This window comes from Phalacrocorax carbo, chromosome 7 (genome assembly GCF_963921805.1).
Source record: "Phalacrocorax carbo chromosome 7, bPhaCar2.1, whole genome shotgun sequence".
NCBI classification, from domain to species: Eukaryota; Metazoa; Chordata; class Aves; order Suliformes; family Phalacrocoracidae; genus Phalacrocorax; species Phalacrocorax carbo.
Window position 1 is genome coordinate 14153966 of NC_087519.1, and position 71040 is coordinate 14225005.

The 71040-nt window shown below is 44.5% G+C and overlaps 1 protein-coding gene and 2 long non-coding RNA genes across 5 annotated transcripts in view; 2 read left to right on the top strand and 1 right to left on the bottom strand.

Moving 5' to 3' along the window:
• LOC135314185 (uncharacterized) overlaps positions 1-6614 on the top strand; it is a 6838-nt gene extending 224 nt beyond the window's left edge. The window contains exons 1-3 of the long non-coding RNA XR_010373636.1: positions 1-303; positions 2303-2457; positions 3600-6614. The exon at positions 1-303 is cut by the window's left edge and continues 224 nt beyond it. This is a non-coding gene — a long non-coding RNA (uncharacterized LOC135314185). The remainder of the gene's footprint in view (positions 304-2302; positions 2458-3599) is intronic.
• Positions 6615-18114: 11500 nt separating this feature from the next.
• MAPK6 (mitogen-activated protein kinase 6) lies at positions 18115-48870 on the top strand. Of its 3 annotated transcripts, none has more exons than XM_064456418.1 (6): positions 18115-18133; positions 39672-40881; positions 41617-41761; positions 44846-45010; positions 45665-45866; positions 46487-48870. In XM_064456418.1, the coding sequence occupies exons 2-6, from the start codon at positions 40327-40329 to the stop codon at positions 47583-47585; spliced, it is 2166 nt and encodes a 721-aa protein (XP_064312488.1). In that variant the 5' UTR covers positions 18115-18133; positions 39672-40326; the 3' UTR covers positions 47586-48870. The 3 variants fall into 3 exon arrangements, with proteins under 3 accessions (XP_064312488.1, XP_064312486.1, XP_064312487.1); XM_064456416.1 differs by lacking the exon at positions 18115-18133 and adding an exon at positions 33555-33713; XM_064456417.1 differs by lacking the exon at positions 18115-18133 and adding an exon at positions 33924-34076.
• A 10571-nt stretch (positions 48871-59441) lies between these two features.
• Positions 59442-67326, bottom strand: LOC135314288 (uncharacterized). Its single transcript, XR_010373753.1, has 3 exons — positions 65897-67326; positions 61561-61655; positions 59442-60432 (listed from the first exon to the last, which is right to left on the bottom strand). It is a non-coding gene; the product is annotated as an uncharacterized LOC135314288 (long non-coding RNA).
• Positions 67327-71040: the final 3714 nt, after the last annotated feature.

Below are 71040 nucleotides of genomic sequence, written 5' to 3' on the forward strand. Positions count from 1 at the left end.
CCTGGGAGGTTTTTTCCCCCTTTATCTCCTAGAGACTTTGATGCGCCTGGCCCCTTGTTCTTAGGACACCACCTTGATCACAGAGCACCTTACAGATAATTCTGGTTGTGTTGTTTCAAGGCATTTCCTCTTTCTCTCTCTTTGTGGTAAACATTGGTAGAGCTCTGCTGAAACACTGGCTGAACCTCTAGCCTGGTATGAGTTTTTGCTTTTGGAGTAAAATCCTTCTAAGATGTCTTTTCTTGTGCTCCAGAAGTGCCCCGACAAAATCCGAAGTAAGGTGGAGGTAGAAGACATTCAGCTGTAAGTAACCATGCTTGCAGTGATGCAGGGCTCGCTTGTTTTGACCTGAATGCAGCCCCAGTGCCTACATGCCTGTGCTGAACTTCTGTAGAGCTGACGTGCGCTTGAGTCATTAAAACCTGCATCTGGCACAGCGTTTGTCGAACTTGATCAAATAAGGAAAAAATAGAGGTAGAGGATAGAGGCTGGCTTCTCTGCAGATGAGACATTGTTGAGCTCTAGACTGCAACTGCAGACATTTTCTGACACGCATCTGCAGAGGGAGAATTTGGCAGCCCTGTTTACCAGTGCCACAGAATGTGCAACTGTTGGTTCCCTTTTTCTATTTTTCATTTTTATGTGATTAAAATAAGCAATGCCCTTGTGGGGATGACTCAGTTTGAAAAGGTGGCAGGAGGGTTCCCAGCTCTCTTCTCCACACTGTGAGGGCCTGGTCTGTTCACCCCTATCCAGCTACTGCTGGAAGCTGGGCAGAGATCCTGAAAAGCCCCAGTGAAACCTGGGGCATTTGTGCCTCCTCCTGGGAACTGGCCCGGGTGCTGTGCTGGCCGTTGGTGGCAGGCCTCTGGTGCAGGTGAGATGGTGGTGATGAATCAGAAGGCAAGAAAGAGTGAATTATAAGCAAAATTCTCTCTAGCTCCTCTGTAGTACAGCCTGTGCAGCAACTGGAATGGCAAGGTCTGGTCTCTTGTCTCCAACCTCCCTGCACAGGACAGAAAGCATGCTCCATTCCTGCTCCTGGCGGGCAGGCAAGGATCTCCCCCGGCCAGGCAGGGCAGGGAGGGGTGCTCCTGGGAGCTGCTCCAGGCTTGTTGCAACCCCACGGAGTGGCACAGCATGAGCGCCCCACACGTTCAGGCTGAGGACAGGAGGATGGATCTTGGTTGGCATCCCTCCTTGCCAAGGGAATTGATTTAGCGGTTGCAAGTTATGATGGGCCTGGTTGTCCCTGGTGGAAAACTCTCTCAGGAAGAAACAGGTTTCCACACAGAGGGTTTCCTGCTCATCCAACCAGGAGATTGCCAGGCCTGAGCTCTGTGGAACCAGCAGCCTCCTGAGGCCCTGCCAGTCCAGGCACATCAAGGCTGCCTACGCAGCACTCCAGTCCTAAGCTGGGCTGCCCGTCCTCCGCTGCATTTCCCTGGGAGCAGGAGCTATTCCCATTGCTCCCTTGCCCGCTGTCCCAGAGGGGTAGTGGGGAGCAGGAGAGCCCCTCCAGTGGCTTCAGACCTGCTGCTGCAAGGGAGCACAGGGACAGGGCTAGTTTGCCAGCTCTGCCCTTGCCCTGGTGCAGCCTCCTCTGGAAGTTGTGCAGACGTGGCCCCAGGTAGGGGCTCCAGCCAGGCCTGGCACTCCCTCTCTCCCCGCGCAAGGCCAGAGGCATTGCCCCATATGTTTGGGCACTCACAGTTGCCTAGCGAGCCTTCCCTGAGACCTCTCCCCTTCTCAGAGCACCTGGCCTTGTCATCAGCCAGCTCCTGGTGCCTAGCCCTGTGCCGTCAAGTTCATGTTTTACCCAGCACTGTTCACTTGCATGCCAGCTCTGCTTATCATCTGGCTTAGTGAGCTTTTTGAGGTATAAAGATGTTCTGTCTTGAAGTTTTATCAGGCGGTTTACCCCACCTGAGGTATCATCGTCTTTCCCCTCACTGAAAGCCACTGCTGCTTCAAGAATTGAAGGGTCTGTGCATTTGCCTTTCAGACATGGTTGCATGGGGGAAACAAAAGCGACCATGAACAGTCATAGGGTGGGAGTGATAGAAATAAAGGATCAGCTTCCTTAGGCTCTCCTCTGGGCCCACAATAACAGCATGCAAACATCCTTGCAGAAAGCAATCCTCACCTCTGGTCATGATTTGGGTCTGAGCCCAGCGCCATGCCCAAGTGCCATGGCAGACTTCGGTGACTTTACATCGCCGGGATCCTAGGGTTCATGGGGGGAAAATGCCTGTAAACAAGCTTGGCTGAAGGCCTCTTCTTGATACTTCCTTTTTCTTAGCAAAACTGGAAGATATGGGACACACCAGCTCTCAGTCACTTGTGGTTTGATGCAGTTCACACAAACTCATCTGGTCTTTGGCTGCAAGTGAAGCTTCTTTGTGCTCCCAGCAGTGATTGCACTCGCCGGTATTCAGAGCAATATGCACCCACCAGGTAAGAAACCCAACTAATCACTGGATCATAGGAAAATCTTTGAGATATTTCATTTTTTGTGGGAAACATGGAGAAAAGCACTTGGCCCATCCTTTCATCTTTCACAACGGCCTGTGTTAAGCTGCTGTCTGTCTGAAGGAGCATGGCTGGACAGGACACACATTCTGTTGCTCCTCACTCAGCCAGAGGCATTGGGGTTGAGCAACCCTGGGCACTCCTTCCCCCTGCAACCAAAACACACTGCCTGCACATGTGTTGGTGCCTGGCCCCAGCAGATCCTTGCCACTGGCCCCACAGCCCCCATGAGGCAGCCTCCAGCAGAAGCAGGAGCAGCAGCACTGGGCCCCTGCCTGGCTTACAGAGCTGGGGATGTAAATCCAGCAGCTGCTCCAGTGCTAAGGCAATCAAACCCTTAACACTGGGGCTGGATCCAATGCCAAGCATCTGCTGGAGGACTGGTGCTAGACACAGTGCTATCTGGAAGCAGGACCTGCCTTTGCAGTGAAATGTGGGAATTAATGTGTGTCTGTGTGTGCACTTGCATGCCCAAGACATCACATTGGTTCATTTATATTTGGATTAACACCTATTTTCATGCATTAAACATTGCTAGCTGTGTTAATGATGGCTGCCGCACATCAATGGCTTCTTTTCTCTCCTGGACTTGTTATTGTTCCCACTGCTGGTTCTATCTGTTTCATGACAGTGCTACAGAGCAGTTTCGTTCACACAGTCTCAGGTAGGAAATTAGTGTAAAGTATATATTTTTAGCATAACTTAATTTGGACTGGCAGGATCCTGGGTTTGTTAGAGCAGAGAGAGACCTCATAGCTGGGATCAGCTAGTTAGAGAGGGTAAGGCAGACTGAAAAAAGAGTATGTTATAATGTTTGGAAGATTTAAAAAACTTATGCCTCCCCTCCAGTACTCCAGACTATTGAGCTTTATCAGTTTTACTGCAATCTACGAATGTTTTTTTTTGTGTAATGACAGCTCTTTAATTAGAACTTGAAAGCAATAGCATCTGCTGATTATAGCATGGTCCAGCATGTTCATATTCCTCAGTTTTATTTCCAGCTCTGCAACTAAATTGTTGCATGCCTCAAGGCAAGTGGCTTCACTTCAGTGTCTTTACTTCCACAGATGGAATTAAAACCTGGAGATCCCCGGACAGAACTGGCACAAATGGCACAGTCTTGGGTCACTTCTCCATCCTGTGTATATTTGGGAACCTGTGTCTCAGTCCAGTGGATGAGGGTTTGGGATTTGCCTTGCCCAGGCATACCCTGTGAGATACTTCAGGTTGGAACAATGGAAATTTTATAGGCTTCAATTAACTGACTGGGCAAGAAACAACAGTTTTGCAGTAATGAGTTCTCACTTGCATGGAATGCCATTTAGTGTCTGATCTCTCCTTGCCAAAGAGAGATATTAAAATCTGTTGATCCAGAGAGCATTTCTAGAGTGATGAAAAACGGGAAAAACTCTCTCAGTTTGCAGCAATCCTCGGTTCTGTTAGTAAAAGGGTTTGTTTCCCAAGAGGGATATTATATACTAGTGATTATGGGGAAAAAATGAACCAATGCAGTTCCAAGAGAGACAGCACAGCTAATTCTGTATCTAATCTTTCCTCCCACCTTGGTGGGGATACTGGTGTAGATGACGAAGATGATGGTGGTTTCTGTGATGCCTCTCTTTAAACCCTTCATTTTGGGATTGCCAGTTTGAACAACAGGAATAGAATATTTATCCTTACAGCCAAAGGTAGCAGAGTGCTGTGACATATATTGCCCAAGTATAATATACTGCAGTCCCTTTCATTAGGGATTTCAAATGCAGGCAATGGAAGATTCTTTTAAAGTAGCCCCAGTCACTAGATCAAACTGGGACAAAGTCAGAAGGGAAGTACGCAAGGAAAGAGAGGTCAGATCAGTACTGAGAAGTGGCAGAAAGGATAGTAAATTAGTGTTACATGTGCTTATGATCAAGCAGTGGTGTAAATTGCAACAAGAAAATTGCAATTTTTTTTTCTAGTCTTACTTAAAAATGTTCCCAAAATCCATGACTACAGAATCGCAGAACGCCTGATATTTTGTAATGCTGCAAATGCTGACCTTAAAAAGCACCAGAAATCTCCCTGGGATTTTTACCCATTTGCAGTGGAAACATGAGGTCTTTAATAGTAAGAATGTTTCAATAACTTTCCGGGATTTTTTCCACTTTGGCACAGCTATTCCCTGACAGATTGCAAGAGAGGAATTCAGTAGTAACAGCTTGATCCTGCAGGATGCTAAAGCCTTTCTGCCCAGGGCTGCATGCCCTTAGCCCTTACCTGGAGCAACTCAGCATCTCACAGGATTACTCATCTTTTTGCAATGTGGAGCCTTTCTTACCCACTTGGCCTTGCCACTGACTTCTCTATTTCTATTTCTGTGGAAATGAGCCAAAACTAGTGCCATTCTCTGAAGGGACTCATTAGCCTTTCTGTCTAGGAAAGAGCTTAGTGTTGTCGCAGGAAAGCTGTGTAGCAATGACACAACTTGAGAATTTATGCTTTAGAGAAGCAGCATCTCGATGCTAGATTTAGTAACAATGGCAGCATAACTGAATTGTTTATTACATTGTATTAAGGTTATGTGGAGGAAATGTCAGGGGAAATAGCTTCCCCCTGCCATTTCTAAAACGAAGTATAAACTCCAAATGGGTGTTTATTCTGATTGAATTTAACAGTTTGGGAAGCGGTGGGTTTTTTAGTTGATTAAACAGAAAGAAATATGGTAGCTTTGCTACAGCTGCCATGATCAATGTTAATTAAACCCTTCATTAAGTTATAAAATACGCACTATTGCATAAACAGTCCCTGGGCTTTTACCCATACAGCACTAATAGGGTCAATGGTAAAGTTCTTGCCAGCTTCAGCAAGCCAAAGGGGTTTCATGCTGTTCTGACCCTTCCTGGTATTTGCTGCCTCACAGATCAGTGTATTGCAGAATCCTTTGCTCTTCAAAAGAAGGCAGAAAACACGTCTTCCCTCTTTTCCTTGTCAGAACAAGGGAGAAAAGCAGGAGGCTGAAGCAAAACAAAAATGAGCAGGGCAGGATGATATTTGGTTACTTCTGGGGCAACTTAGCTGGAGTGAACTGCTCACTGGTTTTAATACAGCTGTGGTATTCTATGTAAGAGGAGGACAACCCCACTTTGCACCAAGCACCCCCAGGCTGCTGCTGCTCTGCACTGGGAATGGCTCTGCCCTCTGCAAGGTGATGCTTTCCCCAGAAACAGACCCAAACTGCTGCACTGTGCTGGAGCTGGGAATGGCAATTTTGATTTTTAGCTGGTCCGGCACCCAGAAATCCCACCTCCTTGCAGCACAGCATGTCGATCATTGCTTTGGCACCAAACTCACTGCTGCCAAAGCACAGCCAAGGGGAGAGCAGAAAGCCAGCCCCCTCCCTGGCTAGTTTTGGAAGTCCTGTATCTTGTGCTATAAGGGCCCCCTAGAAGAGCCTATGCTGCAGGCAGAAAGGATGGCCAGACCACCACGGGTGAACCAGCTGTGGTGGTAGGGAAGTGTTGACTCCCTCGGCAAGGACAAGTGAACTGGCATTGTTTGTGTTCCCAGTGCATAATCAGACAGCACACCTCCAGTCACCTGCTGCAGGGAGTTTAAACTGATCAGGTTGGTACTTTTCAGCTGCTGAATGGTAATTTTTTTTAATCGCTCCAACTTGATTGCATGCAATCATCTGCCCTTCAAGGAGAAAATGCAAGGAAGGATGTTTTAACACTGAGGTCAACCTCTTCTAATTACTCCTCTAGGCCTACTTTCCAAACTTCCTTTTTCACCACTGCTGAAACTCAGATGAGCATTTATCCAAATGGGAGACTGCTTTTGCTGTCCTTCACTAGCCTTTTGGTCATTAACTATAGGAATTAATGTAGGGTTTCAGCTCACACATATACAAAACAAAGATATATAACACGATGTTGGATTACAGCCCACTGAAGTATATGTGTAACTAAATGGGCCGTATCCTGCAGTACTATCATTCCTGAGATGGATTTTAAAACATAAAGCCATGTGTAAGTAACACCAAATGTAAGCCTTGCTTCAGTTTTGTTGTTTTATTATTTTCTTAATAAAAAGCTTTTCAGAAATGAACTGCAAAGCCTGCCTTTCAAGCTGTTGGTCTGATGGGACACGACATCACACTGATTCAGTGCACGCGGGGCTGGGAGCAGCTGGCCCTGACTTGGCTGCTCGGGAGGACCTACCATCCTCACTGCGGGGCTTTCTGCTCCCCGGCACTCATTTCCTGCCTCCATGAAGCAAAGCTTGTTCTTCCCATCCTCCCCACAGCAGTGTGACTGTGCATGTTCATTTTGAAAAGCTGTCTGCAAAACTCTTTAGGGTTGTTCTCTATTATAAAGGGGGAAATTAAAATCAAGTGAACAGTTGTCTCTTTAAAAAAGACCCAAAGCAAGTGATTTTGCTTTGTGTAGCAGGATGCACTGGCTTCTGCATCTGCAAAGGATAATGGTTACAGATTTTCCCCAGCATAAAGTGACTTACAGCTTAAATTTGTCCCACAAGTCCCTAAGTCCAGGCCTACATTAGAAGCTTATGATAATAAGGAAATGCTGGTTAAAGAAAAGATTCCTTTTATGCCATTTCAGTATCATTAAAATCCCATTGTATGTGTATAATTAAATCAACATGATATTTTTTCCTGTTTAGGTTATTTTACTTACTGAACTGGGAGATGCCCTACCAGCAAAAGTACCCTTACTAGGAAAGTTTGTCATTTTTACTGCATTGAGAAAATCTGGTGTTAGAGACAGGGCTGTTATGTCAAGGCTTTTTTTAGTCTAGACCTTGTCTTCAGACCAGAGATTTAAAAGTATTTTGGGTAGCAGGTAGTTGCCAAACTGCCTTTAGCAGCCTGACTCCTGGGGACCAAAGCCCAGGAGTCACTTCTGACAAGGTGACCTGCCTGTTAGTACCACCCAGGAGCACTGGTCTTGCCATGGAAAAAATAATTCTGTTAGAGATGGGATATGCAGTCTTTCCTACAGAAATATCAGCATTAAAAGCATGGGCAGGGGGAGAAGGGAGAGAGATATACTTCACTTACATGTACTGCTTAAGTAAATAGCATAACTGAGGTATCAAAGCAACTTTTGAGTGGAGAACCTGAGCACTCGATTTTTATTCAGCAAACTGTTTATGCTTATGCTTATCTGCTATAGATCTGCCTGGTTATAAAATAAAAGCGAGAACTGAAACGTAGTAGCCAAATCTCCAATGCTGATTTAAGGCTTTTTCTTCCCTCTGTGGTTTTCTTCTGTCTGTGGTTTATAGGGAAAATAAAAAAGAAAAGGCAGAGCAGCTTCTGGCTGTTCTGGCAGCCCTGAATGGCAGCTGAAAGGTGCAGAATGGTCTTTTATCCAGGGAGGAGAGCAGCAGATCCAACACACAAGAGGAAAGAGTTGTTCCCACATTCTCCAAGGCTTCCAATGGTGTTTGTCAAGTGAGGTTTGTCAAGCCGCAGTTCTGCTCAGGGAGCCAGGGGAGGTATTCCTGACATCAGGCATCCCATCCAAGGGCTATTGCATCCTACGTTTTTAGCATTGCTGAGTTTATAATAGATAAGGAGAACAAGCTGCTAAAAAGAGTAAGTGAAGTAGGCTTCCAGCTTGGATTACAACAGGGAGGGAAGGCACAAGGTTATGGCTGGAGCATGGGCAGTCTGTGGGGTGCACAACCCATAAAGCAGCCACAAAATGGGGCAAGCAGAAAGCTTATCAAGCACCCATGCAAGTGTTGGAAAGGTTTACTGCCCTTATTCCCAGCGTGCAGCAAACAGATGTGGTAATCAAGGCAAAGAGCCTCATCGTCATGTACAGGGATTTACAACCAGAAATGCTGACCGCTCAGGAACAGGTTTGATGGTTCAGGTGATATGCAGAGCTGCTGGGCTGCACCAAGTATGGGCTGCTGCTCAGACAAGCAAGACTTGGCTCCTGACTTGCCCGTTCTCTCTCTGCCTTAGTCCTTCGCCCTGGAGCCCCCAGCTGCTTTTTTCCTCACCAGCCGGAAACCCCGTGCCCTGTCTACAAGAGAGATTTGAATTTTGAGCAAACCTGTGCTAAGGTAGATATTTTGGGTGAAGATTCTGTAAAAGCCTGTGGTTTCAGCAGTTGTGCTTTGAGGTTTGGGTGGAAATCTGCACTCAAAGCAAGGTTCGCAGGCTGCAAAAGAACCAGGTAGAAGCATTTGCACAAACTTCTGAAAGTTTAAAGTTTCAGATTTGTTCAGCCCCAGAACACTCTCTTTTCAGTTCCCAGGGTGCTGGAGTGTAAAGGTGTCTCTTGGCAAGAGCAGAGGCAGCATGCATCCTTCTGCTTCTCACCCTTCTCCCTCTCCAGCATTACCTCCAGGAGGTTTTATATGAGGGGCTTCTGGCTGGCATCTGGCTGGATTGTTCCACCATTGAAGGCACCCTAACCTTGTCCACTGTGTGTGGCAGTAAGACCTTGCACTACACGCTGCCTGGCTGCCTGGTAGTACACTGACTGTCAGCTCATGTGGGGTGGCCCTGGCTGAGGAGAGGAGGGTGGCAGGACCTGCTCCTCAGCCTCTGGAGGGATGGTGGAAGAGAGAGGCAGGACAGAGCAGAGGTGATCCTGCCAGTGGGATTAAAATCTGAGGGCCTTCTGAAGACCAGGGGAATTGCATGGCTGGGTGCTTTAACAGCAAAAAGGGTGGGAGCCTGGGATTTCAGTCCCAAACTTCCCTCTGATTTTGGAAGCCATGGATGGTAAAGGTGGACATCTGAGAAACACAGGAATGGTCAACCCTCTTTAGTGGGGGAGACAATATGGAGTGGTAGCATGGCCTGCAACAGTCCTGCTGCTTATCTGTACAATCCTGCAGACTTCTTGGCTCTTTTGGTTGTGTGTGTTGAATATAGTCATTGAACCTTACAGACTCTTGACCTGCTTCTCTTTGGCTGTGGGCCTGTTGCTGGTTCCCAGGTCCTGCTGCATGGATAATATCTGGGCTTCTATCAAGCCCAGATTTTAAGATGGCTCTATATCATTGAGCTCAATCTTTATTTCAATGCTAATCCACTGGCAGGTCATGGGTGTAGTTTTTTTCCCTTCCCTTGTCCCATAGTCTGGTTGGATGCCTTGGCTGCATGCTGGAGGATTTTTCCTTGTCCTGTGAAGGATGAGGTTGTGGCAGTGCCCTTTATGACAAGTTCAGTATCTTTTGGCAGTGCCTGGGCTGAAATTTGTGAGTAAGAAAAGAAGGGACCCAAGTTCAGGTGGAGGGCTCCCACCTCCCTCCCTCCCCTGCCTTCCCAGCCTCAAGGGAGAAGCAGTACTGGTCTTAGTGACAGATACTGCTCCAGTTGTCCTCCAGCATGCTCTCCATGCTGGAGCTGGAAGTCATTTACTGGCATGTTTCCACCTACTTTGGACTCTGATCTAAGCTTATTATGGCAGAGTTTCTTCTTTGGATCTGTGCAGGGCTGGTTTTGCTGCTACTCTGATGAAAGAACAGCTGTTTAGCAGCTTAAACACTACCTCTTTGCTTCCAATATGCCCTTGTGACCTGCTCAGTAGATACAGGCTTAATAAGGCAGGATTGTAGGTACTTACGGTCCCACCTGTGTGGTGGAAAGGAAGTGAGTGCCTGTTTAAATGGGAAGCTGTCTGGGATACAGGAAATCTGCTCCGGAACAGGTAGTGCTGGAAGGCCCTGGCAGTATATAAGAGCCATATGTAACCTGGAGCATTATTAAGTTTGTTGCTTGTCCCACGGGACAAAACGAGGAAATGAGCTCCATTCATCTTTGCTATCAGTGAGATTTTGTCTGAGCAAGTAGAGTAGGAATCAAGATGTTGACTAACCCTCTGGCAAAAGCAAGGATTGAAATAGAAAAGTGTAATGTTGCACCAACACTGCCTGTAGTGAACTCAGTAGATGGGGACAAAAGGTTTTAAAAGTAGGATATTGAAAGCAAATCCATGACTAGCTGGTCCTGGAGAGGTTTAACTGAGGGATATCTAAACCGTTTATTCTTTCCCAGGGATAAGGAGGGTCATGAATAAACCAATGTGTGCTTTGATTGACAGTTAATGGCTGCATTCAGTTCTGTCCCTTATCTCACCATGAGAAATGGTTATCTATCAAAGCCCTATCCAGTCTGAGGGTATAAATGTATTAGTTTCCATTTGAACTTGATATGCTGATCTAAAGTATTCTGTAAGTATACAGGTGCACACCACTAGTGATAGCATCTGGTTCCAAAAGGAAAAAATACTGCATCGTTCAGGCTGTTGTAATAATCACTAAGGGTAGGTACAGTTTCCCTGAGAACAGCTACTATTTTGTTTTACTGCAAGAACATTTGTATAAAGGATTTTATGTCACTTCAAGCTGCCTGATCCTCATGCACAATACAATCTCTGTTGATTTTTTTTCCCTTCCTTCTTTCCCTTTCCTCTTTCCCCTGTTCCCCCTCCCTGTAACAGTTGTTTGTTCTAAAGTTTGAGCTCCTGAAAGAGGTTTTGCTACCTTCACCACGGTTAGGCACTGTTAATTTACAGGGGCAAAACTAAGCCAGCTACAGTGAGGATGTGGCAGGAATACTTCCAGGTTTGGGTTGGAGTATCTGTTGTGGATGTTATGCTTCTAGCCTCTGAATATACACATCCAAACCTCTTGGGTCAAGTCAGTAGGCAGCAGGGTGAATTGCTCTTTATGGATTTACCTCTCATGGTTGGCCACGAGTAGCAGACACTAACTCCATCTCTTAACTTGTGGGACTGTATAAGGCTGGTCTATGCTGCCCTGTTACATCTTCATCCCAGCTGTGACCTTAAGTCTAAATGTTTTACCATCCCAGTTGCTGAAATGACTTTAGCTGGGCCAAAGGAGGGCTGTAAGGGAGATTGAGCAGGTAAAGCAGGTAGAGCAGACAGCTGGGTTTCTCAAGCAATATCTCAGCCTGCTTTAGCATCTTTGTTGAAAGTATGAGAGCTGCTGGTGCTGAAGGCAAAATAACAAAGAGTTCAGCCACAAGCTCTGGAAGGAGATGCCAGCCAAGAGAGTATCCCATAGATACCTCCACTGACAACTCCTTCATGCTGAGTTGGCAAAAGGCTGAGGACTTGCCAGGTGGCCAGCAACCAGCAGGCAGAGCAGTCCATGCAGGCAGCAGTGCTGAGGCCCAGGTGCCAAATATGCAGCATTATCACCCTCAGTGGTGGGTGCTCCAGGCTGCTCTCATAAGTAGAGCTGCTAATTGGACATCATCAAGACAGCCAAGGGCCATATGGATTTTCCTGTGGATTTCTTCTGCTGAGCCTTGCAGATAGATAGTGGACACCTCTTAATGAGCATCCCAAACCTGAGTCTCATGTTCAGAAGCACAGGGCAGCTTAGGGCCCTTTGTTACCTTGTGCCCAGCAGAGCTTGGCCAGGACATGGGCACTTTGTACCTTGTGTCCCTCAGGAGCTGCCCAGGGCCCCTGGGAGCACAGGCTCCAAAGAGAAGCCAGGGCACAAGGGGGAGAGAGGAACCTGCCTGTACTGGACTTGGCCAGCCCTGGGGAAAGCATGGGGCCCTCCAGGGAGCTGTGAACTCTGAGCTGTGTGAGCTTGTTCCCATAAATTGACCTAATCTCTCCTTGGCTGTCCTGGTTGTGCTGTGACTAGTGTGTACAGGTTGCAGGCAGAGGGCTGACTTCTGAGTAACAGTGGGTTTTTTGTTTGTTTGTTTTGGCTTTTTTATTTCTCCTGGTGCAGCACTGTCAAGTCTGGGCCAGCTAGCAGGGCTGTAACAGCCTTTCTGCAAGAGGCTGTGCAGTCTACTTGCACTGCAGGAAAAGTGGGTTTTGTTTTGGTTTGTTTTTTAATGAAAAGAAACATCTTTTCATCTTTTTTTTTTTCCTGTGCTCTTTGTGAGCACATTAACCTGGCTTATTTTTCTTTACCCAGCCCCTTCACAAAACACACTTCTATACTTGTCTCTAACAACTTCTCTTGCCTGAGTGAAGCACCCTAATTACAAAATAGCTCTGGGCTGCTGGCACAGGCTTAGCAAAGCTGTGCAGCCCTCCTGAGATGGATACCTGTGCAGGGCAATGCCACCAGGCATAAAGCTCCTCTGGAGATGAGTCAGAAAGGGAGATCTGGTGCTCTGCCTGGTTTGTATCCCAAGAGTAAGGGGCCTGACCGAGGCTTCCTTTACTTCGCTTGCTAGCAAGAGTGAATAGTGTGGTGTGGGCTTGTCAGCATAGCCAGGCTGCATATTATGACAGGTACAGGAGAGAGAATTGTGGGTGTGGAGAAGTGTGGGTGTAGAGAAACTACTCAGTGGAGGGGTGAGGTTGGAAGGAGTGGATAGAGAAGAGCCAGAGGTATAGATGTCAGTTAGGATACTGGAGAGGTGGATCCTGCCCATGTGCTGCTCTGGCATCATGCATGACCTTCTTCTGGGCAGACCCTTTCTGGGGGGTTGTTGGAGTGAGGAGTGGTCTCCCAGAGCATCTCACCCTCTGAAACCCTCAGAAAATTATCATAAGGTCCTAGAGCTCAGTGGAGTGACAGCTTCAGTGTCTCAAGTGTCACAGTTCCTGCCCAGCAGCAATGGGTACAAATCTGTGCCCTATTTCACTGCAGGCAAAACCAAACATGTAATGTCATTCAAGTGTGTGTCACCCATGTCACTCAGCCTCAGAGACCTCTAAAGTGGCAGTGGTGCTACTGGACTTGCTGGTGCTGCCCAACTGTGCTACCAACTACTGGGCATGGCCGTGTCCAGGGAGCTCTGTCAGGGACATGTGTTATATCACAGGTGATGGCAGGCAGAGCCCCTTACATCAGGCAGCTGTGGGGGATATGTGTGTCGGGGAAACTGAGCATCCTTGGATGAGGAACAGGTGGTCCTGGCATTGTCTGCCCCGTCTCACTGTATAAAATGCCCAGCAGAGACAAGGAAGAAGTGGAAGTTGCTTTTTCCCACCTGCTTTTTTAAATGTAGGTGCCATGTAACTCAATGCTGAACCTCAAGGAGGTATGCTGAAAACTTGGGAGTCCACAGCAAGGTCACTCATCGGTCACAAAACAGCAAAGCATAGTCTCTGCCACCACGGGGCTGAGAAGGAAGTTAATGTTTCGCGGTATAGTTAGCTGAGTGGACTAGCTCTGTCAGTGTTTCACTCGGTAGGAATTATTTATTGACAAGGACGGTTTCCAGAATGTCCCAGGGAAAATTCTTTGGGAAATGGTTGGGATTTCTTCCAAGTTAAGAGATGCTATTTGGTTCATGAGCGGAAAACTGACCTAGGGGTGCACACTCCTGTCAATCAGTTACATTTAGGAAAAGAAAGACTAAAAATCTCTGAGGCAGGGCCAAGCACTTAAAAGGCAGAAGTCTTCACATCAATTCCAGTGGTAAAATGCCAAGCCTTGTGATTTTCTGGACCAAGTGCAAAGAAATGAAAAATATGAATAGGCCAAATACTGAGACCCTCATTACAGAAAAGGGCCACTTGAGAGTACCTAAGATCTGGCCTCTCATCAGGGAGATACAATAATTGAGGAAGTTCTCGTTGCAGTCCTCAGCCGTAGCCTTGTACTCAACATCCTCAGCAGCCTTCTTTTTCCTCATCTGCCAGCTTTTTGTTTCCACTCTAATTAAAAAAAAATAAGGAGATAAAACTACCTGCTCTATTTTTAATCCTATTTGTCTGTAGATAAACTGCATGTTAGATGATTCATAGATCTTTATCACTTCATAAGTTTAGGCTATAAAAAGCCTGCCCCTCTTTTCTGACTGATAAACAACTATGTAAGCCTTGCTGCAGTTACTTGAAATCTAAGTTAGACACAACACTTCTGAGAGCATTTGTTAGTTCCTCAAGCGGGCTATGTGGCCTTTGCAGAGCCAGAGGGGAGTTTGTCCACTTGTGTGGCCTTCAAGAAGCACGACTGCATGGTTTCATCTAGAAAGACCAAGTTATGGAGCCCATCCGGTTAAGGAAAAGATGGGCATGGGTACAGGCTGTGTTTGACCGTGCCAGGAGCTAGGCCCAGCAGTCTGCATCTGGTGGTTGTACCTTTAAACCCTAGTGCTGCTAATTAAATTAAAATTTGCATGTGATGAGGGTTTGGGGGTTTTGGTGCCACCATGGCTCTTCACACCAACCCCTCTGTTCCTAGGACAAGGCAGTGGCCAGCCTTGCAGTGAACTCTTCTATGTCCGTGAGTTGCTCTGTGACTGTGGTGGGGGCCTGATGCTTGGTTATAAAAGGAATGAATGAACGGTGTGATTCCTCCAGAGTTAGGAGTTAGGTTACTTCTTTTGAAATGAGACTCACCAATGGAGCTAACTGCCACTGACCAATCTTTGAATTTTGTACTCAATCCTACTCTAATTGGCACATCGTCTTCTCCAAGGTGAATGGAGGCTAGCCTCAAATCCATAGGAGAGAAATTTCAGCACAAAAGTCCACCCAAGGGCACTCAAGAAATTAGCAGTAGCCTCCTTGGGCAGGATTTCATTGTTAATATTGTATTTTAGAAACAAAAAGAATTGGGTGAATTTGCCACTTGCCCCACCCACCCCAACCCCCCTTTTTAACTAAGAGTATAGGCTGGAATGGCGTGGCATTTAGGCAGACGTTGGACAAAGCCTGAAAAAGCCTTGACCTCAAAGGTACTTGTCAACAGAGGCTGGAGCCTCTTCTAAACCAAGACCATGGATTTGGATTAAACTAGCAACTTCTGTCACTGGAAGAAGAGCAAACTGAGCCTGGGCTTTGGGCCTCCTCAAACTTTGTACATTGAACTGGTTGCCACCAAGCCCAGCTGGAAATTGATAGTTGCCCATAAAGACAGTATAAAAGCTATTTTAGTGTGGTATTTTACAGAAGCTATTGTATCTATCCGCTGACCCAATCTCTACCTGAAAATGTTTATCTTCTATCACACATTCACCTTCAATTAACAGTTCAGTGGTTGCAAAGGCTTTTTAACCTTTGTTCGCAGTTTTTCTTCTTATTTAAAAGGATACATTAGCCTTCTCTCCTTGTTAATGTGTATGACTATACTTTATGCAGTTGCTTTTTAAAATGCAGACTAAAAGAAAGGAGGGAATAGTAGTGAGACCTCTTTGGCTTGCTAAACTTTTCATACTGCTGAAGATCAATGGGGAAACATGGCTGCTCTGCAAATTATTTTAGCAATTGTACATGAATTCTTTGAAATGTGGACAATTGCTTCCACAAGGAGGATTTTGATTCTGAAATAGTATGTGTGTATATAGTATGGAGGAGGGCGTACAAGGAGGATGGAAGTGAGTTTGACCTAGCTTAAATCATGTTTGGTACTAGTAGTACAGAGAGCAGCAAATATTTTGCATTCCAGTGGACCAGACCCAAGCCCTTCATGTAGAAAGGGAGGTTCACTACTTTAGGGACTATTCTGCTTCTTTCTGCATTTTTCCTCAACTCCTCTGTGACCAGGGACACAACTAGGCATCCAAGCTGATTGAAGACTGAGACCTCTGATTGCTGAGATACTAGCAGATGATAGTAATAAGATGATACTTGTTGGGGCTGGAGCCAACTAGAGGCTGACACAGCTCAGGGAATTGGAGGATGGCTTCTGCCTCTGCATGTGACTGGAAACATGTGAGTCCCAGCTGGGAGTGCTAACAGGGTAGGTGGCTGGGTATCTGTCCTACCCATGAGGAAGCAGCAGCAGTGGTGGAGCTGGAGGGAGGGCTCTGCCAGGGACTAGAGCCAGTATGGCAGATCTGTTCTTCCAGTGCTCCCAAAATCCAAGGAGGAGGAGCCCAACCTCTTCTGCGTTAGAGTAATTACTAATACAGAGAAGAGTGTATCTTCCTGCAGACCCTTGTCATCTACTCTTGTGAGCAGCCTAGGTCAATACTCCCCATTCCCCCAGGGGTGCTCAGGGGTCTGATTTTGCTTTATGTACAAACCTTCATAGCAGGTTATGAAGACCAGTTTTAAATGGTCACTTTACTGGGACACTGACAATGGATATTGAGAAGATCTGATGAGTGGTATTTTCTGCAATGTAGTAACACCACAAATCCTCTTGTACAGGATGCAGCAAATAAAATTTCCATATCAGTCAGCTAAAAATAATATCAGTATTAACTTAGGCTATTTGCAAACTTGATATTGAAGGATTATGCCAATGAAATGAAGGGGAGGGGAATGTCTTTGCTTGGATAGGAAAAAATAGAAAATTTCTGATGAAGAATTTACCTTGGTGTGCTGAAAACTGATGTTACTGCATGAGTTTGGCATCTCTTAATGGCTGTATTTTGTGTACCTTCTATTTTCATGCTGAGCACTAAGCTGAATGCTTCTCTGTGGATTTGTTCTCTTACAAACTATTTGTTATTTAGCCTCATGGCCGTTCTGGAGTCTGTGTCTGTACTTCTGGTAAAATGGTTGCTTCTTATCTTTATAGTGTTACGTAGCCAACAAGGCGATGCTCATCCAGGGGTGTCATAGTAACACTCTTTCTGCTAACAAGGAGAAGTTGTACAGAATTATAAAGAAAAACCCTAACCCCCCAAAAAACTAGCATGTGAGAGATATGTTTATATTGAATTGTTGGATAATATTGTGCTGCCTCTCCTGCCAGGGATGCCACCCACATCTGTCTGGGTTATGCCTGCATCAGCTATTTCCTCCAGCCCTTCACCTTGTGCTGAGCCTGCTGTTGCTGGGTGTTGCTGCTCTACCTCCTGAAGCTCCCCCAGGCTCTCTGGGGCTAAGGTTCTGCTCCTCACAACACTTCCTCCTGCAGGCAGCCGCTCCTGCTCCTCCTCAGGTGCCACAGGTCTCCTGAGCCTGTCCATACCAGAGACCCCGATGGGCCAAGATAATGGAACAAGCCTGGAGGTAAGTGAGCCCTGATTAAAGAAATGTTTTTTATCAATGTGCCTGTAGATAAATGGGAAAACACAGCAGCGATTCAGCAATTCCTTGGGAGGAACCGCCAGGGGAGGCTCCAGCGGGTGGCTCTTTGCAGGAAGTACAAGAAGCTTGCTGGAAATATTCTGAAATCCAAGAAACACCACCTATAGACCTAGAGCACTGGTTGCCGGATCACTTTGTTCATTAGGTAATGGCTGCTTCCAAGAGTATAAACAGAATTTAACCTGCAGTAGTAAAACCAGGATAATTTCTGGATTTCTTTGGGGACCAGTTTGCCCACTTTTATTCATGAGGGAATGAAAACAAACCTTCCCACTCTATAGCTCCTAATGCTCTTTCTGTATTGGCGGCCTATTTTTCCCCTTAAGGACAGGGAGGGACTGTTGAGTCACACACAATCTCGTGCCCTCCTCCTCTCATTTAAATATTAATGTGATGAATTATTACTAGAGTAACAGCTGTGCACTACTCATATCACAGCAACATAACCTTCCCCTCCTCATCAGAGCACAGCTATTCCTGACTTGCATTTTCTGGTCGACCTTTTCACTTCTTCTGGATGACTTTTTAAAAATTACTTTGTTAGTTCTGGTGTGGTATCATTAGGATAATTGTTTGTTCTGTTCTTTCTGCTTAAATATTTATGATACTGAGGAAGTCAAAAGATAGCTTCAGTAATGGTAAGTTAAATGTCTGTGTGTATTCTCCTGGGAGATCTGTTTGTTTAGAGAGGAAGAAGTATAAAGGATTAAGATCAATCTTTCTAACTAACACTTAGAAACATATCTCTGTCTTTGAGAATTACCAAAATAATAATATATTGTGTTTTATATATAAAAAATTGTATATTAGTCAGCTAGTGTCTCTAGATAATTCAGAGGAATACCTAACATTGTACCTAGAAGTACTAATGCATTGCATTCTCTGTAGATAAAATATTGTAAGAGAGACTGCTAATAAAATCATGAGACAACTCTGTGTATACTGCTGAAAATAAATATTTGGCATCAAACAAAGATAGGGAAGGAATATGAAGGAAAGAGAAAACACCATGAGTTAGCTCAATACAATTTGAAATACCAAGGTAAAGCATTCCCAGGCAGATTTGGAAATGTTAGTAGATGTTAAGTTTTGTGGGTAAAGGTCCTCCTCTGCTGAGCACCTTTTGCAAGGTTCTTGTGTTTGTGTGTGTGTGGTTTACAAACCCACAGGTTGTTTCTCCTTGAAAATGTCACTCATTGGAGCACTTTAATGCTGCAGAAGGCGCAGCTGGGTTTGCTGGTTTCTGGACCACTGTTGTGAAGAACTTAATGCCAGCAGGAGTGTGTAGAAATTAGGTTTACTGGATTTGCTCAACTGCTCACATTTAGCCTTGGATGAAACTTTTAACTCACTGCTCTTGTCACTTAGAGGGGAAAAAAAAAAACCTGAAATGCTTTTACAAAGATCTTAAAATTAAGTGTCCGTATTATGCTTTGAAATTTTTCATTTTGAAATTTTGTTTTAGTAAATCAGTTTTCTTAAAGTCAATCAAAATGCTTTCCATTTGAATAAAATATTCTTTTATTGCTTGTTGGGGTTTTTAAAATAGCTAATAAATATAACGGGGAACCTAAAAAATTAATCCCAATTTTAAAAATTATGCACTACTTTTCCCACTCCTAAAGAAATCAGTAGGAACTTTTTTCCCCAATCAGCCTTTCCAGTGATGAGAAAAAGGGCCACAGGAGGCTCCTACGGCCTGAGAACTCTTCCCATTCGAAATCAGTGTCTAACCCCATGCCCGGTTTAGGGGTTGGAGAGAAGAAAAAGTAAAAAGAGAGTACTGAAAAATGTGTTTCTAAGTCATTGACTGCTCTGATGTAATGCTGAAAGTAGCGATGTTACTTCCTGAATAATTTTTTCCACTTCGTTTTTTTCTGAACAAGTACTTGGTGGAAACAAAGAGCCTGATCCTGACTGTTTGCAATTCCCGCTGTAGTTAATAAAAGTAAACTCATGGATTGAGCCATGCTCAGTACCATCTATATACATATATAGATATATGTTGAGATTTTTTCTCCTCTGTGTTCTGTTCCTCCTAAAGTTTCTGGGAGTTGGAAATTATCTTTTTTTTTTTTTTTTCTCAATTTACCATTCACATCAGGGATTTTTTAATTCTCATGCAGGTTACTGTATTGCAAGTTATTTGGCAAAAATGCTGCTTTTATAAAAAGCTGTGATAAACTTGAAGCATTTTCCCCAGATAAAACCTCATTTCAAACAGTCCCTTCAGATGATTATCTGCAGTGATTGTGAATGAACCTTGTAGCAATCTCATAACAACTGTCCTCATGGATGGAAGAGAAACCTGCTGTCAGAACTACAAATAATTTATGTAACCCAATTTAAAGCTCTAACAAAATGTTCCCTTGTTAAGAGGATTGTTATACTTAATGTGTGAGATGAAAATACTTCTTAAAGGTCAGGAATGCACAGAAGATAGATTAGATCTCTCAAAAAGACAAAAAATAGGTTTTTACCAGAAATTTTTCCTCCATCAGACATTTAACTTGGCATTCTTGGAAGCTTATATAAGCACAGCTGTATTCCTGCAAATGCTGTGTTTGCTCTGCAGAGGGAGAGGAGCCTCAGAGCTTCTCTTCTGCACATGGAAAAATATAACTGAAGACAGACTGGGGACTCAGGCTATTTTTTGCGACCACTGGCAGCATAAATGAAAGTTTGTGTTAAAGAACACAAGGGCAGATTCGGGGATCTATTTCCTAGATTCTGCCTGCCGCAGCTGCCAATATTATGCTGAAGTACTCCAGGTGGTTTTGTACCTGCTGCAGCTCAGACTGCCACCCCACAGCAGTGGGTGCCCAGGGCCCAGCCCAGCCAAGGTCCCACAGGTGGCGGCAGTGTGGGAGTGGGTGGGCTTGCTGATGTGCAGCAGCATTAACCTGTGCGAGCAGGAGTGGCGGGACTGAGCTGTCCCTTTCTGAGGTCTTCTGCTCGTGACTGTAGCTTGGTAAAGGTCCTGGGAACAGACCTGTCTGTTGCTGTATGACGGAGGGGTGGGACAGACTCTGGTAAGGCTGGAGACGGGGGCTTCAAGAAGTACTTCTAATCCAGGCAAGCCATCAGGGCACTGAGTTGTGCACTTCTGCTGTTGTGACCTGGTTGCTTATGCTCAGTCAGGAGTTAATGCTATCTTCATAAAACTGGCCAACAGAGCCACAAAACCTGAATCTGACATATTGGAAAACAGCTTTATGAGACCCAGCTTTTCATACTAGGATCTGGGGAATGAGGCAGGTCTTGAAATGCTTTTCACATAGGATACAGTGGAAATAGAAAGAAATTACAGCCTCTGTAACCATAAGAAAGTCAGGCTGATGTTGCTATTGTCCCCATCCCCTGCACACAATCACATGTGGTTTCTGTCCATCCCTCTAACCAGCCAAAAACTGAGATTATGGACAGACTGATGATGGAGATTACTTAAACACGGATCTCCTCATCTCCTTCACTGTTGCATTACCCTAATTCCTGGGGTCCCTTCCTGTAACCCCGGGTCTCCTGCCCGCCCCTTGCATGCCCTGACACCAGCTGCCCTGCAGCCCTGCTCATGGCAGCTGCAGTGAGGGCATGCAGGGTCTGTGCCCAGGATGTAGAAGAAGCAGCAGGGTTTGGGTGGTAGGAGAGGCTGTGTGACTGTGTATCAGAGCAAAATAATAGGAAGAAGTTTTGTCCTGGAGAGTGTGATATTTTCTTACGGTAAATGTCCTCTTGTTTTCCACTGCTGAGAGCTTTTTCCCAAAAGACCTTTGCAAAGGGGAAGAGAAGCATGAATAGGGCTCTCTGCATCCCAGCAATGAGTACCCAGTGCCCCTGTGGGGCTTCCCTATGCCCCCCCAGCAACCTCTCACTGACCCACAGGGAGCACCGACAGGGCCATATCTTTCTCAGAAACTCTCTGGTCCACTTTTTTTTTTCCTAAAGCATTCCTGTGTAGGAAGACCCTTTTACCACCACCTTCCCTGACAGCTAGCAGCTTTCCAGCCCTGGGGCGGAGAAGGTGTGAGTGTGTTTGTTCCTTTGTACAGGTAGAGGAGTGGTCATGGAGAGGGGCTGTACGTGCAGGGAGCAGTGGCATAGCAAAGCAGCCGCTTTGTGGCTTGGGCAAAGCTGGGAAGCCCTTGTGTTGGGATGGCTTTGGTCTCTCAGTGCTTGCCTCGGTTTCAATAGACCATGATTTTACTGACAGCTAATTCTTTGGATGGAAACATTTTTATGCCACGTATATTTCCAAATCTGAACTTTGCTGGAACATTTAGCTCAAATATTTTGCCATTTTACAAGAACCAGGATGGAGAAGAGCATTAATTTTGTCCTACTTAAAAATGGGGGGGAGGGGAAAAGTCTTTAAAAGGCTCTTGCCTGTTCCAGAAGAGGAAGGCACTCTTGAAATCCAGAATCAAAGATGCGCATTTTATCTTTGTGGAGAATCTCTTGATGTCTGTCAACTGGAGACCTCAGATTTTGCAGACTGCATAGATGTGGCAGCAGATAAATTCCCATGCTGTCTGTCGGTCCTGGGTGTGCTCCAGCCCAGTCAGCTTCTGAACAGAAATTTTCCTGTGACTGCATCCACAGGCTGCTGCAGGCTGTGTTGAATTTGGGCACCTTAATTGAATATAAGTGGACCGTTCCTCCCATGCACTGCTTTTAGTCGTTCCTGTTGGCTCCAGTTAAGAAGCTGGAGGTAGCTACCTGACTCATGTGCGGAAGAAAAATGGACCTATGAATAGGTAGGAAATTTTTAAGGAGTAGGTTGGAAGAAAAAGCTTGTAAAATTAGATTTAAATTGGAAAGGAGAAAAGAAAATAGAAACTGGGAAATGGGAGGAGACTTGGAGAAACTAGGTGAGCAGCTGAGAGGGAGTGGAGAGGCTGGTGTGGAGGGTGTGTAAACACAGCTACTTGTGGGCTTCTGGTGGTGGGGAAAATCAGAACTATCTGGACAAAGCCCAGAATATCTTCCAAAAACTGAGAATTCAGAGCTTTGGGGATCTACACTTGGGGCAAGAAGTACCAATCACTTTGAAAAGTGGGTTGAAGAGTTGAACAATGGAATAAAATACCAATCCCTTGCAAAATTCAGTTCTAGCAACATTAAATTTTGCATCTGCTGTTAAGGGCTACTGTGACCTTGGTCTTTGTGACTCAGTTCTGGAAAATGGAAATTATAATAGCCTGGACATTCTTGCAGATTGTAGAAATTAATTTAATGGGTATTTGCAGGGCCCTTAAACCCCGGTGGTTCTGTCCTCAGATCAGGGCAATATGTGATGAATAAGACATAGGGCAGTACACTGATTTTATTTTTTCTTGGTATCCAATTACTGGTAATCAGGTGAGCACTCTCTGTCTTGTGCAATGAATGAAGCAGAGGACTGAGCACTTGTGAGGAGAAAAAGGAGTATCTGCTCATGCAGTAAAGCTGTATCAGAGCAGATAGGGCTTGTTCTGATTGCTGTGATCGTCATGTCACATGTGACCTCTTCAAAGGTCACAAAAGTTTACTAGCTGACATTAAGGCCCATATTCCTATGTTCTCCTGCTAGATGAAACATTAGAGCAATGAGGAAAATAAATCTTCTTGTTCCTCTGTGTGAAAAGGTTCAAGAGTTTCCACTACTACCCAGCTGTTTCACTTCATTTCAGCAGTTACCACATGTTCTTGGTTGAAGTTTTCCTACTTGCCAACAGTCTTGAACGATTTACCATCACCTAGCAATGATTACATTTGTATTGTTTACTAACAAGTATCATTGGACCTAGGATGATAAACATGGGGTACAGGGTAGTACTTTGATCACAAATTGTACATGTAGTACTTGAATCATTTTTACTACAAGCAAATGAATTGCCTTAATTATTTAAACAGGGATATTATCACAAAGCATAATAATCTCACTTTACTCTGTACTTCTAGGAAGTATTTAGTTAGTCCATGCAGCTGTGGAAATACCAGCTTGGGTAGTCTGTCAGGGAAAAATAAACAGCTGACATCTCGAAATCTTTGCTGGGTTGAAGGGAAAAGCACCAACTTGGTTTTGATGACTACCGTGCTCTCTTGTGAAGTCTTTGCAAAGTGTCTCTGACAGATAGGCTTGTGAGTATTAAGTCCTCCCTGGAATTGCCCTTGGAACAGGGTGGTTTGGGCAGCAGTAATAAGACTCCTAGTCCAGCCTTGGCAAGATGGTTCAACTCTGATAGCAAGAGCTCAAACTTCTGTCCATCCTTGATTTCTGGGATATACCTTTTCCAAGACAGTTTGTAGCTAAAAAGCCTGTTTGTCCTGGAAAAGTTAATATCAAGGACAAGCTGAGATGTTTGTGAGCTGCAGTCTTGCCCCTCTGGGCCGCCTTTTCAAGACACAAATCACCAGGAAGGGTCTGCCCACTGTTTCCTGGTGGCTGAAGCCTGATTATTCATTGCTTTGGGTGGCCAAGTAAGATCTTCCACTGCACAGCCTGACCTTGTCCCAAATAGTCTCCGACTACTGAAGACGAGTGAATGGATTTGTGCACCTAACTTCGGTGACAATGGATGCAAGGCAACAGAGGAAGGTCTTTCAGGTAGCTCGTGGTGCTGTGAGCCACTGGGGACATCAGATTCTAATAGGAATCACATGGCAGCTCTTGCTGTCATCCAGGGCAATGCTGGAATAGGTCTCAGAGCCCATGCAAACACTATGATCATGTTGGAGTCTGTTGAATTGCAGCAATTATGAGATCTAAGTATTGTAATAAGAGTTGGTCCAAAGGTTGAAACTCCTCTTCTTTGAATCACCTTGATTGCTTTTGTTTTGGGAGTGTCCAGATTAAACAGTAAGAAGAAATTTGAGATAATGGTTAGCAACTTCTCTTGTTTACCAAAATAGGTTTATCAGCAAACTATTTTATTTTAACTGAGGCTTAAATGGTTCTCCAGTGTTTCATAAAACACAAAGAATGAGGGAGGAATACTTCTCATAAAATATAGCTTTAGAGGTATGTGGTATCTTTTAAGTTTTGGTTTAACAGCTTTTGACCAAATGCAATTGAAAACTGTTTAGAGATATGCTAGAGATAAGAGAATGCTGATGCACTAAGAAGCAGGTTTCTCTACCTCTTTAATCTTCCTTAAGTCCAGCTCACTTGCAAAGTATATCTTACTATTCAGATCATGAAGGAACCTCTAGACATAACTGCACAGTGAAATGTTCACCTGTATGAGATAACTTTCTGTTTTAGGACTGCTTCTCAGTGGTTTCTCAGCACCAAGATATCCTATGGTGGAGGTATTTCTGAGAAGCAGCCTGCATGAGCCCTGTATAAAACCAGCATGTCTCTGTGCAGGAGGCTATCCAGTGGTGCAGTGAATAGGCATGTGAGACACATTTCCTCATAGGTCAAGAAGCAAAAAAGATATACGGGATTTCTTTCCAAGTGCAGAAAAGAATGAAGTCTGGGTTTACAGTCTGGGGGGGTGGAGGGAGTTATGCTTGTGGTCATTAAGGACAGTTGGATCTTCTCTTGTACCCTTCTCTCCTGCAAGCACACAGGGTGTGAACAGCCACTAACAAGTGGATTTGCTTTTACGTCCTGGAATGCATACATGGACAGATGTATTCCGTTTCTGTTTGCATAGCCTTTAACTGATAAAGTTTGGGATGGCCCAGTTTCAGCACTGTCACACCTCTAATAGAGGTAATAAATCTTATGTTTCCAAAATAACAAAAATTCAGTCAGATTTCATGTCTTCAATTAAAAAAAAAATTGTTCTTTAGATTTACAGAAATTTAGATCATGGGTAAAATCAGTTACTCAGTACAAAAGCTCAGAAAATTTGTTATGTATTATTTACTCCTTTCATAGGTAGGAGCACTTCTAGGCTGTTCTGTCTGTCATGGGAACGGATAACATACAAATGAGGGGCAGAAACCATCTACTCCTGAAAGCAGCAATGCCCCTGAAGTATGGTTGCGGGAGGGATCAAATATGCGATTCTCTGTTAAAGTAAAATCTCAGCAGAAGCCTCAGGCTAGCCTCCCCAGTGCTGGGTCTGCAGGAGAAAGCACTGTGGATGGTTATGATGATGCTGCTGTGCAGAGGAGTGGTGAGCTTACACACTCTTGCACTTCTAATGCCCAGTGCAGAAAGGAGATGGGTACAATGCTTAACTGCAATGTCCCCCACAATGCTTAAAAGCAACGCAGGAACTCAAATGCATCGTGGTCTGGACCGAATGATTCAAAAAGCACATCTGCTGGTGAGGTGCACTATTTCTCACTAATACTTGTAGTCTTCTATAACTAGAGGAACTCATCAGTCACCAGCAGTGTGAAAGCACGGTGAGGTGCTTGCTGCTGTTATAGGAGCAACTTAGTATTGGGGGAGAAGGCTGGCGTCACAGCATTGAAGCTAAATCTGTTAAGAGTTTTGCCATGGACTTAACAGAGCTGAGAGTTTATCCCTATTCCAAAGAAAGCATTTATTATGGGATAAATTACTGGGTTTTATCTTCATGGAAGCTGATAGAAACAAAATGCATTCTGTATTACTATTGCAAAGAGGAACAGATAGTTCTTGGGATCAGTTGAATAGATACAGATTAACCTCTAAGCAACTATTATTGGAGTCCATTTAAGTAGTTTGAGTTGGAAGAGCCTTTGCTGAAGCTAATGGGAAATGCCAGGGTAAGAAGATGATCCCAGTGTTTGGCACCAGTCAGAGTCTGGAGAACCTCCAATGCCTGTGTTGGCATTTATAGCATGTTAGGAGGGGAAAGCTCCTCCTAGAGAGTAAAAGACAAAGCAGCACATTAGACAATTCTGGTCAGTTTTTCCTCTTCAAAGGAAAATTAAATTTTCCTGGTTTTCATTGTAGTGTAGTTGCAAACAAATAGACTTTTTACTTGAGCTGTAATAAGATAGAGATCTTGTGTTTCATAAGCCTGATACCCTCTGCAGTAAATGATGCTTCTGTGTGTTATTATTTTTCTTCCCTGTGTAGTACTCAGTGATGCAAGTCTCTCTTCCTGAGCACTTCAGATAGTTGCCCTCTGTGAAGTGGCCTGAGATCTTGCATCATTTCCTGTCATCTGTCCAAAGCTATTTATAAAATGTCTGCTGATTCTGGCACATAGGCAAAACCCAGTTTTCATGAGAAAACAAATAGTTTAGAAATGTATTTCCTCCCAGCAAGTGTCTCAAAACTAATGAGAAAACCTGAAATGTCCTAGAAAAATCTTAATGAAAGCTAAGATATAATGGGATTGGGCAATATAGGGAATTTAATAGTCCCATGTATTTGTAGTGGAAAGCTTTAGAAATAGATGGTGCAACATGCACTGAGAAAAAGTTGCAGGTTATTAAAGGGGAGTGGTTCCAAAATTTATTCATTAGCAAAATAAAAACTTTGGGGTTTGATGTCTGATGACATAACAAATGTGATTCAAGGTAGCTTTTGCAATGCTGAATATTTTCCATTTAATTTGATGGTAGATGTTTTACAAAAAGTTTCTACTTGTCAATATTTCTTAGGTTTTCCATCTCTAGCTTCAGGAGGCTGACTGGGGTAGGAGTCTGGCAGGGACAGTAGGAGGCACTAAGCAAAGCATTGTGCTTCCCACTCAATCTGCTGTTTATAAGTGCTATTTTGGGAATCTTGAAAAAGTGTGTTGGCCACAGACAAAATGCACCCTGAGCAACAGCACTCACATCAGCTTCCCACTGGCCTGCCTTGACCCTGCTGGCACCATGCTTCTTGTCTCTTTATCTTTAGCCATCCAATATGCTGCTTGCTTGTGGAACAGCTGCATCCATAAGCTTTGGCCATGCTGGAGATCTCTGTGTAGGGCAAAGCGAATGGAGGATGGCCTTCGCCTAAGCAGTCACAAAGACACAATTTCTGAATGTGTCTCACAATCCAGCTTGTTTCATCCTGCTTTAACAAACTGCCATAAAAAGTACCACAATGCCTTAGGTGGCCTAGGTGGGATTGGAGTCCATGTCCCACTCATGAGAGCCTCTACAGGGTACAAATCTAAGGAGAAGTCTGAGACTATTCCACTATGACCAGTTAGTACTGCTTTCCCAACCCCCAAGTTTCTCATGGCAGCAACAGATCATCTTCTTGATGGCTGACAAAGATTCACTTCTGGCCATGCTATTCATAAGTAGTTTATTGCTAAATAATATTTGAAAGTGTTTGAAATGCCTCAACTCACTGCACTGCCCTTCTCCCCTTGTAAGCTTGTAGATAACATTTGTTGCTATTAGATATGTAAAAGTTGTGTAGCCTCAGGCTGCTAGAACAGTGTATTAGCTGATGCCCATGCATTTGTATTGAGCTTTGCCCCCTGTAAATATATTTCAAGAGGATTCTGGTGTTGGTGAAAATGTTAGCAAATGTGAGTCCCTTTTTTTTTTCCTGTAAATGACAAGCACTGCAGCACCAGCTGTATTTACAATTGCACAGCAGAGGCTTTATGCAGTAGCAATCAAAGTGCTGCATGTAGGAAGGTTTACTGTTCTATAGGAATGAATAAGAACAGTTCTACATAGCAATATGAATAGTTCTGCAATTAAATGCAATACTTCTACAAAAATGTATAATTGTTCTACATAAATCCATCATCAGGCCTCTATAACTTCTGCTCAAGAGCTGATGTATTTTCCAGTAGGGATCCAAAACCAAATGCGTTCTTTGCTGAGAGCACCCTGCCCTGCTTCCAGGGCATCTATCCACACTGGAGTACTCAAGGTATTACAGATACTTAAATAACATCTGTACTGTAACGTGCTGCCTTAAAACTCTAGCAGCTCTGCAGCCAATGCAATAACTAGCACAGAGATGCCTTAGATAATTGCTCTGGTGCCACTTCAGTGGGCAGACATGTTTTCCTAAATGCTTCAGTTGAGGGTTTGGAGGTGGGGATGGGAGCGGTGCCTTCCTGCAGGTCTGAACAAGGGAGCACTGTCACACACAGAATTCTCTTGTACTCTCCCTGAAGTACTGGGAAAACCATTTGGTGCTACTTGTTTCCACTTGATCCTATGCTCTGCCCTGTCAAAACACCCCTGTTCCTCTTTCTGTAGAATATTTTTCAGCTGTAGATTCATTCACTGACTGGATCTACAGCCTGGCTCCAGCACACCTCCCATGACCCGTGTTGGGAAGTTAGAAGCAACTCAAGAGCACCTGAGTGTGAAAATGTTGGTACTAGCCATCCTTTAAAAGGTGATTCAACCCAACACATACTGCCTTTATAGCCTACCTTGGTAAATTTTATTACATGTTTGCTATTCTGTGCATGAAATACTGATAGCTATCTCTCTGCAAGGTTAACTAATGAATTAATGAAAGGCTGAGAAACCTGGGAGAGCTCCAGCTCTACAAGTGAATTTCACACAGAGGGCTGATGCTTTCAGTGATGACCCAGGTACAAGGCAAATTTTCTAAGCTTTCCTCTTCTCCCACTATCGCCGTGGCTTTGCCAACTCCTGCTTTAGGCAGCTGCTCTGTCCCTGTGCTAAGTGCTAGTTAAGGCATAGAAAAAGCAGGCAATGGAGTTGCCTGACTTAATAAAAATGTGTGATATTAAGCAGGGAGCCCGCCTGCAGCTAGCTGTACCAAAGTGTCCTAGATTGCTGATGGTCTACCAAGGTGGAATAATGACTTGTTCTGCTTTAAGTGCAGATTCACAGAATTTCCAAAGTATGTCACAGAACCCATTTATTTCTAACCTCAAAGTTGAACATTTTCTGTGACTTTCTTTTTCCACCTTCATTTGCCCTTTGTACTTTGCTGCCTTTGATTTGAATTGGTCTCTGTTAATAGTCTATCTTTTCCAGTCTTTCTATTGTTTCACACAGGGATGAAGACCTTAGGGTTTGCCTTTTTGCTTTCTCCTAAGTACCCTAATAGTCTCATAGCTTCTTTCCTGATCAGGTGTAGATGGTACAAAGCTTACTCTAGCAAACTCAGTTCCACCAAGCAAATGCACGTGAGGTGACAGTATGCTGCCTGTGCCCAGCTAGCTTTGGCTACTGCCAAGTGGACTTTAACTAAAAAAGGATTTTGACACAAAAGTTTGTTAAAAGTTTTTAAGATGGCAACTTCTGTGTGGTTACTTGCTAATAATGCTGGCATGAAGTATACTTCAGGATTTACTGGGAAAACTTTAAAGTCTGCAAACTCGGCAAGCATTCTTTAGGAAAATGTATTTGTGTTAAAAAAACCCACTTTGTCACATATGGAAAGGCGTAGTCTGACCTTTTCCAGGAACCAGAGGTGCCCAAGAAGTGAAGCTACCTGAGCTGTTGGGTTGAGTGAAACTCAGATTTATCTCGACTATTTGTGCTGAATGTGAGCACGATGAAACTGTAAGCTGGGAGAGCAAGTGATTTGTAAGGGTGTTGCTTAACACCTGCAGAGAACTAGGCTAATTGGAGAAGGCAGCAGTTAAAGGAGACCCAAAGAAACTACTAAAAACTCTTGGGAGTTGTGCCAGGAAAACCAGATCATACTTGAGGACCCAGATCACCCTGCAGAACATACGTAAGCAGAAAGAGGCCAAGGAGGAATCAGAAAATGGGTGCTTCTTGAACGTCTCTCCTTTCCCTTCTAATAAGTGGGATTTTCCCCTCTAAACTCATCCCTATCCTCGTGCAAAATGAATCCTAGGCTTTGGTAAGAAGCATGGTCAGTCCTTAGAAACGTATCCTAGGATACCTTTCCCTTCCTCTTGGAAGTTGCGGCAGGAGTGGTCTGGCGGACACCTCAGGTACTGTCTGCTGTCAGTCTTCCCCTGTATGTCTTAGCAGATTCAGCTGCCCAGGGGACTGACCTCACAGGACAGACTAAGAACCAGGTATCAGGTATTAGATACCTTAATCTTCACTGGGGATGAAGGCTGCTTGGTATGAGGTACATACTTAAATTCAGCCTCTTCTGAAAATACCTGGAATCAATAGAGAGAGCTGCATAATGCCAGAAAACAAAGATTTCCCACAGAAAAGCACAGCAAAGCAGTGAACTGAGACAAAACCTGGAGCTGCCAAGTCACCTTGGGCAAACTTTTCAAACCATCTCCAAATCTTTCTTCCTTTGCCAATCATAATGGGTGTGGACACTTAAAAATACTCATTCCCTTTATGCCAAAAGTAAGATTCACACACAGGACTGAAACATTACATTGGTATTTACTGTTTGATCTTTTTGGATATTAAAAAAAATGAATCATTACTTCAGTTCTAATTATTTCTTAATCACTGGGCTTTATGACACTTGAAGTCCAGTTCTTTTCTTATTCTGCATTTTACTGACAGTTAATATCTGCAAATGTTTTAGAATAAGTTGGTATCATATAGCATATCATCCACATGCTATGTAATTGCATTTCTATGGGGAATGGGAAAAAAGTTCTACACAGTAATTTATAGTCTAATCAACAGGATATTAAAAATCTGAGAACAGATTAGCAATTTGTTGGATTAGATAGCTATAAATTGCCATGTGACACACAATTAAATTCTGAGCAACTCTCACACGCATTGTAATTCTACAAATAGTGAGGCTGAAGGAAAGTAACATTCCTGCACCATGCTCTTCCTTGTTGCATGATTTTCTTCTAGACTGAAGGTTCTCATTCACTAGACCCTATCACAGACTATGCTCTTAGAATAGCAAAAAAGAATTTGGAGAAAAAAAAAGGGGGGGGGGGGGGAAGTAAGTAGCTCTTGATTTATTAATTAGGAACCCAGAAGAATGGTGGTACATCTGGACTGTGTGAGATTTATGAGTGAGCGTGTGCTACCCAGGTGAGGAAGCTTGGCCCTTACTGCAAGCCTCCTCCATGTTCCCTAAACTACTTTTCAAACAGTCTGGGCTGCTGCAGAACAAACTCCGTGGATGTGCAACTTCTCCACCTGACTGAAATGGCAATGTGGGTATTGGCAAATAGTCCCAATGGACACAGTGGGATGATGGGCTCTCCAGGTGCTGTTGCAAGGCTGTAATATAAAAATTTTCTTATTGCAGCTTGTTTTTTTGTCTCTCATAATGAAAATACTTTGTATGGGTGGAATGATTCCTTAATTAACTAAATAGCTCTGGATTTATACATGCAATCACTGCTGCTCCTGCCTTTTTTTGAGTCCCAAATCTCTTCCTTTAATGCAAGTAAATACGCCTCTGTGGCTTGGCTCTGGTTGCCGTCCTAACATCACCTCTTCCAAATATGCTCTCCTGCAAGGTTTTTTTATAGACCGTATTTAAATACAGGCCTTCTGGAGCAGCCAGTGCTGTAATCTTCCAATTCTGTTTTGCTGGGTGGGCAGAAGAGTTGCAACTTCGTTTCTGACTTTTCTCCACTGCTGGCAGCATGGTTAGCTGCCTATAAATTAGCAAATATTGTAATATAAAGTGTCGGTTTGGTTACTGACTTTAGAGAAGCTGGGTAGGGAGCTCCTTAGATGTTGAAGTATGACTTATTAAAAAAATTAAGTTATGTGATTTAAAAGTGCAAAGGTCAATTGGATGCTCCTGTCCAGATGGCAGCAGAGCCTTAGAGCCCTATGCAATGTAACTTCTATCCTAGTAGTAACTACAAATAACCTCTGTTTAACCAGTAGAAATTAGTATTAATTGTTTTAACTTCTTCTGAGTCATCTTGTACTGAAAAGGCATACGAGGGGTCTAGGGAAACCACACCCTGTCTTGCGAGTTGTACTGAAACTTTGTTAGTGGAAGCATAAGGCTCTTCTGGTGCCTACAGGACTGGTGTTTTCATGCCTCTTTCTCTCTGCTAAGACTGCTGTACAAAAGTCTCATGGGGAAGAATTTAACATTTTAATTATTTTGCTTTATTTTGTTGTATTAGTTAGGGGAAAGTAGATTTTTACTGTCTCTGCCTATGTCTGCTAGGGGAGATGCAATAACAAGAGAGAAATCCTTTCTGGTGTCTACAGGGGTGATAGCAATGGTGAGTAGTTTGTAGATGTTTGTGGGGAGAACATTCAGATCCCCCGAGGCACTAAGACTGCGGAACATCTGAGCCAAAATGTCCCCTTTGGAGAAAGAAAGCCTGCCTCTGTCATTCTCGCCTTCTGCCTTCCAACCGTGTTTTTGTTTCTCTGCCATGAGGGACGTTTAAAGCCAGGATAGCTGAATTGGGCCCACACAACCACTTCCCCGCCTGTTGTTGTTGGACCCGCACACACTGACATCCGCAGGAATGGCACTTGCCTGGTGGCGACTGATGCTGGGCCTCCTTGTCCTCTTCCTCCCCGCAGCTGTCACAGGGCCTGTAACCTAGGCATGGAGACATGGCCCAGCTCTCCTCCCTGCATTCCCCCAGCTGCATAAAACCCATGTTTCCCCTGTTCTCTGCCTGTGGGGTTTGTTTTGGTGTGCTGTGTTGTAGCCAAGGGAAATGGTGAGGAAACCAAGGCCTAGGCCTTGCCAAGCAAGGCACTGTCAGGCAGGTTTCAAAAGCTTTAAGTCTGGGAAGCTGTCATGAGGCAGCTGAGATCAAACAGGAGAAAGCAGCAATCCTAACTGAGGCTTTGAGTACTAATGCAATACCAGAGGGCCACCATTACTGTCTGCAGGCCTCTAGTCCACTTTACCTTTGGCGACAGTGCATGGCCTCTGCACGCACCTCCACTAAGCCCGTTTCTTTGAAGCGTTTGACTCAACTGGACTTTGGGACTCGTGAACTCCTCCGGCTAACTGGCCGTACAACTACTGGGAGCCACCGTGTCCCATGAGGGCCGGCTCGACTGTGAGGTGACGGCTCAGCGGGAGCGTGTCCCACCGCGACCCCCAGGCCCACCCCGCTGCGGGAAAGGGGTCGGGTGCGCCTCTGCACTTGAGGCTGCCGGCCCGCCGACGGGACGGCCCTGGAGGGCAGGCAGGCGTCGGGGCCGCCCCTACCTCCCACACCGACACCCGGACAGCGCTCCGCCGACCGCTGCCGCCGCCTCCCCGGCCTTCCTTCTCTCCCGCCCCCCTTCCCTGAGGGCCGCCCCGGGCCCCGCCCCGCGGGGGCGGACCGCCGGCGGCCCCGCCCCTCCCTGCCCTCCGCGCCGGGTTACATGGCGGCGGTGGCTGCGGCAGCGGCGACTGCGGCGAGGCGGGAGGGCGCCGGGCGGGAGCCGGTGGTGGGGCCGTGGGGCCCGGCCGTGTGAGCAGCGCAGACGCCGATGAGCCTGGGAAGGCCCGTGAGTGCGGCGGGGCGGCGGCGGGGGGAAAGGGGGTTCTCAGGATGCCGCACGCGCGGGCCCGGCCGCGCCGCACAAAGGCGCTTTGTTCCCTCCCGCCGGACGGCGGCGGCGCCCCCCGGTGCGGCCCGCTCCGCTCCGCCCCGCCGGGGCCCGGCCCCTCCGCACTGCGGCGGCCCGGGGACAGCGGCGGCCCCGGCTGAGGGGGGCGAGCGGGCGCTGACAGGGCGGGCTGGGGGCGCTTCCCAACGGTTGCGGCCCGGGCGGGGCCCCGCCGGGCCCGGGGGTCGCGTCTCCCACCGACGCGGAGCCCGTGGGGCCGGGGCCGGCGGGCTGCGTCCGCGCCCTGAAGGGCGTTTGAAGGTAGGGCGCCTCCGCGCTGCGGCGGCCCCGCGGGGGCGCCGGGTCCGGTGGCTGCGGCGCGTTGAGAGGCGGTGCGGTGGGGCCGAGCTGGCCGCCCCCCGCTGCGGCTGGCGGCGTGGCGGGGGGTCCCCCTTAGCCTCGGCGGTCGCCGGTGCCCGGAGGTGGTGTGCGGGAGAGGCGGGACGCTGGCGGGGGAAGTTGGTCGGTTCCTGCGGGGCGCGGGAGGAAGGATGTCCTTCGCCGGGCCGGCGGCGGGCCCGGCCGGCGCGGAGGGAGCCCGGCCGCTCCGAAGTCTGCGGAAGTTTTGCTGCTGCATTCGGAGCCGGCGGGGCCTGACCGGCGGCTCCTCGGCGGGGTTCGGCGCCACTCGCCGCCGCCGTGCCGGGAGACGCGGGGACAGGTACCGCCCGCAGGCCGCCCCGCAGCCGTCGGTGGAAAAAGTGACTTAATGCTTTTCATAAGTAGCTTGAAACGCCCGATGATAATAGCTTGAAGAGAGGCTGCTCGAGTCTCAGAATTTGGGAGAACAGGTACCCTTGGCTAAGTAGGCGGAATGCAAGCGCTTGGCTCCTGCGTGAGGAGTGTCTCTTTCCCTGGCTAATTCAGTGCCATTTTGTATCGGCCCGGTAACGGTGAAGTTAATTGCGTCATGGAGAAAGAACCGGTGGTTGGCGTGTTGTCATATGGCCGGTGCAAATGCTGATAAAAGCGCTGTTGCCAACAAGCTTTAAAAATATATATATTAATATCTATATGTGTATGTGTGTATATAAAAATAATATTGTGATAGCGTGATGTGTTTATAAACCAGTCAAAAATTCTAGAAAGTGGTGGCTTAAAATAGAGGTAGATTTTAGCTTGGTAATCAGGTTCAGAAAAATGTGTGCTGTAAAGCTAAAAGGGGAACTTTGATTTCAACCTCTCGCTCTGGCTCAGTCCTTGCTTGTTCGGTTGTTCTCTTTAATTCAGTCTTGACTGGTTAACTGTTCAGTGGAACAGCAGACGGTAGCAGATCTGCTGAGGTGCAGAAGGCTGTGGTGGGGGAAGTTGATGGTAGGCTTCCTCAGTGGTGAGTTTTCATTGACCAAACCGTTTTTATTTATGATACCAAAAAATGCAGTGGGGTTTTTTGTGTGCTCTTACAGATCCTCCAGAAGACTTATAAACTAATAGTAACATTTGCTGACTGCCAGCACAGAGTTCCCTAAACAGCATGGGGAGCAAGTAGGAGGCTTTAGAAAAGCGGCAGTTTCGTGAGCTGGACGATGACTCACTCTGCCTACTGACTGCAACGTGGCTGATCTAAAAAAAATACTTCTGTGCCCTGTATTTTTATAGTCAAAGGGATAGTACTTAGCAGGTTGTATAATATGTCATTAGTCATTCTTGGTCTTTCTCTTGTGAGTAACGATTTGATCATCATGTGGTCTGCATAATCAAATTAACTGATACCCCTCTGTCTTATTTGCAGTTCTGAAAAAGTAAACGTCTCATACCTGATGGTGTTTCAGTGTACATCCTGTTTCCTGAAAACTGTGATAAATCTATGTGCAGAAGTTGAGTGCGAATTGAAGGGGCTGCTTGCATAATGCATGAAGCTGGTTGTGCGTGGTGATGTCTGCCAGCACTAGAAATAGTTTCAAAGACAACAGCCTTTCTGTGGGTCACTTCTGTTGCCCTCTCCTGAGAACTGATCTGTTTTAAAAGCATAGTTGTAAACCACTTAGGAAACTAGTGTCTTTGTGTTTGCCTCCTTCAACTTTGTGGGACGAAGGAATAAAAGTACCACTTTAAAAAATGGCTGTTTTGGAAAGGTGACAGTTTGCCTAAATGAAAACATCAGTGCCTGTATGAATAGCCTATTTGGCACAAACTGGGGTGATAAATACCCCTTTTTATACTGTAGTCCATCATGTGTTGTAAGTGGTTAGAGCATGTTGCACACAACTAGACAAATTTGTAATTTTTGTTTATTTAGTATGTATTTTCAAGACAGAGGGTTGGACTGATGGTTATGGCTTTCATTGAAACTGGAAATGTATAAACTTAACAGGTGTTGCTGTCATTCTTCATAAGTATTAATGTTTTAAAAAACCCATCCCATTATTTTCCAAAGTTAAATGACTATAAAATGCAAAGAAGAAAATCTGTACTCTGAACTCATTGTGTCTTGAGAAAAGCCTTGATTTCTCCTAGTGGATTACCATTTAAGTAATTATCACCTTAGGCTGAAAGTAAGTTTGGGCTTAACTTTTTATTTTCTATCCTTCCTATCTGCTTCTGGTCCACAGGACTATTTGTCTTAAATGTCTGATTACCATTAATTTGTGGATGGGGAAACTAGTTTAGCTGCTTCCCTGGCCCCCAGAGCATCACTCAAGGCAGGGGCCATGGTCCTGGCAGAGGGGCCAGCTATGGAGTGATGGCAGTGAAGGGGCTGTAGCACATGAGCTAAGGGCTGTGCTAGGTGAGAGATCGAACTGGCATAGTGACAGAAGTGCATGTTTAATGTGAGAGCGCTTAATGTGTGGGGTTAGTTTAGAAGTGTATTTTGTTTTTTAGCCAAGGATATCTGAACCTGCAACAGCATTTCTTCTGTTACGTTTCCGAAGTAGAATTTGCAGTGGCAGTAGATGAAAGATCACTCTCATTTACTGAACCTTAATTTAATTTGTTTTAATAGTGGGGGTGTTTTTGCTACGACAATCTCTAATTGTCCTCACAGTACCCATGTGAGGTACTGTATCTGTTTGGTAGATAGGCTGCCTCCTGGTCTGCTTGCTAGGGCTAGATCCTGTTTTGAATGATGGCTGGGCCCTGCTTTTTGTGGGTTTGGGATTAAGTCATCTGCTCATAGTTACCTAGGGAGTCTGTAGCAGTGTCAGGTCAAACTGAAGGTTGTGACGGGTTGCTTATGTTGTCGACATTTGTTTTCTTATGTAAATCACTCTGACTCTGAAAATCATTATGTACCTTCTGAAAATGTTGCAATTAGTGGTCACCTAGTGGAAGGATGTAGTATAAACTGATGATTAAAAGTGCATCATTTCAGGGATGCAGAATGAAAATCTTAAGACTCCCACTTCAGTAAGCAAGTGGGCCATAACTCCCTTTCTACTGCTGTCATGTTGTAGTACTGCTGCTGCCTTCTTTTAGTCGTGGTGGTAAGGGGTAGGATTCAAGTTACAGTGAAGAGATCAGCAGATCTTGCTCCTTGCTACTGATGAGCATCTTTCTGTATCTGATCCCGTGCTGTTTAATGACTAGCTAAAAGAGAGGTTCCAGATGTGTCACCCAGCTGGTGCAAACAGATTCTGTATGGCTGCATGTTGAAGACATCAGCAATGTGAAACAATAGGCCTAATTATGGGGAAGAAGACAACTAGTTTTAGATGGTCCCAATGATATAAAATACAGCTTGTTGCATGGTATTTGAACAGAAGTGTTGGACCTTGAGTTAACATGAAAATTGAAGTGTGACTGTAAGCTACAAAAATGAATTTCCATAACAATTTTTTGAGGGGGAGGGTGGGGAATGAAAGGGCAATGGTCTGGAGTGATGTAAACTTTTTTACAGGCAGCAGCTCAGAACGAGTGAGACTGAAAATGCTGCATGTGAATGAGAAAATACTTTTAGGTTTAAAAAGAGTTAAAAATAAAGAGGCTAGACTTCTAGTTTTTATAATTGTGAGCAAAGAGTTGGGATTGTCACTGATGCTATCCTAATTAACTCTAGGATGAAACTTATATTTGTTCTTCAGTTAATGAGTATGATAAGAAGGGGCCTCACACTGATAATATGGATATAAATTCAAGTTAGTTTTGGGAAAAGTAACAGTGTTACCTCATTATGTTTGTAACTAAGGTTGTAATAACCCTTGTAAAACACTGTCTAAAATTAGCACTCTTGGCAATATGCGAAGAAAGGAATCTCAAGGCAATAGTTATATGTGCTGAGTAAAGGAAGCTCTGAGGATCATCCTATTGGCAACATACTATACCACATCAGTGGAGGGCAGCTCAACACTTTTCAGTGTAGAAGTACTACGTTCGGTGACCTTTATTTAAAAATAAAAACCCAGCAGGGGATAGCATGTGTTTCCTTCTTTCCTGTGTTTGTCACATGGCTGTACAAATACCATGAGGCAGGTGGTGTGTGGCAGGAGGGAGCAAGCCAGGGCACTGGGGTTGTGCATAACAGTCTTCTTTCTGTTTGCCATTGTGCCTTTCTGTGTTGTTTTTTGGTTTGGGTTGGTTTTGGTTGTGTTTTTTTTTTTCTGCATGCAGTTCTGATTAGTTCAGTGAATTGAGACCATTATTTAGAATATGTTAGTAATTTGTCAGCTGCTCTTGCTGCCCTGTTAGGAGACTTGTTTTGCCTGGTCCCAGTTGTCCCACTGAAGTGCTAGCACAGTGTGTAAGGGAAAACACTCATAAAATTAATTCTCAAGTGTTGGGATAGTTTGGAGAACTTTACGTTTGTTTAGAGTGCTGGGTGAAGAGCTGAAGTGTGTTAATCAAAGAGAAGACATTTAGTGGTTCAATGTGACCTATAGCTGTTGGGCAAGAACATACAAGTAACTAGTAATGGATTGCCCAAACCTTACCACACTGCGTAAGGTATACCTTTGACTCTTCTCTTTGTGGTGTCTTTGAGCTTTTAGAAGAAATGAGGATGTGGTGCAAAAATGCAACATATGGCCTTTAGGACTGCACTCTGCTGCAGACAGGAAAACTTACTGAGAAAATTACCACTTTTGTTTTCAAAAATAGTAGTTGCATTCATTAGACTATTAAAAAATAAATTATGTCTGAAAGTGCCCATATGTTAGGGGAAATGGTTATAGACTATATCAATTACTGTATTAAAGGTACTCACTGTTAGTTTTTCTCTGTAATCTAGATTGGATATGTGTAGAAGTAATTATATTTGTCTAATATGTAGGAATTACCCCTGTGATTCCTGTAACAATGACTCTAGAGAGGCAAAACTATGATTTGAGATGTTAGCAAACTTTACCCAAAATCACAAGGATTTAAGGTTTTTAAGTGGCACTGGATGGGTGTAGTACATTCTGGGAAGTCAGCAAATACTGGGAGGGTACAAACCTTACCCTTTTACCATGAACAGTACCCGGTTATCTCTTATTATGGTGAAATAGTTAAAACCCTGACTTTGTCTTTGAGTAAAAGTTTAGTGGAAATAATTATTCAAAAATTTAGTGACTGAGGTGAAGGATATTATTGTTACTAACTAGTCTCTTAACAGCTGTTTTGCAGAATTACCAAGCTTTTTGTGGTATTCCCTTCTTTATTAAGAATCAGTAGGATTTTTCATTGTGTGCTTTATTCTCAATAGATTTTATTTAAAACTCTCACAATATATGTTTAGAAAGGGTGGAGGAAAACTGACAATTGTCACCAACCACAAGTATGAAAAGTATATGTAATTTCTAGTTACTTTAGCTTTTGTGATTTCTTATTTTGTAACTGGACACTAAATAAGTTGTATATTAAGGACAACTTAAGGAATTGGGGGAGAAGGAAGACTTCTGTGTGTGCTGGAATACTGATGTATTTTTCTCTCCTTTTCAGGTTGTCACGGAGTAAAATGGATGGTAGCTTTGATTGTGATTGTGGTGAGCTGGAGCCACCTGATCATTAACAGAAGGCATCTTTTGTAAATCAAGAGCTGCCAGTTTCCCATTTAACTAGACTGTAAACAAAGGAGAGAAAAAAGAGGAAGAAGGAAAAAAAAAAATAGTGCTTACCAGCACCATAGAATGACGCTGCTCAGGACCAGTCCAACACTGAATGTATCTGCACTGTGAGGAGGAGGATGTTAATAGAAGCCTATTATGTGCATATTTATTCACATTTTTGTTAAATGTTAACCAGTTAAGCACAGTAGAGCTGAGTGCATAGTATGTCATTTCATTCCATTTGAGTTTCTTGTGTTTTCTTTAACGTCTGCAGAAATGCTGCACCTCTCTTGAACTATGAATGCTGCAATCTTTCTATCTTATGCTCGGTTTGAGTTCTAGAGATTACAGGCTCTAAATTCAAGGGGACACAACAGGCCTGGTTGGCTCACAATGAAATGAGAGTGTCAAGAAACCATCTTGCAGTCAAAGCCGAGTGTTTCTTCTCCCTTTCTGTAAGACCTTTCCTTCAGATACCAGTGGAAGTGTCTCCGTGTGTTTACAGAAGTTTAGTAGTTTAAGGAAAAAGAAACTTAAAGAATTCAAAAATGGCAGAAAAATTTGAAAGTCTCATGAACATTCATGGTTTTGATCTGGGCTCTCGGTATATGGACTTAAAACCACTGGGCTGTGGTGGAAATGGCTTAGTTTTTTCTGCTGTCGATAATGACTGTGACAAAAGAGTGGCTGTCAAGAAAATTGTCCTTACAGATCCCCAGAGTGTTAAACATGCTCTACGTGAGATCAAAATTATTAGAAGACTTGACCACGATAACATTGTCAAAGTATTTGAAATTCTTGGTCCTAGTGGCAGCCAGTTAACAGATGACGTGGGCTCCCTTACAGAATTGAACTGTGTTTACATTGTCCAGGAATACATGGAGACAGATCTGGCTAATCTGCTAGAACAAGGCCCTATACTGGAAGATCATGCCAGACTTTTCATGTACCAGCTGCTACGTGGGCTCAAGTATATTCACTCTGCAAATGTTCTGCATAGAGATCTCAAACCAGCTAATCTTTTCATTAATACTGAAGACTTGGTGCTGAAGATTGGAGACTTTGGTCTTGCACGGATCATGGATCCCCATTATTCCCACAAGGTATGTGAAGAATGAGAATATTTAAGCGTTATGCTCACAACCTTGCTTTCTTAAAATAGCATTTTTCTCCCTTTTGCAGAGGTAGATAGCCTGTGGAAGGCCTCGTTAGCAGGTGGGACATCATGTTACGGATCATACAGTAGAACTGGAATGCTTGCAAACAGAGTAAAACAGATCTCTGGGTGACATGTTTTGTCTCAGATAGGACTACTGCAAGCATAAAATTAAACTTTCTTTTTTACTAGATGTGTTCAGAAAAGCAGGGGGTTTTTAACAGTGAATACAGAACCTGAGATAAAGAGCAGCATTTAAAGGCATAACTATAGAAGCCTTAGATAAGTTTATAAGTGGTGCATTCATAGTGTGCAAGTGTGGCTACTTCCTGGGATTGATCCAGAGATATTGTTATCCTGGTTTAGATGATGTTTCATCAGACAGTTCGTTATTATCTCTGCATTTATTTGATACCTGGTAATAAGGAAGTTTTGCTGCAGTACCTCATTTGATTACTAAATGCTGTCATACCTCTATATTCTTGTTGTTCACTCATAAAGATATTGCTGTTCCATTTTAAAATGTAGAAAGGCTTATAAGGGGCACATGATACTATCCTTAGGACCTTGAGACCAAAAAAGTCTTGTAGCAATGCATGAAAAAACTAAGAAGCAAGTAATTTTAAAAAGTACATCTTAAAAATCTTAAGTAGGCTTTTTTCTTTTTAATTAATTTCATTAGGGCCATCTTTCTGAAGGATTGGTTACTAAATGGTACAGATCGCCCCGTCTTTTGCTTTCTCCTAACAACTACACTAAAGCCATTGACATGTGGGCTGCAGGTTGCATCTTTGCTGAAATGCTGACTGGGAAAACCCTCTTTGCAGGTGGGTGGAATAAAAATGTGTGTGTATATTCCTAAAAGAAGCAGTACTGCTTAATTATGTTCCTAAATAAAGGTTAATTCCCATGGCTATTATCAATAGTCACTGACTATCAGGATGTACTATGTTGTTATGTGGTTATATAAGCAAACTATAAATGGATGTATTTGAAAAGCAGGTGTTTCAATTTTGTTACTCATACTGGTGTGTATTTAGATAAATATCACAATTTAATTTGGTACTCACATACATGGTAGGTCTGTAATTTGGTTAAGCTAAATTTATTGGGTGCCCAAGAAATGTTCTAAATACACGTATTAGTGAATTTAGGTACCCAGGGAGTATTTAAGGATTATGAATGCCCTGAGTATCTTATTCATAAAGGTTTTTTTAATATAGTCAACCTAATCCCTTCTTGCTCCTTTGTATCTTAAATTATGGAAGTGCAGCCCTTCTTCCCCCTTTCCCAACTTTTTTGTCATCCAAAGACTCTTTTGACCTGACCTTTGTTTCAGTGCTATAGGGATGTTTAAAGTTTAGTGTGGCCTACCAAGGAAATGTGTAACCTCCAAGTCTTTCTGGTAAGATAGGAAGCAGTACTCTGGTCTTGTTGGGTGTATCTACGTTAGCGCTTTGGTTAGGATCAGGAGCAAATTCTTGAAGCAAATCACTTCATGGGCAACCTGTACCTTATTGCTGCTTTAGCTCAGTGCACAAACTGGAGCCTTTTTAGTTAAACTGCCATTTGTATTGTAGATCACCCAATGTACTCCACCTGCTGATAGGCATTTAGTCCATGGGAGCAGATGAGCTAGTCTAAAGTAAACCCCTGAAATACTTATTTTGTGTGCAGCCTGGGGCCTCAGCAGCTGTCTTACTCAAGCTCGCTGTTGGATTTGCTCCTATTGGTCTAAATCACAGATAAAACCTCTAAGAACTGAGCTTGCATTTCAAAGTTCATGTTCCTTTAGGTACATGTGGACTAAAAGCACACCTCTGCAGTAATTCTTAGCTATGTATGTCAAGGTAATGAAAACGAGAGCTTTTTCCCATTAAGTACTATTAATGCAGTACTGTCACCTTGAAATAGTTATTTTATAGAAATCAGTGATTAATAAGCAAAGAGGCTTTCTTAACTTGCAGTGAGTTGCTAACTCTCTGATTTACTATCTATTGGAGTAACGTCCCCAGTGTATTAAATGCTCAGCTGATAAGAGATCTATTAGGTTTCCATTGCACCAAGTGCTTCTACTGGAAAATCATGAAATTGTGGGAGAATCTATGGGTATCAGCATTCAGCATAGATTGATTGCAGTGGGTAGCATTTTGGCTTTTTTTTTTTGAGTAGCATTGATATTTGCCAAAAGTTTTTATTGGTCTAAAATCTGTGTAGTGAGTTAGATTTTTTTTAAAAAAAAACTCAGTAACCAAAATCCTAAGCTTATAGGCTTTTTTGTGTCCTAACTGCATTGTGTAGATACCTAGAAAAATATCTCTAGATGTGGATGTGTCCCTCTGATAATTCAGCACTGCCATAGTTTTCTGATCTAAAGAGTAGACTTCTTAACATCATGCATTTGGAAAGTAAAGTGGTTGGAGATATGACAGCTAGGCTGTCCTGAGACTCTGAGTGAAATCCTTTTGCAAAGGTGTTTGGAGGGCTTGATTTGGTGAATTCGTAACTTCTTGTCTACATCTGAACCACCCCTTAGGAGTCCTGCTATCTGGAATGGGAAGGGAGAATGCAGATTAAAATTGCAGAATACCTGGGATGAGGGAGGGAAGGGAAGTTGAGGCAGAGGAATCCGGTAGTGGTTCCAAACAACTTCTGTAATTCGTTCTTCTAAAGAAATGTTTTTAAATTCTTATTTCATTTATAGTGGAAAGAAAGCTGATTAATTTTAGGATGGATAGGACATGAATTAATGATACAGCAAAATCTGTTTTCCAGTAAATTGCAGACAGTATAATGGCTGATAGATTATATTAAGTAATTTGTAATAGTCTGAAGTAGGAGGACAAAACAGCTTTTTCAGTCCAGCAAATAAGTTAACTTGAGGCAGGAATGATTCAGTTGGGGAGCGCAGGTCTGGGTCAAATTTTCTGTAGTGACTTTGCCTCAGCTTTTCTTTAAGTCGTTTGGCAGATGTGTGGTAGGGTGTCCAGTGCAGACTGTCATGCAAACTGATAACATACAGATTTTGAGATAGTACAATCTATTTCTGGCCCCACTTATTTTTCTATTTAATGCCACATGCATCAGTTATTGCTGATGGTTGCCCAGAGCTGTTTGGTGAAACACTGGCATGCAAATAATCCTACATAGTTTTATCTGTTAGTTGAATCTCTAGGGTGCTACATGCTTCTTGGAGCTGAACAATAAAGTGAGGTAGACAAGCTATATTCTGGGTACTCCAGCTTTAACACTGGTACTGAATATAGATGCTGTTTGTTATTCAAAATTCACCTGCTGTATGTAGTCCCAGGGAAACTTCAGGTAGTGCTAAGAGTGTATTATGATTGAAATTATAGTACAGCACTTCTTTTTATTTTCCTAAACAAGATTACACTGTTTAACTGGCAGGTGATTTTTATCTTGCACCTGACAGTAATACAGGGTTTCAGAGTAAAATATACAAATGGTTGTGGCCTGTAAGATCTCTTGCCGAGCTAAACCACTACTGTTTTTATTAATAAAGGACATATAACTCAAAGTGAGGTCAAATATTTACTTCATTAGATGGATCAGTCAAAAGGGGAGGATTGCAGTATACAGTATATAACAAAAAGATAGTCTTGCTGTAGAGTACCTCATCTATGGTGAAAACATCCTTGCAAAAGCTTAAGGTTAGGTTGCTTTATCTTTCTGTAGCAGCTCTGTAATTCTTCATACGCTACAGCATTTTTGAGAGCTCTTCAGATTTATTATCATTCAAACTTGGAAGTTCAGCCTTGCCTCTGTTGTAGGAGATAATAGTCTACTGAAAATAGCTGCTCAGAGCAGAAAATTTTAACATGCCTTTCACATACAGGGATCAGAAGTGTGTGAAGTTAAAACGGCAGCTTGTATTTTCTCTTGGTGTTTAGGTGCGCATGAACTTGAACAGATGCAGTTGATTCTAGAATCAATTCCTGTTGTACATGAGGAGGACCGTCAGGAGCTTCTCAATGTAATTCCAGTTTACATTAGAAATGATATGACTGAGCCACACAAACCTTTAACTCAGTTGCTTCCAGGCATCAGTCCTGAAGGTAAGTAATTCAGAAAAAAATACTTCCTGTATTGCAAAATCTTAAAATAGTGAACAACTTTAAGTGCGCATGTGTGATTGTTAAAAGCAAGTTTCAGTTAGAAGAGTCTGTGCGTTCTCTGAAGGAGGATTGTCTTCTGCTGTAATACAAAAAATGTTGCTTACATGACAGCTACTTGCTAGTCTATGGAGAAGAACTGTGAATTTGTGCTGCACTTGTTTGTACTGGGAGACCGAACTATTCTATTTTGAGACACAGGCCTTCTAAATATAAGGGAATATTGGAGTGGAGTCAGTATAAAACAACTGTATTTCAAGTCTGTCTTTTAAAAGAAAGTCCCCAAACCAAACTAACAGCACTGTTTCCTGATAGCTGTTGGTGGATACTGATCCAGCGTGAAGCATTCTGTCTCTTAGTATTTTTTCCTGCTTTAAGCTGAATTATTGTTGATCTTAGAGATGACCTCTACTCTTCTACCTTTCCTATGGCTACAGAATGCATGTTTGGCAGTATAGTGTCAGTAGCTGATACTTCACAGGTAGCTACTTTTAAGCAAATGTATACCTCTAGAGCAAACCACTGTACCTTAATCTTAAGTTCTAGATGTCTGAAGTGTCATTTTTCTACCACTTTAATTATAACTTTTCTCTGCAGCACTGGACTTTCTGGAGCAAATTTTGACGTTTAGTCCCATGGATCGATTGACAGCAGAAGAAGCTTTGTCCCATCCTTATATGAGCATTTATTCCTTTCCAACGGATGAGCCTATTTCAAGTCATCCTTTTCACATTGAAGATGAGGTTGATGATATTCTGCTGATGGATGAAAGTCACAGCCATATTTATAATTGGGAAAGGTACATTTATCACTTACTGTGACATGTAACATAACTGATTGGTTGTGTACTTGAAGTACTGTTGCTTCATGGGCATCATTTGCTATCCTGTTTGTTTCTTAAATTGACCTGAGAATAAACTTCTCCCTTATAGGCAGTGCATTGTCATTGGGTTGATAATTCATTAGACTGACTTGGATATGTTGATGCATTCTAGAGGTGCACTCAGGACTCCAGAACCTAAAGTTAACATCTCCATTACTTTTCCCAAGTATTTCTCAAAAAAAACCTTTAAATTAAGAGAGTTTTAAGTATGATTGTGTTGTCCAATGCTTAGCTCATATAAGTAGAAATTTACAGTAGTCATTCAAAATCACTTAAATGCACTTTAAAGGAGTTCTTTTAAATGGAGTGAGCTGTTGTACATAATTCTGGATTTAAATCTTTCAGATGTGCATATGAGGATTACTTTATGCCAGATTAAATAAAAACCTGGAAGAGGTACCCAATGGGATTGAGGAAAAGCTTTATCTGTGTTGAATTGTCATTGTCCTGTAAGGGAATTTCTAAACTTTTCTAGCTCCCAAGACAGAGATAGTTGACTTTTTTCCGCTGCTAACGCTTAGGAAATTGTTTTACAGATACCATGAAAGTCAGTTTTCAGACCATGACTGGCCTATTCATAATAACTACGAAGCTGATGAAGTTCAGCGTGATCCAAGGGCTCTTTCTGATGTTACTGATGAGGAAGAAGTGCAAGTAGATCCTCGCAAATATTTGGATGGAGATCGTGAGAAGTATCTGGAGGATCCTGCCTTTGACACCCACTTCTCTACCGAGCCTTGCTGGCAGTATTCAGATCACCATGAAAACAAGTATTGTGATCTGGAATGCAGTCACACTTGTAATTACAAAATGAGGTCGTCTTCATACCTAGATAATTTAGTTTGGCGAGACAGTGAAGTTAATCATTACTATGAGCCCAAGCTTATTATAGATCTTTCAAACTGGAAGGAACAGAGCAAAGAAAAGTCTGATAAGAAAGGCAAGTCTAAATGTGAAAAGAATGGGTTGGTGAAAGCTCAGATAGCACTTGAGGAAGCATCACAGCAACTTGTTGAAAAAGAAAGGGAGAAGAATCAAGGATTTGACTTTGATTCATTTATAGCAGAAACCATTCAGCTTAGTTTACAACACGAGTCTACTGATGTTGATAAATTAAATGACTTGAATAGCTCAGTGTCTCAAATAGAGTTGAAAGGATTAATATCAAAGTCAGTAAGCAGAGAGAAGCAGGAGAAAGGAATGGCTAATTTGGCACAGTTAGAAGCTCTGTACCAAACTTCTTGGGACAGTGAGTTTGTAAGTAATGGGGAGGAGTGCTTTCTCATAGACCAGTTTTGTTGTGAGGTAAGGAAAGATGAACAAGTTGAAAAGGAAAATACTTACACCAGTTATTTGGACAAATTTTTTAGTAAGAAGGAGGATGCTGAAATGCTAGAAACTGAGCCAGTAGAAGAAGGGAAGCTTGGGGAGAAGGAGAGAGAAGAGAGCTTTCTCAGTAACAGTGGAGAACTCCTCTTCAACAAGCAGCTTGAGGCTATAGGTATTCCTCAGTTTCACAGCCCTGTTGGTTCACCGCTGAAATCAATACAGGCCACATTAACGCCTTCTGCTATGAAATCATCTCCCCAAATTCCCCACAAAACATACAGCAGCATTCTGAAACATCTAAATTAAAACACTCAGCAGACATTTCTTTTATATTCATGAGATATGTTTGTCTTTTTTTATTACTAGTGTAAGTAATTTTTTACTTGAATCAGATGGTGTAATTTTGGTATGGATTTCAGTAGTTTTCTGTTTACCATTGTTTTTACAATCCAGAATTACTTTCTATATGTTAGTTACTTTTGTTTTTAAACTGGCATGTCGTTTGCACACAAAATTAAAGAATAGAGCAAAATAATGCAAAATGCAGGAGGTAACAAAAAAATGCACTAAACCGAGAAAAAAACCCAACATTCTCTCAGTAAAACAGTGTCCATGTTTTGCAGAAAAAGAACCTTGCCTTGAAATTTACACAGTGAGACTGTACATAATTGCATGAAAATATCTATTTTTCCCAAAACATTTTTTTCATTCATGCGTATCTTGGAGTTTTTCATACTGTACACATTTCTTAGACACATGATACCAGCAGCAACTGAAATGAATGCAGAATTTGGTACGCATGTGTTATCTACCTCAAGGTAACAGCAGTATGTGGCAAAACATTAACCACCCATAGTGCTTCTCATTATGCACTTCTATTTAGCCAGCATTATTGTAGTAGTTATTCTTATTGAAAATCATTCAATATTTATAAATGTTCTGATATGCATTCTTTATAGTGAAGTGTTAATATGCAGCACTTTTATTTATTTTAGCAAATAAGTATATTTCTGTAATTATAGAAAGTCAACTTAATTTTTGAGTTACTTTTCAGATAAAAGTTTTTGTTTAGCACTATGGTTTTATTGCCTACATAGCTGGATATATATTAACATCAGCTTATTCTGAGGCTATCCAATACATTTTTATTTTTATTTTTTAGTTTTCATTTCAAGTAAAGCACTCACTGTGTATAGGAATTTGGAATTGGAGGTGCTTGATCTCTACAAAAGAAATTAGGAATTGCTTTATTATCAAATGCTCCTAGAAGTCTTAATTGTGTTCATTTTTTAAAAAAATTTTGTAATGTTAGTTGTGTGCATGGAAATAATTAAGGTACAACATTACTGTAGGTTCAAGTTCTATATGGTGAGACATTTTGTTTTTACTGTATGTTTTTACTGAATGATTCCTGTCCCACTCCCAACCCCCCTCAAAAGCAAGCATGAATAAAACTAGGTTTAAATATAGCATGTAGCATCTCGGTCTTCTGAAAATTTGTTTTACCTTCTGATTTTTTTTTTAAATACTGGATGTATCATTGGCTCCCCAGTTTAAAATGAAAAACAAATAAAAACATGGCCAGCAAAAATTACTGTTGTCTTTTTATGCTTTGTATGATGAAAGATAAAGAGGCTCTACTGTAATGCAGCTGGTGGTATTGTGAAGGCAGGCCTGCTTGCCTGTGCTCCCTAATACAAGGTGCTCAAGGAAGCATGAGAAATTGTCTTGCAGCCTACCCTGGAAGTGCCGCTGCTGCGATGCAGCAACCTGGAAGGAGACTTCAGAAGTACACTCCTGTCCCAGTGCCTATGCCCTGTATTTAAGAAAAATCTTGTGTAATGGTACAGCATAAGTGTATGGTAGCGTCAGTAACCATTCGTGATGAAAGTACAATTCCAGAGTATAAGTGAGCATTACTGCTTTACCAGGTTTTTTATACAGAAGAGTGTTAAAGTAGAAAAGCCACTGCCAGTGCATGTGAGTACCTTCATGTCACTAGCAGCCTAGAGTGAAAGTAATCAAGCGGCTCCCTCAGCCAAGAGCTCCTGTCTGGAGCACTTTCAGGAGCAGGACCAGGTAACTCCTATAGGATGTTTCAAAATGTGCGGAGGGCTTCTGTTGCAGCAAGCCCTAAGAACAGTATGTTTTTCCTCTTCCAGTTCTTCCCATCAGAAACATTCCTGAGGGAGCTAATTAGCTGTAGGATATAAAGCCACATCTTTTGGCAAACTCCTACAACTTTTTCCATGGCAGTGTCTTAGCTCCTCCAAATTTTTCCATCTCTCCTCCCCTGCTCCTTTGGCAGGTGGCACAGCTGCAACTTGCTTCAAATAAGGAGCTGCCCCTTCAACAGGGCACAAAATGGTGACTTGGGGAGATGGGAGACAGAGTATCTCCTTGGGCATGGTATGTGAATGTTTACTTAGCCACATCAATTTCTATGCATGGGGCTGTAGGGAAGAGGAAGTGGCTGGTTGCCCTCTCCTAGGTGAGGGACTGTTTTGAAGTGGTGTGGTAGGTTTTTTTTCTGATATTGGATGAGAGCAGTGGGTAGGAAATGCTTAGGAACTGGAAAAAGATTCAGCTTCAAAACATTTTGTGCAAATGAAGTCTTCCCTGCCCACCCACCCCATCCCATCTTTAAGAACACCAGTCAAACTCAGCAGTACTTAAGAAGCCTGTAATGGTAGAAAGGGAACATTTTGCACTCAAAAAGGAAGGGGAGAGCCAAGTGTTGAGCCTAAATCCAGCATGATGCTTCACCGCTTCTAACTTTTGTTTGTGTTAGGGGAGCAATGCTGTACAGGCACTGCTGGCTGCTTTGGTGATAAACCCTGCTCTCATAACAGGCTTCATCCACAGATCATTGGAGAGTACAGCTAGGCAGTCTGGCTTATTAAGTAGAAGTAATTCCCTAGATGGAGATGATTAAAGAAAGTAAAAACGCTTTGTAAGGACCACACAAAGTGAAATCTACTGCCAGAAAATGAAGATACTGTGAGTGTGGAGTTGGGTTCTTCCTTGGCAAACTGCAGGAGTACTGCGTTAGGAGAGCAATCTGCAGAAAGTGCAGTGTTTCACAGGGTGGAAGACGGTTTCTGTCCCATGCTCATCAGAACATCCCTGCAGGAAAAAGTAGGATGGTTACAGATGTGGCCCTTTGGCTGTGATGGAGCAACTGAATTGTCTTTAAAAACAAATTATGGAAGATTCTTAAATTATAAGCCAGATGAAGGGACTGCTGGTGCTTGCCAAGTAAAATGGAAACCCCTTATTTAGCAAAAAAAGCAAATAAGAAATAAGGGTGTTAAATGTCTTTTAAAATTACCTTTTCTTCTCTATGTGGTCTTGGGTTAAAAGGCAACATTTTAAAGTATGCCTAACAAGAACTTCAGTTAGAAGAGGTGATGTTTTTACCCTTACTGAACAGACCAGGACAGAGCTTGTTACATGTACTGTCATCACATAAGAGCTAATCATTGCAAACTGGCACAACACTGAACAGTTTGTTCTGATCAGGAGTTCTCAGTCATGGTCAGTTAACTTTCTCACAATTGTATTTAATTTTAATTAAGAATTGCTATCTATAATCTCAGCTATTTATACAAGACTTTGCCCACGTTGCTGTTAGTGGTAAAATTACAGCATGAGTAGCATTTAGCTAGTCTGTGCTTTGAGCACAACTGGTCTGCTGGGACTGTAGGTTGGACATCAGGTTCTGCAAACCAGCCGGGAACTGGGGCAGCTGGGCAGTCCTTGCTGCTGCATCTTCTCCATCCCTGGTCAGCAAGACAGCCTGCATGTGCAGCAGTAAGTCCACTGCCTACAGCTACGTTTGTATGCTTTGATTTACTTTGTTTTCCTGACACCTTGCTATTGCTTTTTCTGTGCTGTAGAAAGTCTCAGAAGTGTGTCTGGTACATACACACATTTAAACCCTTGCTAAATTCTCACTTTGGTCTGGCTTATTGCCTGGAGGCATTAGTTCACAGACAGTTTTTAGTGCTTTTTTTTACGTGGGTGGAAGGCTTCCTCCTGCAGAGTTTTTCTTCCATATGCAACTAATGTTGCTCTGGAACTTTTTTTTGCTGTTTTTTTTTCTGTCCCCTTCTGAACTCTGCAACAGTCACAGGTAGCAAGTTTTTCCACATCTGGACTTTTCATCTCCTATTTACAGGGGGGTATACTACAAAACACAGAATTGTAGTTAGGGTCCTGAGGAATTCAGTGACGTGCTGTGGTGCAGATTATTTCTGGGTGTCAACAGATACCCAGAACTAATTCTGCTCTTGCAAGTCTTCTCCCCTTTATTTATACTCATGTTGCCTTTCTGTTGCTGAGATTTGGAAGTGCTTGTCAAGCCTTCAGTTAGGTTTTACACGTAATTAAACAATAAACTGTCCTCCTTCTTCCAAAGATGCAATCCTGAGCAGCAGCAGCCCTCAACCAATTTGTACCTTATTCCTTGAATTATTTCAGTGCTTACAAAATCCCACAAATTCCTGTTTGTTGTTCTGCCACTGTTTGCATCAGACTTGAGCTGAACATCCTGGGAAGTAACACTGCCGAGTACTTAGTAAAAAGCAAATAATCCAGATCACCACTAGCACCCAGCACTCGGGCTTCCATTCCAGTGTGTCTATATTTAAAGTGGTTATCTGCTTACTCTGAACGCTATTTGAGAATGCCTTAAAATATTGACTGTTGAAAAGTTCAATGACTTCTTTCAACTGAGAATTAGCATCACTGATAAGGTGATCTGCATGCACCAGACCATGTGTGGCGGCAGCTCTGCCCTGGTAGCTGGTGTGGATGTGGTGACAGCTGGGTATGGTCACACTCTGCAAATAGCTGTGTCAATGGCTGGCAGCAGCCGTCACATAATGCCATTCGCTTTTCTCTGGGATCTGCCTGTCACAGCCTGGCTGTAAATTAGCCCTTCTATAGTGAACTCTGATGATAAAATTCCTCTCGTAGTCTACGTGCTGGTCTACAGCAGCCAAAATTACTTTTAACCTTTATGTCACCCAGCCTGGATGTTATGCCTGGTGTGAAATACAAAAGTGTGCTTTTTGGAGTTGGGTGCAGGACAGGAAACTTATGACTTGTCTGGCTTTGGAGCCAGTGATACCACTGGCTTTCACAACCCACTTGCCCTCCCCAGCTTTGGTTCCCTTGTTGATAAAATAAAGGTCCTGGGCTGTGATTACCTACGGGAGTAGAGGTGGTGTGTCAGGGCTCCTGCTCTGGCTAGTGCAGCCCGTGCTGCCACGGGGGTCCCTTGCCACCCCCTGGGATGGAGGGCTGCTTGCTGAGCAGGAGCAGTTTCCCTATATGGAAAGGGACGTGGGGAAGGCCTTCTCCTTCTGCATTAGTGGGGGACTTGGTTAATCTACCCTTACTAATAATACACTTGATTGGTGTTTCTAGGGTAAGGAGTCATTCCTAAATTGGTGGGTGAGGGTTTGTTGGGGTTTTTTTCGGTTTTAACGTTTGTTTCCTAATTGGTAGAAGGCTGATATACTTTGTCTTAATTTGGTATAGTTCCACATTACTTGTGCCTTTACTTATGCTTTTGATTTTTCCAAATTTCTTGTAACTTCTGGTTTAGGCTTATTCTGTTCTTCTGGTAATGATGCATGGCTGAGTACCATCCAAGGCCTGTGAGATGTCTGCCTGCCTGCTTGGTTAAAGATTACTGGCCCCTCTCAGAATAGATGTGAGGCCTAATAAAATACAGGCTTCCCTTTATATCAAAAGTTTGCCTTGTTCCTCAAGCCATACCTCAAGGCTCAGGTGCTGTGCAGCATGGAGGCTTCTCTGCCACACTAATCCCACCATCGCTGGTGCAAGGTAAGTATAAGCCTAGTCATTTTCCTGTGTCATCATTTCCACAGCATCTTCCCAAAAAGGTATCGCTACACCACAAGTGCCGCCAGGGTAGAGTTTCTGTTTTACAAGATGGTTGATCCTTAGACACACTTTTAATTTGCAGCCCAGGCTTCAGCTATGGATACTCCAACCTGGACTCTGGCAATAAAAGGACATTTTCTCGTTCTTGGGATGCCATTCAGGTTGAATTGGAGCTTAAATCTTCAGTGCTAGAGGCTGTAGAGAGACAATGTTTCCATTTAATATCTGTCTTGAATTTTATAATTTTCAATCATTTAAAGTCATGGAACTGAATAACTGAATGACAGATTTATTGTGACTTCTGTTTGTTTGGATATAGATTTAAAGAGTACAGTTCTTGAAATAGCTGGATAACTAGCAGAGGCATTTCTAAAGCTTATGATTAAGAAAGCAGATGGGTTTGGTTTTTATTTTGTGTTATATCTGCCTCAGATTTTTTCTGCTAATTCTACAGAGCTTCTTAGCAAACTTGATGTTGACACATATTGAAAGATTAAGTTACTTCTACATGCTAAATTATCTTTTGGACTCTTATGCATGATATTTCACTGATTTTCCATGATTCTTTATTTTCTTTTTACTTGCTTTATGCAGAGAGACCCTCAACTGTTTGAGTCTCTCAATTTTACATAACACCTAGCCCTGTGAAGAAGCAAGGTGCCAGTCTATACAGCTATTGGAGTGCAGAGCATACGGCAATGTCCTCTGGGTATTGCTGGTGCTTATATCTGTATTTCTATTGACCTTGCTAACTGCATCATATACAGCATAGCTTTCCAGTGAGAAAAGGTACAAAACCTCACTGTGACTGGCTGACTGACTGTACTGAGTGAGGAGACCATCATCCAGGGCAGAGGAAATCCAAGAGTAAGGCAAACCCTGAAATTTAAGTGGACCTGTGGCAGCCAGTAAGCAGCTCTCAGTTCACAGCTGCACACCAAGAATTCACTGCTAGCTAGGGAGCGCATGGAAGAGTCTGGCTGTCCAAACCTGTGTGTTTCTCACTTAGGTAGTTAACTATTTCCTCATTTCTCTTGTCCTGATAAAAGCATAATAACGTCAGCAATGAAGCAGGTTTTCTGGTTTTTCATCCATCATGCAGCAAAATGCATAAGCACATAGCTACTTGAGTGATTTAGTGGCTGTGCGAATTCAAAATGCCTTGATGTGAAGTGGGTGGTTGGACATGGTGGGGGTTTGGGGTCAGTGGCAGGCACCAGTGCCGGCAGCAGAGAGGAGCTGGGGCACAACCACAGGAGAGGCCAGCTCATCCTCCAAAATGCTGGCGCAGTCCGGGGAGATTTCCACCCTGCCTGCCAGGAATTACAGTCTGTGTTGGCATGGGCAGGAAGAAAAATATGATGGGAAACAGGGAGATTAAAATAACCCCAGTGAAAACAGGATGTTGGAAAGCTGGTAATGGAGCAGGGCTGCAGGGCTGTCTGTCTGCAGAGGGCTGCCAGGAGCAGGGAAGCTCTCACACAGGGGCTATTGGGGGGGAAACACCCAGTTCTCACTTGTTTTGGCCCACACCAAACTCCTGAGACAGAGGCAACACAGCTTTGCTGGAAGCAGGCTGACGTCTTTTATTTCCCAAAACATGACTGATTATGGCTATTTACACAAATGTGTTCACTCACCTTCTCTCAACACATGCCTGCTCTCTTTTTCATCAGATGAAGATCATAAACCATTCCCTACAACACATCAGCCTGGCATCGTATTTATTTAACTGATATGACCTCACAGGTGCTGCCAAGCAGCAAAACGAAACCCTATTTCACTCACTGGGGAGCTGTATTTCTCCCAGCTGATCACAGCCTGTTCTCTGAGCTGTGGTTCATGGCTTCCTTCCAGCCTAAAACAAAATAAAAACCAAACAGTGTTTTTCTCTTGCTAACTGGCTCTTCCTTTCAGGGCCTGACAGCAGCAGTTACCGATGTGGATTTACAGCAGGGGTGGTGGGTCCCTGCAGACAGGAGAGCTGGTTCCCATCACCAGTAGCCAGTTTGTGAACCATCAGAGTTTTTTGCTGCAGCTGGTAATGGGCTGCTGGCTAGTGCTCAGCCAGCTCATTGAATCCTTTGCACACCCATTGCTGAGGTGTTTCTTCTCCTTTGTGAGCAGGGAGAGTTTTGGTGCCAAAGGCTGGTTTCTGCCTGGGAGAATGTGGTGGGCTCACAAAAGGGCTTTACATTGCAAAGTCCCAGCCTCCAGCACATGGCCATGCTCTGAGGCAAGCATGAACTCAGCCTTTACCCCATAATTTATGAGTTCATTGAGCCATTAGAAAAGACATACTAAAATCTCTGAGGCTAAACCAGACTAGTTTATTCTTTAAGGTAAAATAGACATTCCTATTTTCCATGAGTCCGAACTGCTATCCACTTATTTACCGTCCATGGTCAAATTTAATCTTCTATGTATGCTGCAAGTCACCAGTGTTTGTCAATGACATGCAGAATCGGATGCAAAACAGTCCTTGGGTGAGAAATCAGATGGGCTCTGGTTATCCCAGAGCAATTCTTCTTGGTCATCTGGTCTTATTCCAGTTGGGCATTACAGCTTAGATAGGCATCAGTCTTGTCTCTGTGACCTTTCAGCAGAGGAAGGAAAGCTCTGGAAATGGCAGGCTCCCCAAGCTCTGCCCAGCACGGTGCTGGTCTTGCAGCAGTGAAGCTGGGTTCTGCTGAGTTTCCCTGGCGTATCTGAAAGTTACTTTTCTCATCAGTGTTGCAGATGATTTGGGTCCTTAGGATGACAGCATGACTAGTATTTCCTATAGCAGTGGTCTCTCTTCTTCCATGCTCAGAGACACAGATTTGCACTTCATGTCCATAAAAAGTCAAAATGCTATGTTCATCCATGAACATCACAGATGTTCACTCTATCACTTGACTTTTATGACAGGTGAGAAATAATAGAAGGTGATGGGCTGCTTAAAGTGAAATAGTTAGCTGGAGTTAGTGGCCTGCAGGCCCTGGGAACACAGGCAGTTCCCCAGAGCAGAGGGGTGCTCAGCTCCTTTAATGACCAGCCCCAGTACAATTTTTTCCCAAGCAGAAAAAAGAAGATATATTTTTAAGCTCAACTTCTTCACTGTTGCAGGATTTGACATAAATTTTGGTATCTGCAGGCAGTGTCACATGACATCTGGCTTCAAATCCACAGAGCCAGAGCTGGGGAGCCCCCAGCATACCAGGGGCTAAAGTCGGGGCACCCCTGTGGCCAGCCCAGAACACAGTTCAAATTTATGTTAGTTTTAAATATTTGGCTCTAGAAATCTCTCCAGGCACCACTTTAATCCAATTTACAGTGTCTGGCTCAAGTGAAGTATGAGAAGAATTTGCTTAAGCTATTTGAGCGGTGATGTGTAGCAGAGGGGAGCTGGGCAGGCAGGCAGGGCAGCTGCCTGGCACCAGGCCCCGTCCCCTGGCACTGTGGTGGCCCAGCAGCCAGGAGGTCTTGGGCAGCCTGGAGCTGGGAAAGCACCGCTCCCCAGCATGGGCACCCTGCGCACCACCAGCAAGGGCAGAATGGCAGCAGATCGGTGGCAGACCACCTTGGTCCTTCACCGTCTTCTTAAAATACTCAGGAAGCTGCTGTAAAAACCAAATTGGAGACCCCACTGCTGGTGCCCTTGGGTAACTTGCCAGTAGGGCATGGTGCCTCCAGATGTCAGGGTCCCCCATTGCCATCTCACTGCCACGCACCTCCCCAGCCCCATTGCCTGCCCAGCTGAGCTCACAGAAGTTTGGGAATGAGATCGTTTTCAAAGAGTTTAAGCCACCTTCACTTCCTGGTGAGGGAAAGAAAGTCTCAGAAGGCTCATGCTCAGATGTTAACTGCTTTCCTTCTGCACCCCTAAGAAAATTGTGTGTTGTCTTTTCCACTTTACAGCAGGGAAAATGGAAGATGGAGCAGTTAAGCCTCAGCCTGCTGGAGCAGGGTGCTAGCTGGAGTGGGACAAACTGGGCTCCACCAGATGCTGGAGTTTGAGAAGCCTTAAGGTAAGGAGAAAAAGTCATTTACAGCTTTAGCTCTTACTTTGTCCCTGAAATTTATGCAATGTCCTGGCCATTTATAGAAACTAGTGAACCATATCATCTGAATATGGAGCAGTTGCAGGGAGAATTGGAGCAGTGGTGGTGATTAAAGGTAGCGTCAATGAGAAAGCGGTGGGAGAGCTCAGAACTGCTCCTTTCAGAGGGCAAAGTGTGCCAGTGCCGGGGAGCAGTGTCATTTGGCAGAGGTAGCACATCCCGCCTGGGGACAGTGGTCTGGCCATGCTGCCTTGGAAAGGTGAGTGAGGCTGCTGAGCTGTGCTGCAGTTTGCTGGCTGGCCTTTGCGGTGTCAAAGGAGCGGGGCCCGCTGGGACACATGCTGCAAGGCTGGGGCAATGCCCAGCGTTGGTGGACAGTGCCTGCGGTGCATGCCATGCCCAGCCATGGGGGCAATGCTGGAGGGCACAGCAGCAACCACATCTCTGCCTGGACTCTCAGAGCTGCTCAGCATCCCCCAGAAGCCCTGCGGGAAATCCCACCAGCCCTACCTCCAACAGGATCTTACTGTGAGTGTTCGTGGGGTTCCCTCACCCAGCCAAAGTCAGAGAGGTGTATCGGGAGCATGAACCCGGGATGCACAGCTGGCTGCCCCAACCAAGTGACTTGGTACTGTCGTGGTAGTTACCAAGACTGCTCTCTATTTCCCTTGTGGCATTTCTGTCCCTCTGCCTGGGGCTCTGCTACACACAGTTGCTGCTCCTGTCCTTCCCCTTGGCTGAGGAGTGATTCCTGACCTTGCTTTCAGAGACAATGTGGAGGGGGAAAAAAGAGGCGTAAGTTTTGGTTCAGACTGAGTGGAAGGGAGGGAAGATCAGTTAAGCCTGCTATTACTGAAGTTGTGCTGTTTACCATGGTAGTATTCATGACATGGGCCAACAGAGAAGTCTCAGGGATGGCATCATTGCTGCAAGGTGGGATCTTCCACTTCACTGTTTTAGGAGTTGCTCACACTGGGAAACCGAGATGCGACCGGCATCCAACTGCTGCTTAAGGGCTTGTTTGCCGTGGCCATGGTGTTGGCTGGCAGTGGCTACCACAGTACCTCTGCCTGTGTGGGCAGGGACTGCCTTTCCCTGAGAGCTGGGTTGTAATGCCACGATGGGGCTGTAACATACAGACCCCATGTACATCCATGGCGCAATACGCAGTGCGGTGCAGTCTTATCCCAACCCTGTAGTAAAGCAGTTTGTTCTGGCATATGACAGGAAACAAACATTTTCATGGCCATGGCAGAGCAGCGTGAGCTGGCCCTAGGGCCGACTTCTGCAGTCCTGTGGCTGTGCATCTAAAGTGGTTCAACTGCCTCTGGTGCAGTTGTACATGTATTTTATGGCCATCATCACCATCTTTCCAACCTTCCCCTCAGGGGAGGGCTTGGGGAAAAATTAATTCATTAGAAAATATTGTAGCACGAATGCCAAGGTAAGCCATTTTATATTGCTAAATAGTCAGTTCCAGTTAATGGGTTATTTTTCCATTTCTGAGAATGACACAACAGTCACTTGGGTGATGTCAATAGCATTTCCGCCTGCTGTAACAGCCTGGACTTTAGGAGGCTGGCCAGGCAGTGACAAGCTGCTGTCTCTGCTATGTTAGCAACACATCCAGAGCATTACAAATGAAAGTTTCCAAACATGAAGGCAGCTCTGAGGGAGAGGAAAATTTCCCTCCAGCAAAGTGCTCTGCTATTGTCAGAGCAGTGTGGAGTGAAAGCAAAAGGATTTCAGGACCAGCTTTTAGCTGCCTGTTGAGGCTCTGATTATAAAACGCAGCCTGAACGCGCCATGCCTGAACCAACCCCTCCCCCTGCCCAAACCTTAAGCCAACGGATTTAAACAAGCTCTTATGTAATATGGTTTTAGTGTTTCCAGTAGAAATAGGTGTTCTAAATATAAATGATTTGTAGATAAAATAGGCTTATATAAAATGCTTTTACATTTATATAACCCTACACTGGCATTGCACCTGACACCTCCACCAGCCACGAGCCCGGCGGTGGGGGGAGTGTGCACAGTGCCAGAAGAGCCCGGTTCAGGTGCCAGCCTGCCGGGGCACAGGCTCAGGACTGTGCTGGTGTCTGCAGTCACAGGCCAAGCCCCATCCTGTCCCTAACCCAGTGCCCCTCCAGGGATGGTGCCTGCTGGAACAGGCATGCTTGGGTTGGCACTTCTCACGTTGAAGTCCCTTCCTGCTCCCTGCCAGGGGATTCACTCACAGCACAAATCACAGGATACTTCTGTGGTGTCCCCATTAGTGTCAACCTCTGGGGTGGTGGGGACACCCCCAGTTTCTAGCAGCAGTGCCATGGTAGTGGTGATCATCCCAGAAATAGTGTCTTCTGAGCAGAAAACAATGGTTGCTACGTTACAACCTTTATATATGGGAAAGATGATACTTAGTCAAATCTTGCACAACAGCCTTCAGTGTATCACATCAACGGTTTGCTCTTAGGGGAAGGACTGATTACTAAGTATTTTTAGCTACCAATATGTGTACAACACATGCATAGAATTATGCATAAATATCTAGTGATATGAATAGACATGCATATCTTGTTTATACACACACATATATTTTCACATATATGAGAAACAAGAAACATTTTTCAGCTACGGTGTATTTTTACAACAGACCAATATGATTTATATCTCTCTGCCATTAACATTTCCATTCAAATAATGCGTTATTTATGACCATACCAGAGAAGCTTTTGACAACGTGGGAAGATGCTTTTTATTGTGAAGCCAGAACTGACAGCAGCCTCTATTATTTCTGGTGGGACTGTCAGTTCTCCAAGTAACATGACTTCATTTTTAATCCAGGTCTGTTGGAAAACATTTGGTCCATCCTGCTTTTGCCCGTCACAGAAGGCAAACTTGCCATAAAGAAATGGTATGTCTGACCTTTGAAAATGACTGTTGCCCTTTCTGTCTTGGTCTGTGCTCTATTTTTCATAAAAGTCTGTTTCTGTGGTGTGTTATGGGGGAAATGAGCCATTCATCTTTGTCTCTGCTGCCCTCACTTCTGCTGGGGGAGTCACTTCCTGCAGGCACATGGAGAACACTGGGTCAAGCAGCACTTGGGCATCTTCTAGAGCTGGACCTGCAGCAATTCATGAGTCACTTCCGTTTTGGAGATCAACAGGTGCCTGTAGTACAAGTGCTTCTGACCCCTGAAAGTTATTAAATAAAGTCATGCACAGATAAAAAGGAAAAAAAAAAAAAAAAGACCTACAAAGTGGTCACAGAGTGTTTTATGCCTCTCAGCAGTGAGACCACCTTAACAGACCTGCCATAGAGGCTATGCTTGAGCCTTCAGATGCAGCAACGTAGCTGGGATGCAGCAGCTTTTTATATTTAAATTAATGGCTGTCATAAGTACATGGAAGGATTTTGGGAGTTTAAATAGGAGGTGTCTATGTAAGGTACGGTTGTGTGAAGAAACAGAAAGAACATAGAGCATGAGCTCCAGAGATCGCCTTTTGCTCAGGAGACTGACAACATGGCTGTGTCGATGCAGCATTTCAGAACAGGCCTGCTGCCATGGCGGTCCCTCTCCTCTCCCTTTCCCTTTCCTCTCCCTCTCCATCTCCTCTCCTCTCAGGAGATATGAAGTGTTTTGGAGCTTCTGGGGGGGGTCCACAGACCTTTGTAGCCAAACAACCTTGACACAATATGCTTAAGCTCAGATTTTATTCACTCTTTTATCAGTTTTTTTCTCTGTGGTTTGAGTTTCACAGCCTGCCTCTGGCTTTTGGGCCTTTACCTCCCTGTATGGTCTGTTATTGCTGATGCACTGGTGCACCCCTGCTGTTGGAGGCCCTGAAGGCTCCTCAAAGCAAAGCTGAGTCTCTGCCCAGCTGCCTGCACAAAGATGCAATCCACTGGTAAAACTCGCCAGTCTAATTATAGTCCTCCACTGCACAACTTCACGTACATCCTTAGCTTACAGGAAGGGGCTTAGCATGCCTTATTCTTCTGGAGAGGGCTATAGATGGGGCTGAGGCTATGCTTTCTGTGCGGGATGGGTACCCTAACTTTTCTCCCCATGGCACAGTGCAGGGTGAGCTGGCAGTGTCCTGGGAAGGGCATGTATCACAGTGAGGCAGGGGCACATGGCGCACAGTGGAGCTGGAGCATGCTGGTGGCACCAGATCAGAGAGGGAGGGTGAGCCCTCCTGTAACCCCCAGAAAGAAACCTCTCCTTGCCAGCACAGCTGCCTGGGTGCAGCCAAGAAATACCTATGGTCTCCGTGGCAGTTTGCTATAGGGAGTTCAGCAAATTGTCTCTTTCCTCCTACCTTCCCCTGGTTTAGCGCAGACAGGTCGGATGCTGCTGGAGCAGGCAAAGCAACAGGCTGTCATGAACATGGTGCTGAGCGCATGGAGTTTGTTCCTTCATGAATGAGGAAAGAAGATAGAGCAGCATAAGTCATTGCTATGGTAATGGACCACCTTCAATTTATGATACCTCTAGATTGGCATTGAAATATTCTCAGTGCAACCAAGGTAAAGTTATAATCTGAGAAATAAATATACTCCTGTGTATAATCAGGGCCACAGAGAAACTTTCTCTCCCTGCCAGATGATGTGCCAAAAGCAAGTCAGGAGCAAAACTCATTTTGCTCTTCATACAGTGAAGCGCTGGCTTCCAGGTAAGGCAGCAAAGCATGAAGAACCGATGACCCTTGGCACAAGTTCTTGGTGCTGGCATTGTTGTTTAAACGGAGGGCTCTGTGGTTTCCCACCTGCTGTGGCAGTCAGTAAGGCACTGCCACCCCTTCTGCCAAACGCGGCAGGGCTGAAGACCGTGATAGAAAAACCCAGAGCTGCAGAGAGTGCCGTGAACCAGTTACACCCCTGAGGCTCCTTAGTGATGGTTTGGTCTCAACAACAACAAAAAAGTATATTACATATATAATATATACCATTATATCTACATATATAAAATATAGCATTATATGTACTATAACTTTATATTATATATACACATGTATAGACATGTATATATAAACTTATATAACATAAATATATATGTATAGACATGTTATTTATGTGTCTGTGTATATATACATACATGTATAATGTCTATTATACATATATGTATATGCATAAAACATATACATATATAACGTGTCTGTGTGTGTATGTATACTCATATGTATATATAGAATCTATTCTCTGTGTGTATAATGTATCGAATAGGTGTATATATACATATATACGTGTATATATATGTACATAAATAATGTCTATATCTACATATATAAGTATGTATAGAAAATATATATATATAATGTGTCTGTGTGTATGTGTATATGTATACATATATATGTATGTGTATATAGAATCTATTATATATGTGTATATAGAACAATGTAGACAATGAGTCTGTACATACATATATAATGTCTATATGTACATTTATGTATATTTATAAAAATATATACATATACAAGGTATCTATGTATATGTATATGTAATACACATCTATACATATGTATGCATATTTGCACACATATCTGAACATATATATCTACACATATATATTTTGCTCTCTACAACTACCTGAAAGGAGGTTGTAGAGAGGTGGGGTGTCAGTCTCTTCTCCCTAGTAACAAGCAATAGGACGAGAGGAAACGGCCTCAGCTGCGCCAGGGGAAGTTTAGGTTGGGTATTAGGAAAAACACATTCACCGCAAGGGTTGTCAGGCATTGGAACAGGCTGCCCAGGGAGGTGGTGGAGTGTCCATCCCTGGAGGTATTTAAAAGAAGGGTAGACGTGGTGCTTGAGGATATGGTTTAGTGGAGGACTTGGCAGTGATAGGTTAGCGGTTGGACTTGATGATCTTAAGGGTCTTTTCCAACCTTAACGATTCTATGATTCTATATGTGTATGTATATATACATACACACACAGGAAGTGAAGCGTGCCTTGAGCAGAGCACTCGCAGGCTGTCAGCAGCGACCCAGGCAGTGGCACACGGCTCTTGTACTGCCGGTGCTTGATCTTTGAGGAGTTCAGCGATGCTGCTTAACCCTGGGCCTTTGCAACGCAAAGTGATTCCCAGTACCTTGATTCAACATAAACCTGCATTTACACTAATGACGCTTTCCTCCCATGCTTCCAGCTCATGTGAGCACAGGCAGAAGCCACTGTGTTTTCGGCACCATGCTTGGGTAAGATGCTGCAGAGCCCCAAGGGGTGATAGTGGCCACGTTTCCCCTGTCAAAATCAAGGGAATACAGTGTTATTTCCCACTTTACAGCCTTGACAGTTTAGCATCCCAGTATACAGCAGTACATAGCTGGTCTCTCTTCCGGAGGTAGCTGTCACTTTTCTTTCAGGACTTTTAAAATAAGGTTAAAAGGCAGCCTGAAATGTCCTTGCAATCATGTAGCAAGCTCTTTCCCTATTGCGACTTCCACTTCCAAGTCATTAAGGAAGCTAAATTTCACTTACATTGATAGGCCCACAAAAACTAAGCTGTCACTGAAAACCCACCTCTTCCCCTTGTACTGTTTTGCTGTATTTCTGAGAAGATGGCAATTAAAATGCCACTTTATTTTTCCAGTAAGTTTGAAAAAACTAAATGCTAAGAAAGCTGCTAGAAGATTTTTGCTTATTTTTCCTATTTCAAAGCTGGGTGATAAGGCACTCAGCATGCAGATGTACATAAGGCTATGAGCCATGCTCACTAAAACTTAAGCCAACTTAAGCACCAACTCGTGGCAGCAGCCCGTTGCAAGCCTCGGTCCATGTGGGTCAGCACCATTTCTCCAGGAATCTCAGAGACTCTGCTACAGGCCTTAGTTTGACCATTGGGTGAGCACTGCTGGGTGACAGCTCAGGTTACTTAGCACACTTTTCCTGCTGTGTTGTGTTAGCTTATTTTTACTGCTCCTTCCCAGCTTTCTTTCTATTCCATACCCCTGAACTACAAAGAAATGCTATGTATTTGCTGCAGAAAGGCAGGGTGCTAGAGGGAACATAGCTTGCAGCAGCACCTGTAGGACCGGTTTGAGGGCTTCTGTTAACAGCCTCCATCAAGTACGCATGAAACCAAGGAAGGGGAAAACCTCTGCTGAGCTGGAGTCAGAAGATGTCATCCTATCCCTGCATGCACTAGTACCATCAGCGCTGCACTGCCTGCCTACCTCCCTGACAATGTCAGAGGGGGTTGTCTGAAGGGCGCAGGAGGGATTTGCTCCCAGCCTCTGCAGTGCTGTGCTTGCAGCTGGGTAGGTAGCACAGGGCTGGTGACTAAACTCTGGCTTAAATGTCTAAAACGGCAGATCAGAAAAAGATATCATTTTACTAGCAAAAATAGTCAGAGGAGTATTTTTGCAGATACGAACCGAGCAGTTGCTTGGTGGCCAGGTAGCAAGTGGCTGGGAGAGGTCTGTGTGTTGCTATGGAGGGTGCTACTGAATTCATGCTCATGGAAAGCTGACAGCAACATTTCTGAGCTAGATAGACATCTCCGTGGAGAGGAAGGCAGCTGAAAACAGAGCTGACCCTTGTTAAGGGAGTAAATCCTATCTGGTTTTGCAAGAGGCATGACATGCATACTTCTGTTAAAGTAACAGCATAAAGCACCAAGAACAACCACTGGAAATTTGGCAACATCCGTTTTTCAGTGCTGAAAAGATGCCAGCCCACTCAGGCAATGTGGGATGATTTTAGGAGCTGAAAGACAAAAGATGGAATGGAGCAACGCCCTTATGCTTTTTATCTGCTGTGGTGAGAGGCTGGCCACCATGCTCTTGTGCTTTGCTGCCATCAGGGCACTGGCCAGGCTCAGTCCCAGCACACCCAGCTCAGGCGCGAAGCATGTGGGATATGGTGCCTCCATTTGCAGATGATCTCTTCCTTGCCAAAAGGCACTGCTTGCCCTTGACCAGCTCAGCTTGCGTTGCCATCAGCTCCTAACACAGCACCCGCACTGCAGGACTCCAGCCTTATCTGCTGACCTGAGTTTGCTGAATAGCAGAAATTTAAACAGCTGAAAATGCAAAAAGAGCAACAACTTCAGCTCATGCTTGACTTTGGCTGATTTGGTAGTTTCTCCTGAAGGGTGAGCTGAGGGCTCCACTTCTGGAGCAGACTCCTTACTGACTTCCAGGAGCATCAGCACCAGCAGGGCTCGAAGGGCCCAGCCCTTTACCAGCTTTGCTGTGGGGGCATCTGGGGTGGGACCTCTACCCGCAGCAGGAGCCAGAGGTACAGGCTGGGCTGTATTCATGGGCCTCCTTCACTACATGACCTTCACCTCCCATTCTCTGAGGCATTACCTAAGGAATTTAGATAAATTAATCCTTTGGCACCATCAGTCTTCCACCATGAAGACTAATGAGTTATATTAAGATTAAATCCCATCAAGGACAACACCAATGTCTTTGCTACTCAGCACTTGTTCAGGTCCTTCCCAAATCGCTACCGCAGTGCTGTGGTTCACACTGTTCAGGCTCAAGGGGCTCAGTGGCTGCTGAGCAGCCCTTGGGGCTGGACCCACACTGAGCAAGAGGGAGGGCCAGAAGGCCTTGGGAGGCATCTTCCAACCTAAGTTTCCCTGCAGTGCTGTGATACCAAAAGCTTTCTCATTAAAATAACAACAAACTGAAAAAAAAAACCTACCCATGATAGATGAAGCTTGTCTTCTGTTGTTGTTTTTATGTATAACATGGTCACAAACAGCACTTTCTTCTGTACCTATCTTATCAGGAATAAAAGTGACAGAGAAAATGCATAACAAAAGAGTAATTTTCTAGCAAAGTTGATGGCATAAATGAAAACCTGTGACTTGTGGGGCTTTTACTTGGACTCTCTCGTCTCTCCAGCTGAAGCCCCCGGGAGCTATAAGCTCAGCCACACTCACGACAGGCTGCAAGGCCAGAAGCACTCAAAATTCACAGTCACTTTTGAAATAGCAGCTGCATGAAAGCAGCTCTAAAAAGAAATGAAGACACAAACCTACATGATGCTGAAGCATCACACAGCTGAACTGAAACCCTCGGTCTGAATCTGCCTCTTGAACTTTGGGAAGATGGTCTCAGGATTTGGGTGCAGACTTGTGCCTGAACTTTATGCCTCAGCCACCTCAAACATGCAGTTTAAACTGTTCAGTAATCTCTGATCTTTCAGGGTTAATGATCAGATGCAACTTTGAAGCAGCTGAACTTGTGAACCAGGATGTGTTGGGAAAGGCAGAGGCATGCAAAGATTAGTTGTTTCTCAGGAGGAGAGTGTTAGCTGAAGTGACAGGGAGGGTTTGTGTTTGGTGGGGATTTCACTAACAGGGGGTCTGTGGCTCCACACATCCACAGCAGCCCCTGTGCTTCAGTGTACATGGGAGCTCAAGCAGCTTTTCCATGCTCGTATGGTGCTGTGAAATCAGCAGCAGGCATAAATCCATGGCTGCTGCGTTGTGCTATGTGGGGTTGGGGTTTTTTTTAACCTTGTTTCAGTTCAGCTGAGATCAAACTCAATCGTTTATTACAATTTTTCTGCAAGGCAGCGCTTTTGTCACCTTGCAGCTGCTTACCCAAACCAACCTAAACGGTCACCTTGTGAACCATTTGGACACAGGTGGAGGGTCAGACAGCTTGCCTCAGACAGCCCAAAACTCAAGTCTGGGAGGAGGCAAGCAAGGGGCAGCTCTGCAATCCCCACTCCAGGCTGCGTGGCCATGCCAATACCCACCTCCGGTCTAATGCTGCTCTGCACCAGCTTGCTGCCAGGCTGCGGCTACAGCGTGCGTGTCGTGGTCCAAGCCAGGACAACCCCCACTTTCCTTCTGGTTCTTTGTGCCCCTCATTCCTCCTAGGCACAGCGAATACTTCCCAAATTACTTCAGTTTTACACATTACTAGGATACTATCTGGGATGGAAGCCTAAGCAGAGCAACTCTAGTGGGATGCAAGATGTGTTTGTGTGAAAACTCATTTCTAAAAGAGATAAATTTTAAAATTGTGTGCTTCTCCAGAAGAAGGTATTTTCTTCTCATTTCTCCATCACGTATTTTAAAGCTGAATCACATAAGGGTTTAAGTATTAATATTTTAAAAGCCATACCTGACCAGGTATCATGCCCATCCTGTTACCTCCACAACAAATCTAGATTTCACCATGAAGCAACCTGAACAAGAAAGGTAGCAGCTTTAGGGTTCAGAAAACACTCATATTCATTGAGATTGTTGTATTAAGCTTCTGTATCGTCTTTCTGTTCCTTTCACGCCTTTCCTACAGTGCCAGGTGTCCTACCGCCGCAACGCGACCGTAACTCTTTGGTCAGGCGTTGATCGTCTCCTCCCAAAATGAGGAGCTCGCGCTCAGCCTGGCCGTCGATGCCCTTGCACTTGGGCATTCCCCTCACCGCTCAAAAGCTGTTTAAAGGCAGAGTTTCGTCCGGATGAAGGGGTGCAACGCCGCAGCCTCGCACAGGCAGGCGGGGACGGCAGGCGGCGCTGCGCGGCCGCGCTCCGGCGGCGCCTGCAGAGGTGCCGGCGCAAAGCCGGCAGCGACACCGCCCGGGCAGGCGCGGGGGCGGGGGGGGCCCGGGCAGCGCGGGCCCCGCGCGCGGCTCCTCGGGACACCGCGGCGGCCCCGCGCGCGGCGCCGACAGGGCGCAGGCGGCGGGGCCCTCACGGCGCTGAGCACGCGCAAGGCTCGACTGTTAAACTGGTTCTCGTACACATCCCTAATAGACATATACAATAGTAATATATAAATATATGTACATATGCATGTATTTGTAAGTTGAATAGTCTATACATCATATGCATACACGCATGTACACGTGTATATACGCCTATATATGTGTATATGCAAGTGTATGCGTGCACATGTATATAATTTATATACATACACGTGTATATACACACATATCTGTATGTATATGTATGTATATGCACGCGTATGCATATAATTTATATACACACGTGTATAAGTCTTTAGATGCACAGAGATGTATGTATATATGCATGTGTATGTATAGAATTTATATACATATACGTCTATATGTGCAAGCGTGTGTGTATGTGTATATACATTATGTTTGCATGCAAATATACATTGTTTCTACATACAGTTCATGCTATTTATTTCACCTGTCCAGGAAAAGCAGCCTGTGGAAGCGGGCTCCTGCCGGCTCACACCAGATGCGCACCCCTGCAACCACCGCGGGGAGCCGGTGCCCTGCGGCTGCCCGAGCCGAGCCGCCCGCGGAGAGGCTGCGCCAGGGGAGGGAGGGAGCAGGGGGCGGAGGGGAGGAGGGATGGAGGGACGGAGGGAGGCAAGGACGGAGGGATGGGTGGCGGCTGCAGCCTGAAGGAGGCCATAGTGCTGGAAAGCCCGATCCCAGGGAGGCTGGTTCCCACCCACGCCCGGGCAGCTCCGCCAAGAGTGGAGGTGTTTAAAGCCTTGTAATGCCTTCACTCAGCTGCTGCTTCGGCTGGCTGTGTAATACCAAACAAAATACGCTCCTCATTTAGTTATTCTCCGGTGTCACTGAGAAGTGAGCTGACATGGGTGACAGGTGGGAATGGAAATATGAGCCTAGCGTTCATTTAGAAACACTAATTGTGTCAGGACAGTGTTGGTTTGTTCCAGTCCTGTGTGGTGTGTGCATCCACACACCTAGTCAAGAGGCTTAGACACCCCAGCCATTGCAAACCCTGGCTCAGGCAGCAGGGTGAAGCCTGGCTTTGCCAAGACCAGCGCCCCAGAAAGCTTCCTGCTGCAGCTTGCAAACCTGGGCAGGCTCTGTCCTGCAGGGCAAAGCAAAAATGCCAGCTTGTCATGCCTGCATGGATAGTGCCAAAGGCACCCAGGCAAAGCACTGTGGGCCTTTGGAAAATTAACTCCCTGTAAGTGGATAAGAAGATCTTTGAATGTGCAAAAAGAAAAAGGTGCAAAACTAAGAATTTGGGAGAGCGTGGGACCACCCCAGCCTCTGCCCAGCACCACGTCCTGGGCGGGAGTCAAGCTGGACATCCACTTAGAGGCTTCCTGCTACTGCAAGGTAAGCCTTTAAAGTGCAGCTTCCCTTCACCCATCATGATAAAACATACTTTTAAGTACAAAGCACAGCAGAACATCAAACTAGCCATTAGCAGTTGCATTTCCTACAGCCAACCTCTGACAATATCAGGTTTCTGCTGTTATCTCTTGTCTGGAAAGTCTAAAGACTCCCCTGTGAAGCCTGTCATCTGTTTTAGAAGCACAAGATCCCTGTACCCAATGTAAAACACTTATGTCCCACAGTCAGCCTTTAACACTTCAAAAAATTTCAGATCATCTGCGCAATATTGAACTTTTATGGAGTAAGGGGAGGGGAAATTCTTTTCCTTGTGTTTTCCTTTTGGCATTACCAAAGCACTTTCATGTCCTGATTTTTTGGAGTCACTTGACTACTGGTGCAAGCTGCACTGTATGTTCCCAGCCTATGACATAGCGTTTGAAGGTGGGGAACTGTGGCCCTGTGTGCCTGCAGCACTGATGGCCCTGCGCTGGCCCTCAACACAGGTGCTCTGCCATTGCGGTGGTGGTGGGCTTGATCTGGGTAAATGTCCCTGCAGCATGCTGTAGGCATAAGCACAGCACTGCTCTAACTTGGGGCTGCAATTCATTACGGCACCTTCTGAAAGCCCTAATTTCTTGTGCACGTTACCTGGGCTTTTTTCTCCCCAGCACCAACCTGCTGCCCAGCCGCCCACAGAGCCCCTGCTGGCAGCTCACCCAGGAGGGCTCTGGGCACTGGAAAGGGCTGAGCTCCAGCTTGGCTCACAGCCAAAAACATGTGTTAAGCTCTAGTGAAAGGAATCTGCAGCGCTCCCCAATATTTCACACATGCCACCCTCCACCCCAGCTGCACCACAGCCCAGCAGCATACAAAAGTGGTCTGTCATGGGGACTGGTGCTGGTAAGCTGTGTGGTGCCTTTGGCTCGTGTCCTTCACGGAGGTAAATAGCCACCAGGACTTGTAATAATTATTAAACAAATTACATTAACCAGCAGATTTGTTCTTGAGGGATACCCAGAGCCTCCCAGACTGCCTGCCTGCTAGCCTTATTCAGCCTCACCATTGTCCCGTTGCAGATACAAGGCCTGGGACAGAACAAGTAATCAGGACACAAGGAGCTATTGGGATGGTAGGAGCTATCAGAGTGAAACACCGGCACTGGCAGTGGGAAGATAGTGGGTGCCCTACTTGCCTTGCCCCAGTGGGACAGGCTGACCCCAAGGGGGTGCTACTCACTTGATGGGACAGAGAGTGGAGAGGCTGCGCTGGGCTTCACAACCAGCTCCGGCTGTGCCTCTGCTCAGCAGGGCTTTGGTGGCAGCCTGGCCTCTGCTCAGGAGCAGCCCCAGAGAGGCTCCCTGACATCCTCAGCTTTACTTCAGCCTATTTGCCTATGGGAACGCCACATCGTCTCTCGGCAAAAAGTTGTGTCACAGCCAGCAGCTAAGGCAGCAAGTACCCTGGCAGCAGTGGTTACCAACTGCTTTCACAGGCCAACGCCAAGGACTCTGCAATGAAAAAAAAAAAATCCCAAAGCAGCAAACTAAGGTATCTCTGAGCAATAACCATGTGCCCCAGAGGAGCACTCAGCAGACCGGACACAGTGGAGACATTGTGCAGAGCTGTGCTGGTTTCATTCTGATCAGATGAGGATGAGGCTGGTTTTTGCAATTTGTGATAACAGCATTTTGCAAGCACGATGAAAATGTGTGGTAAACCCCAGGCGAACTGGGGCAGCCTGCACACACAAACTGTGCAAC

Excerpts from the sequence above, each read along its gene's own strand:
- MAPK6 (XM_064456418.1), top strand. The coding sequence starts at position 40,327 with ATGGCAGAAAAATTTGAAAGTCTCATGAACATTCATGGTTTTGATCTG. Across the intron at positions 41,762-44,845 it reads TGGGAAAACCCTCTTTGCAG|GTGCGCATGAACTTGAACAG; the intron begins GTGGGTGGAATA and ends CTTGGTGTTTAG. Across the intron at positions 45,867-46,486 it reads CATATTTATAATTGGGAAAG|ATACCATGAAAGTCAGTTTT; the intron begins GTACATTTATCA and ends ATTGTTTTACAG.